General features: G+C 39.6%; 4 protein-coding genes and 1 pseudogene across 4 annotated transcripts; 3 read left to right on the plus strand and 2 right to left on the minus strand.

The window, feature by feature from the left end:
- Positions 1 to 3,263: 3,263 nt before the first annotated feature.
- Positions 3,264 to 4,310, plus strand: LOC134367962 (melanoma-associated antigen B10-like). The gene has a single exon (XM_063084605.1). It carries the CDS (start codon positions 3,264 to 3,266, stop codon positions 4,308 to 4,310), a length of 1,047 nt encoding a protein of 348 aa, XP_062940675.1.
- A 13,673-nt stretch (positions 4,311 to 17,983) lies between these two features.
- On the plus strand, positions 17,984 to 19,958 carry LOC134367963 (melanoma-associated antigen B10-like; annotated as a pseudogene).
- A 17,441-nt stretch (positions 19,959 to 37,399) lies between these two features.
- On the minus strand, positions 37,400 to 38,437 carry LOC134367761 (melanoma-associated antigen B10-like). Its single transcript, XM_063084471.1, has one exon. It carries the CDS (start codon positions 38,435 to 38,437, stop codon positions 37,400 to 37,402), a length of 1,038 nt encoding a protein of 345 aa, XP_062940541.1.
- On the plus strand, positions 38,436 to 42,688 carry LOC134367964 (grpE protein homolog 1, mitochondrial-like). The gene is made up of 4 exons (XM_063084606.1): positions 38,436 to 38,501; positions 39,664 to 39,877; positions 40,318 to 40,394; positions 42,032 to 42,688. The coding sequence occupies exons 1-4, from the start codon at positions 38,436 to 38,438 to the stop codon at positions 42,686 to 42,688; spliced, it is 1,014 nt and encodes a 337-aa protein (XP_062940676.1).
- A 5,113-nt stretch (positions 42,689 to 47,801) lies between these two features.
- On the minus strand, positions 47,802 to 48,848 carry LOC134368715 (melanoma-associated antigen B10-like). The gene has a single exon (XM_063085122.1). The coding sequence runs from the start codon at positions 48,846 to 48,848 to the stop codon at positions 47,802 to 47,804; it is 1,047 nt and encodes a 348-aa protein (XP_062941192.1).
- Positions 48,849 to 72,089: the final 23,241 nt, after the last annotated feature.

Here is a 72,089-nt window from a genome sequence, read left to right on the forward strand (position 1 = left end):
AAGTAATGGCCATGATTAGATTTATTTTGAACCTGGTTAATTTTTTGTAAAATATACATCAGTCAATGTGTCAGTAAGTGTGAAATGTAACTGGACATCTGATTATATTAAGGAGTAAATTATTTAAATGGAGGATAGGTGTACTTGGTTTATGCTTTTTTCTCTTAGAAAAAGATACTAAAATATTTCAGATGAAGTGGTATGATGTCTAGGATTGTTTCACATTATTCCAGTGGCAGAGATGGTGTTGAGTACAAGCACAGATGGAATCAGAGTGGCCATGTATTGATGACTGCTGATTCTGAGTCTCAGCTGTATTCTATCTACTTTGAATATGTTTGAGAATTTCTACATTGAAAAGAATATATACATGGTCATTAAATATAAAATTACAAATGAATATAGGCCATTATTTAGAAAAAATATGAACAACCTAGTTGGTCCAAACAGAAAGGAAAAATTGTAATTGAGCAATAAAAAACAAAACTGTGGTTAAAGTTCCAATGAACTTCAAATGTTTCAGGAATAGGCAGGTGGGTGCCAGTTAGACCAAATAATCACCGAAAAACTAACCACCATCTTATGGAAACACATCCAAAGCTCACAAAAGGATGAGAAAATTGTCGACTCATTATTCCAGGCTAGTTCTATTCAGTAAGAAAACCAGCTGAGGACAATCTCAGCTAAGAAAATTACACGTGAGTCAAGCTCATCCAAACAGAGGCAAAGAGCCTAAATAAATACAGAGCAGGTTCCATATAGCAGTGACTTAAATGAAGGAAAAACAAAAAAGTCTGCGTGTACGAAACGTAAAGATGATATAACATTAGGGAAAAAGCTGCCTAAAATATTACACTAACAAATTAGAAAAAAAAAAAAAAAAAGGTTTTTGATCATGTACTGAGGTGGAGAAAAAGCTTCTGAAAAAATTCAGCGCAAATGCATGATTAATAACATTTAGCAAACTAACATTATAAAGGAACTTCCATTTCCTAAAATCTATAGAAAACAAACTTAAACGTGAAATGTAAAAGGATTGGAGCATGACCAATAAGGTAAGCAGCAAGACGTAGCAGTGTGCTAAGTACATAGCCAGAGGACCAGAATACAAAAACAAATGAAATTTAGGAATATTGAGAAGAAATAGAAATTTGTAGCTGAAAATATGACCATCATGTTAGAAAATCAGAAGGAAAAGTCCACGGGTTATTCAGATGAATAAGTGACTTCTGAGAGATGGTGTATAGATCACTACTGTAAAACCAAGAGCCTCGATGCACAAAGCAGTAATATTAGAACATGGATATAATACATTTATTACTATGAATGAAGTCTAAAATGAAATGAATTTCACTACACAGTACAGTGCAACGCTGGACAAAGTGAAAAGACCTTGGTCTCACAAAATTCTCTGCACATGTGCGTCTTCTCTGTAGAAGTTAAACCTTTGAGAACAGAAAGTTCCGAGATGTCTACATTCGCCTAGTGAAGGGACCCCATGGTCACTGTGCACTTTCTCGGATGGTTCAGAACCTGTTCTGTGCCCCTACCTGGTGCCGCAGCCTGTCCACCTCACGTCATGCCTGGGAAGCAAACTTACTATGTGTAAGGGTTTAAGTTGAGAAACTGTCCAGAGCTTATAGGGAGGTGGAATTTCCACAAGGATCCTTCAGTCAGAGCTAGAAGCCAAACGGGGGATCTACCTCTGAGGACAGGACTTAGAGAACCACCCACTCCGCAACACAGGGGGCGCCACGGAAACACGCGCTTCCTAGGTTGTGCACCGCCCCTGCCGCCGTCAGCCCTGAGAGGCCCCACGCAGGGGGGACCGGAAGAGGCACACACTGACTTCCGCCTCTGGAGTCTGTGGGACGCGAGACCTTGTCGTGAGACACTTGGCGTCTGCTCAGCAGAGGGAGACGTCCAGGTTCTGCCAAAAGGTAAGGTGAAGACGTCGAGTAAGTTTTAAGGGCACCCCCTACCTCCAAACAGAGAAGGTCAGCAGAGGGAGTCCTCTTCTTTGAGCCGAGAGTTAAGTTCAGAACCTCGAACAAGGACTGAGGGGACTTTCTACCCCAGGACAAAGGATCCCCACAGAGCACCAACATTACTATGAACCCTGGTAGGTCTTCTGCAGAACTGTGAGGCTAAGGTATCCTCACTTTATCCTTAGTGACCACAGGGGCAGAAGGCCTTGGTCTGACATGGGAGTGGGAGGTCATGAAGAGGAGGTGACTCAGGCCCGTTGGTAAGTCAAAGTGTGGACTGAGGGAGGCAGGCTCTACTTCTGTGTTTAGCTTTGGGAAACCCTGGGCGGATGTGTCCTTCTGAGTGCACACCCCGCCCTAATCTACCCCCATGGCATACTCTGGAATATCAGGTGGATGAGGGACGTGGTCTGATTGATATTAGGCCTCAGGACTGCGGAGGGACAGGTACAAGCGTGTCAAGGTGAGGAGTCATGATGAGAAACTGTAATGCTGAGGAGAACAGAGGGGGTTTCACAGAGCCTTACATACTGTGTCATTCCTGATGGGGTCCCTGAGGAAGATAAGTCAGAAGCCTCCCTAATATCCTCTTCAGGAGACTCAGGGATGTGAAGGCCTTGCTTTGAGGGAATAAGTCTGAGGCCAGCAGAGGGAGGGGAATCAGGCCGTACAAGAAGAAAAAGTGAGGATTCTGAGTGAGGACCAAGAAGTGTAAATACCACGTAGAGAAAGGATCTCACAGAGCTCTGCCATTGCTGCCATCCCAGGGTGTCCTTGGGCAGATGGGGTCAGATGAGATTCCCCCTCAATTCCTAGTCCAGGGCATCAGGGAGCTGAGGGCTTTGGGAGAGAGAGTCAGCATCTAAGCACTTAAGTAGAGAAATCACAGGTCACGCCAGAAGTCAAGGTGATGACCCAGACTGTGAATTGAGAGAAACATTTCCTACGCCGCAACAGAGGAAGCTCCACAGGGTATGGACCTGCCAGACCCTGTCAGCCGCAGTAAGATGCAGGCCCCACGGGAGAGCTGCAGCCTAACATACACTCTAGTTACGTCCACAGGGTCCTCAGGGGAAAGGCTCATCAGTGAAACGGAGGGTTGTGGGTTCCTTGAGCAGTGCCCTCCAAGAAACCGGCAGAGGCAGCCTTTGATAAAGCCAAGGTGGTGTTGCCCTGCTGAGGAGGGTCACACTATCTCATCCTCTTTCCTACAGGTCACTGAATCATCTGCCCTCTGTCCCACACTCCTGCCTGCTGTCTCTGACCACAGTCATCATGCCTCGGGGTCAGAAGAGTAAGCTCCGTGCCCGTGAGAAACGCCGCCAGGCTCGAGAAGAATCTGAGGTTGTAGAGGGTGCTCAAGCCAGTGTAGCGGAGAAAGAAAAGTCCGTTTCTTCCTCGTCTCCTGATTTCAATGAAAATCCCCAGAGGTCAGCTGCTTCTGGAAAACCTCGCGACCAGCAAAAGCCAGGGAAAGCCCCATCCAGCACTGCTGCAGCAGCAGCTGCTTTCTGCACAAGATGTCATGAAGGTGCCACCATCCAAGTTGAGGAAAAGCCAAATGCCTCACAGGCCCAGGCTTCCACTGAGCACAGGCAAAGAGGCCCTGTAGAAAACAAGGCTAAAATGCTCGTCTGTTACCTGCTGTACAAGTATCAAAATAAAGAGCCCATTACAAAGGCAGATATGCTGAGAAATGTGATCCAAACCGATAAGGAACACTTCCCTGAGATCCTGAAGAGAGCCTCTAAGGACCTGGAGCTGGTCTTTGGCCTCGATTTGAAAGAAGTCGATCCCAACAGGAACCTCTTTGTCCTTGTCAACAAACTGGAAATAAGCTGTGATGCCAGAGTGAATGACAACACAGGCTTGCCCAAGACTGGCCTCCTGATGACTGTTCTGGCTGTCATTTTCTCGAAGGGCAATTCTGCCACTGAGAAGTACGTCTGGAAAGTGCTAAATATGATGGGAGTATACGATGGGGAGGAGCATTTCATCGTTGGGGAACCCAGGAAGCTTCTCACCGTAGATTGGGTAAAAGAAAAGTACCTGGAATATCGTCAGGTACCCAACAGTGATCCTCCAAGGTATCAATTCCTATGGGGTCCAAGAGCCTATGATGAAACCAGCAAGATGAAAGTTCTTGAGTTTTTGGCCAAGTTCCATCACACCGTCCCTAGTGCCTTCCCACAATTGTATGAAGAGGCTCTGAGAGATGAGGAGGAGCGAGCCCGAGCCAGAGTTGCAGCTAGGGCTCGTACTGCTGCCATGGCCAGTGCTCGTTCTAGGGCCGTATCCAGCAGTATTTCTTGCCCCAACTGAAGGCTGAGGAAAATTCTTGACTGTGTTGTTGAAGAGGAGAGCTAATGTTCTCATTGGTGGAGGTTCGGGTGAGGCGCACAAACTGGCAACAACACAGTGTGTAACGTGTGTGTTCTTGTTCTATGTGGTAACTTGGATATTGCTTTAAAAATTCCTTTTAATAGAAAGTTTAGTAGCTTCAGAATCCACATTTATATACGTTATATATTTGTTGATGTGTATGAGTTCAAGAATTTCTACTTTAAAAAGTTCTACTTTATATTCAAAGTTTCTACTTTATAGAAACAGTTGTGAAATTTTGCATCTTATTTGGTGATCTCAAAAAAGATCACAAAGTAGTGGATTAGGCATTTCCTTGGAAATGGGAAAAGACACAGCAGTATAATAGTTGGGATCAAGAAATAGAGGGAAAAAAGTAAAAGGTTCTAAATCCTTCTATTTCCTCGTCATTTGTAGTCTGTTCTCTGAAAATAGGAGATATATACTTGTATATGATTAGCTTATTCAAGAATGTATGTGAGTGTACATCTAGATCTTAATAAATTCGACGTCTTGCACTGTCTCATTATTTCTGAAACATTACTTGGACATCTGCTCTTTGTAAGGCTCTGTGCTAATTTGGGCAGCCCAAGAATATACAAGGCCCACCTATGCCCACTGAAATTTAAAGTCTATTATAGTAGTTCTCATGTAGTGAAGGTCGTGAGATATACCCTAAAACATAAAGGACGAGTCAAATTAAAGTGGAAGAATGCAGATGACAGCCGTCAAGTGCAAATACCCTGAGGCAGGTGAATTTGGAACCTCCGGAAACTGCAGGTTCTTAAAATAAATTCATTTTAAGTTAGTCTGGGTGGTGGGTCAGATGAGGCTGTGGGGGTCGTGAGCAGGGACCAGATCCTCAAAAAGGTGTGTCCTGGACTACTGCCTAGTATGGAGAACTGCTTTTAGTAGTTACTTTGGTGTCATGGATTAACCAGAAAGAATCCATCTCCTAGGACAGGAATGAAAGGTATCCTGTATCCTTCCCCAGTGTCCTTTTCCCAGTGCAGTGCACGGGCTATGTGTTTTATGCACATCAGCTCCAGAGAGTTTCTGAGAAATAAGGGTGATATCACCTGACTTAGGTGTGCTCAGAAGGCACTCTGCTGGCAGTGTTCACTCTAGCCTGGGACAGTGATCCCACTCCATTAAAAGGGCATTTTATTAGGTTGTCTTGAGTGTAATTTGGCCAAATCTTAAGGGCTAGGTTTTTAATGGAAGTGACATAAATGAAAAGAGGGGTGGTTTGGGTGGAAGAGCAGTGGGAAAGGATGGAAGGAGTAATTCCTTGACACCAATTCTAGGAGCCTTAAGTTATATAGAGTTGGGGAGTACTCCCGCACACTCACAATGAAAATATAACTGCAAAAAGTCATATAGTAAGTAACTGAGTTTCACTTGCTAACAGTGTTATGACTGATTTGTGTGCTGTGTCACAGAATACAAATTCTCTGTCATTTCTTGGTTTACAAAAAAAAATATCACAGAGCAGATTTTGGTAGGGTCTGGTGTCAAAATGATAATAGTAATAACTGCCAGGTATTAAAATTGCAACCGATTCCAGGTACTGTGTCAGGGGCTTTCATGCATTACATTCATCCCCGGAATCCTGCACGGCAGAGCTTATCAAGCTCACTTCACAAAGAGCTTGAGCCTCATAGAAATTAGCAATTTTCCTGACTTCACATGGCTCACAAGTGTCAGAATTAGAACCCTGGTCTGAATTCTTTTAGAGCACACATTGTTCCCACCCCTCCTTGCCTAAGCCAACCGTGTGTGTCTTAATTCATTTTTCTTCTCACTACTGCAGAATGCCTCTAGGCAATGGAAAGGAGGAACCCGGGGCTGGTGTACTAACTCCGGGTGTAATAAATGCAGGAGGAAATGAGAAATAAACATTTGGGGACTGCCTATGGGTCTCATTTGCTAGGGTCCACTTGGTCCTAGCATCAGGGTTTTTTGAAAGCTGAGTTTGCCCAGGTGCCGGCATATGGGACAGACCCAGCACTTCCTGAATTACATTGCTCTTCCCCTGAGTGTTCCCCAGTGGGCCCACAGGCCCAAATCTGCATCCTGACCTGCTGTTCAGCTCTTCCCTGCTTCCTTCCATGAAGACTGCACCCTGCTTGCTGTGGCGAAGAAAGTCCAGAATAACCTTCCTTCCTTTTTCCTGACTTAGAGCATTCCAACTCCCTATAGACAGACAGCCCCTACCTCATCTTTCACCATGGAAGCCCTCTGATGACAATAGTCCTTCCACGTAACTGTTTATTTTGACAGTGAAGTTTAGGTGTCTGCTCTTCTGCTCCAGGTGCTTCAACCACACTCTCAAAGATTTTTCCAAATTTACTTGTGAGTAGAGTCATATTTGGTACAGAATGTACTTGTTTGTGAAAGATAACCCTGAAGTTAAAGAGGAGGTTTTAGAAAGCAGTTTAGGTTAGAAAGAAAGAAGAACGTGATTTCGTGACTTACTTGAGTCTGTCACTGAATCAGTACACTGATGAGGGAACTTAACTAAATGGTAAAAATTTAAAGCCTCCGTGGTAAGGGGTAGTAGGTGAGGAAGAACCGAGGATATCACTGTGTAGAAACCATGCCCAGAAGCCGGAATCTTAAAACCCCCGGTGTTTTTCTAGGAAGAAATAGTAGTTTCCAATGCTGACATAACAAATTGCCATCCACTAAGGACTTAAAATAACACACTTTTTTTTTTTTTTTTTTTTTTTTAACCCTTCTGTATGTGAGAAGTATGAATTGATTCTGCTGGTTTCTTTGGTCAGGGTTTCACAAGCCCAAATCAAACCATCAAAGCCTGGCTTCTTATTGGGAGGCACTGGGTAAAATCTCATTCTAGACTCATTCAAGCTGTTCTCAGAATTTAGGTCATTTATCCATTTTGAGTTAATTTTTGTATATGGGGTTAGGGACGGGTTATATTTTGCATGTGGTTTAGTTTTCCAGGAACTATTTGTTGAAAAAATTTATTCTTTCTATATTCAGTGGTCTTGTCACCCTTGTTAAAAATAAATCAAGAGTAGGTTTTTGGCTTTCTTTCTGGGATTTCAACTTTATTCCATTTTTCTATATGGATGTCCTTATGCCAGCACCACACTGTTTTGAATAATGTAGCTTTGCAGTACTTTTTCAAGTTGATAAATGTGAGTCTTCCCACTTTGTTTTTCTTTATCAATATTTTATTGGCTATTGGGGACCGCTTGCAGTGCCATATGAATTTGTGGATCAGCTTCTGTATTTCTGAGATAAACAACTATTGTAATTTTAATAGGGATTTACACTAAAACTATAGATCACTTTGAGGAATATTTCCATCTAAACCATGTTAAATCTTTCCGGGCATAAACCTGAGATGTCTTTCAATTTATTTAGGTATTTTTTTTTTATTTTCAGTAAAGTTTTGTATTTTTCAGTGTACAAGTTTTCTACCACCTTGGTTAAATTTATTCCTATTTATTTATTTATTTATTTATTTTGGATGCTATTAGACATGCAATTATTCTCTTAATTTTCTTTTCGTCCTGTTTTTTTTTTTTTTTTTTTTTTTTGGTGAACTGATTCTTGAGTGTTTATCTTGTACCCTGCAACGTTGATGAATTCATTTATTATCTTTAGTGGTTTTATTTATTTATTTATTTATTTATTTATTTATTTATTTTTCACCTGGAACTTTCTGCATACAGAATCGTGCTATGTACCAATAGAGATGATTTTACAAATTCATTTTCAATTTGGGTTCATTTTACTCGTTTTTCTTGCTTAATTGTTCTGGCTAGGACTACCAATGTAATTAGGGGTGAAGCTGCCGTCTTTGTCTTGATTCTGATCAAGCCATTGTGCTGACACTCCTTGCCCTGGACTGGGGGAGTCATAGCCTGTTACATTAGAAGGGCATTTAACTTAGTCATCATCGGTATAATTTGGCAAACTCTAAGGGAGGGCTTGATTTTGGTAGGGGTTAAATGAATGAAAATAGGGGTGGTTTGTATCAAAGGGCAGCTGGCAGGGAGGGAAGGAGTTGGTATCAGGCACACATTGTAGAATCTTTGAGTTGCACCCAAATGGGGCGGATTTCCCAACATCCAAATTAAGTAGTGTATTCTCTAAGGGGAAGATTTTACTGGTTTATATTTTTCTTTCTAGGCAGAACTTTGAACTAATTTGGTATTCTGTGTCTTACAGCACTGCATATTCATGCACATTTCTTAGAATATAAAGCAAATAAACAGAAACAAACAAATAAACAAACAAACAAAACCCATCCTAACCGAAGAGGTAATATCATCAGAGATCCAAAAAATAAAAAACAAACAAACAAAAAATAACTGTAGTAATAACTGCCATTCATTAAAATCTCAATGCACACTAGTCGCTGTGCCATGGGCTTTACACACATTGCCCACATTCCAACAGTCCTAGAAGATCAGGAATATCAAACCCACTTCACTGATGAAGAACTTATGCTCATAAAATTTGGTAATGTCCCTGGTTCACACAGCTAATAAGTGACAGGCCTGGGACTAGACCCCTGGTCTGAATTCCTCTATAGCCCACCCTTTTCCTCCCCTCCCGGCCTGAGACAGATCTCGTGTCTATTAATTTATCTACCTTCTCAAATGTCTCTCAAGTGATAGGAAGTACTCTGTAGCCAAAGCACTAAAAGCAGGCCTAAAGAAGTCAGGTGAAAATGAGCATCAAACACAATTTGGTACTGTCTGTGGGCATCCTCTCCCAGGGGTCCTCCTGTCCCTAGCCCTGGGTTTCCTTGAGCACTGACTCTGTCCTCGTTCCAGCGCATGTGTCCAGGCCCAGAATTACAGGGTCTTCCCCACTGTGCCCTCCTGTCCAAACTGCAACTGACCCTCTCTCCAGCTCCACTGTCTCATTCTTTGGAGCCAGCACCTGCTCCCAGAGGAACATTTAGCCCAGACTCACCTGCTTCTCCCTGATGTTGAAGGTTCTAACTGCTTGTAGGGCCGTATCCTTCACCACGGACCCTTTCTTACAGCAACAGCCCCTTCTACATAATTGTTCACTTTGGACAGTAAAGCAAAGGTACCTCGTCATTCCTGTGGGTGCCTCCATCACACTCTCAAAGTGTTTTCAAACTCACTTTTGAGGAGAGTCCAATTTGGCACAGAATCTACTGGATCCTGGTTTATAACCCTGAAGTTAGAGAAGAGGTTTTGGAAACCATCCTGATATTTGAGGTCAGAGTTTAATGGGGTTAATTATTTGAGGCTAGCCACCGAACCAATATACCAATGAGTGAGCTTACTTAGGTGGTCAGAATCCCCAGCCTCCCCTGTAAGTAATCAATAAGGAAAGAAGATTGAAATCATTGTGTAAGCAAACATCTACTGAGGCGGAATCCCTAAAAACCCAGGAGCCCTTTCAGGAGATTGAAAATGGTTCCAAGGCAGATATGTTAGCTTCCATAATGAAATAAGATAATTCACTATTTTTCCATTGTCATTTGTCTCTCTTTTTACCCCTGAGGAAAATTTTGGCTCAGGTAATAGTGCATATATTCTTGCTCCCCCCGAATTCTAACAATATGAACAAATCAAAATTCCCCTTTGTTAAAACAGTCCTCCAAGATTCACCCTTCTCCTCAGAAGTAACCACAAGTAAAAATTTGTGTTATTTAAAATTTTATCCCAGACTTTTCCTTCCACTGATATGCTATAAGAAGTACATGGTAAGTTTTTAACACACATGGACAACGCTGTACATACTGCCCTTCCTCTTGCCCTTGTCACAATAAAATGTTTGCAGGATCTTTCTATGAGAGCACATGTAGAACCAAATCACTCTTAACACCTTAGAGTTCAAAAGTGTGCATGTGCCATACTTAATTTACCCAATCTCTTGAGGCAGATTTTGTGTCTATTAACTCATTTCTGATGGACAGCTATTTCCCATTTGTTGCTATGAATAATTTAACTGATATCTACATCATTGAACGTGAATTCTTGGAAAAAATATGTACATTTTCTTATAGGAAAGACATAGCAAAGTACAAATAGGTTTAAAGTGAAAAAAGAGGTGATGACTGTAAATGTTATTTAATATTTTTAATATTCTATTCTAATAAAGCTGTAGCAATTCATATTCTTACATATAAATTTGTGTGAATAATCTATACCCTCACTCGCATTTTCTTTAATCAACTTCTTAAAATTCGGTGAAGATTTTGGACAAAAATATACTGTCTCGCTGTTTTTTTGATTTTCCTGTGTTCTAAGTAGCATGAGCAGAAAATTAAATTAATTCCTCATTCATAGACATCAAGATTTCTCCAGTGGCATTTTGATTACCAGGGTTCCTCTGGGCATGTCTTAAAATTCTGAAATGTCAATAAGATATTCCGCTTTACACTGAGGAGGAAAGATTTGATCAGAATGGCCAGATACCAGCGAATGGGTCCATGCAAAACACTGTCATCTAGTGAAGACCATCAAGAAGACAGAGCAATTTCCACAGTCTGTAAGAGGGATCAGCAAGTCTAAGAGAGCACAGGTCCCTGAAACCTGGGATTCTCAGACATACCCTGTATCTAACTGTTATACAGTGCTTCTCAATATTTTAGATGAAGGACCTCTTATTCCAATTCCAGCCTTGCCTGGAAATCCAGCCCTTGCTTTGAAGGCAGAGAAGTCTGGATGAAGAGGGAACTGCAAGCCCATTATCCTGCCACCCAGTGCCCTTCCATCACTCTCAGGCCTGTGGTCCCTGAAACCCACACCTCTCTGGGATTTCCTAAGTACTCCTGGGAGAGCTCAGTGCTAGAAGACCCCATCTCAGACATGGACTTCATCTCCTTCCTGCACAGGCATCTACCTGGGTGGAGTCCACTCTGCCCAATACATTGCATTCCAATTTTGCCGCTTGGGTTTCCAGGGCTGTGGACATGTGGCCCCCACTCCTGCATTCCCAGCATACCTTGCCATCCCATCTCTTGTTTCCAAACCACTCGTTGCCCACCCCACTCCGACCTAGACACACACGGGCAAACACTGTCCTCCTACACACTCATCTATTCTCTACTTTCAGCACAGTGCTGGCTACTGTCTCTTCAACCCACCATCCTCATTAGTATTTTGCACAGGCTTTTCCTTCCTGCTGAGCCCAATCACTGTCCCTGCCTCCTTTCTAGCCCCGTTTCAAATTCACCTGTGGGGAAGAGACCTCTGCCACTCCCTTTACCTGGTGGCTTTTTAGCATCTCAGGATACAGGGGGCTTTCTCTGCCTTCCTACCCACATTTACTGCTTTTGAAAATCTCAGTTCACGTCCATGTGTGAAGTTCCTCGACAGGTACAGGGGGCTGGGCTGTCCTCACTCTCATCTGTTGCCTCCACTCCCCAACATGGCACGCAATTCCCTTGAGTAATGCTGACATTGTTCAATCTTAACCAAATCTATAAAGGTGTTCAGCTTTATAAATTCCCTTTGATACCACAAGCCGAAGGGCTTCTTATACAAGTTCCTGTTTCAAGGAACAAAGAAGGGTAATTTGTGCCTGCACCACCTCTAGTCACACTGCGTTCACACTTTAAGTCATAAGTAGTTTTTTAAAATGCCTGGTATGTGTGAGCCCACCTGGTCACCAGGGCCTCGGTCCGTAAGAGGAAAAAGCTGGCCCTATCCATTGGAACTCAGAATAGTTAGACCCACTTAAAAAACAAGATTATACTTCATTTCTCTCTTCCCACCCTTTGGGCTATTATCATACATTATTCTTTCCCATATGCTATTATCACCACCATAGGTTGATGTTATTCTTTACTCAAACAATCAAGTATCTTTGAAATGCATTTAAATAATAGAACTTTTATTTTTTTCCTATTCACAGTGAAGTTACCATTTCCAGGGCTCTTTATTCCTTTATAGATCCAGATTTCTGTCTGGTACCATTTTCCTTCTTCAAGGAAGACATTCTTTAGCATTTCTTACAGTGAACGTATGTTGGTGGTGAATCTTCCCAGGTTTTATATTTTTGAAAAACGATTTCGCCTTGGTTTCTGAAGGATATATTTACTGGCTATAGAATTCTAGGTTAAAGGTCCTCCCTTCCTCCCTCGCTCCCTCCTTCCCTCATTCCTTCCTTTCTTCCTCCTTTCCTTGTTTCTTTCTTTTCAGTACTTTAGAGGTATTAACACTACTGTCTTCTGCTCTACATTGTTCTGGAAGAGAAATCTGCTGTCATCTTCATCCTTGTTTCTGTGGATGTAAGGTGTCTTATATCCCTTTTTATTTTGAGGAGTTTCTCTTCATCACTGGCTTCAAGCAATTGAATTGCATGGTAAGTTCCTGTAGATTACTTCATATTTCTTGCGTTTGGAGGTGGTTTTAGCAACTTGAGCATGTTTTTATCCCATTTGGGTAAACATAGGGCTGGTTTCTTTTGTTTTCCATCTCACAGAGATCACTGTGCTTCCTTGCTGGATGTCCAGCATCTTAAGCAATGTGTTTTGTTGTTGTTGTTGTAGTTGTTGTTGTTGTTTCCAGTAGGAGGGTAAAGCTGGTCACTGCTACTCCATCTTGGTTAGAAGCAGATTAACTTCTATTCTCCAGGACATCTCAGATTAACTTGTGCTCTTCAGGATATCTCAGGGACCTTACCGAGATAAAGAACATTGTTTAAGTTTACAAGGAAAATGTAGTGTGTATATGTTGGGCACAGGGAAAGTGAGAAGTTAAGAGTGATATTGCATAGATTTATCAACTTTACTAAATAATTATTGTTTTGAATCTGTCACCTTTTTAAATTCCTATTGCTATCTCAGCAGTTCAGGCCCATGTTGTCCAAAATCCTACAATATTTTTTCTCCTGATTTTCAAATTTCTCGTGTGTCTCCTTCTAATTCATCACACCAGATGGCAGATAGAAGGAAGATTAATACTACTATAGATTAGACTGGGTATGAAACAGACATCGATTGAGCCACTTAAGGCTCCTGAGGTGTGGATATGAAAGGAACTTGCCAGAACAGATCACAGTGGTCTGTCACATTTACTTACTTCCTGTCCAAATGGCCTCTCCCATTGGTTCATTCCTCAGTCTGTAAAATGTTTGTCACGTTTGAGAGGCAGACGGAAACAACTAAGTGTTGTCTTCTTTTGATTTTACTGTTCTACTTTTCCTGTTCTACCTTGCTGAACTGTGGGGTCAAACCCCCGAGATAAAAGCAAAAAAAAAAAAAAAGTAAAACGTACTATCTCACCCCAGGTTCCTACTATATTTATTTGTTCATCATCAATGTACTACGTATGAATATATTGTGGTAAACAAGTTTTTACTTTATATAGTTAAAAAGTTATTTATTTTTATACTTTGTCACTTGTGTGTCCTTTCTAACTGACTAAGGTTTCATACAAGATTACCAAGACATCCATATGTGAGAGGTGGAATGAAATTTGGATAATCTGCCTTGAGATTTTCTGATGCTTTTTTGGAACAATTTTAATAACTTTGTAAACAAATGATAAATCTCATGACATAGTATTAAAGGAAATACATGTTTAGTAGTTTTGATGTCAGAGACGCAGGTCCTTAGATTTCTCAAGGGAAGAATCCCATCACAAAACCACAATTACTGGAGAGGGAAGATATGCAGTTTAAGATCCCTGTGTAATACTGCAAATATCATCGTTGAGTTCTGCATACATTTAGACAAGAGTAGTACTAATTCTATGTCACAGTTACCTATACTACTGTAATACTTTCTAGAACAGGGAATATCTTTTCCCTGTATTTAAACAGTATCAGGATTAATTTGCTGACCCCAGTGTTGATCAGAATACTGATGCTGGTGGGGTTAGAGTACTAGGAAACGTTACAAGGTGTTTCTATCACCAAAGAAGAAGAATTAGCCTGAAGAACTGGTATAGTTTTAGTCAATCATTTTTTATGCAGTTGCACTTGATATCTTTATGTGAATTTTGGAGGATAGAATTAGAGTATATCATTGATCCTTTAAGAAAGTCTTCTAGCTCAGTAGACTATGAATACTGTTAAATGACCTTCAGACATAGTGTCAGCAACAGTCCTTGCATAGGACTTGACCCTGAAAACCCAGACATAGGTAGACATGAGAACAAACTCTTTCAAGCCATTACCACAGTAGTAATAGTTTGAAGATGTTGGAGTCTGTGCTTCCTTTTCTATTATTTTTATTCTCATACCTAGACACTCATTAGAAAGGCAATGATCAGCAAAATCCAGACCATGTGAAACTGGTTGGAACATAAGACTTGTTTGTTGTTTGTTTAACAAATAAGTACAAGCAAAAAGATGTAAGGTATGTATGTGTGTTGGGGTGGGTTATGAAGCTATAAATTAATGGACATAAAAATAATGGCCATGATTAGATTTTATTTGGAACCTGGTTATTTTTATTTTTTTAAATATACATCAGTGAGGTAAATGTGAAATGTAACTGGATATTTGATCATATTAAGGAGTAAATTTATTAAGTTAGGATGGGTGTAATTGGTTTATGCTACTTTCTCTTAGAAATAGATACTAAATATTTAAGATGAAGTGGTAAGATGTCTAGGATTGTTTCATATTATTCCAGTGGCAGAGATGGTGTTAAGTACAAGCACAGATGGGACCAGAGTGGCCATGTATTGATGACTTCTGATTCTGAGTCTCAGGTGTATTCTCTCTACTGCCGAATATGCTTGAGAATTTCTACAATGAAAATATATACATGGTCATTAAATGTAAAATTACAAATGAATATAGGCCGTTATTTAGAAAAAATATGAATGATCTAGTTGGTCCAAACAGAAAGAACAAATTGTAATTGAGCAATAGAAAGCAAAACTGTGGTTAAAGTTCCAACTAACTTCAAATGTGTCAGGCATAGGCAGGTGGGGGCCAGTTAGACCAAATAATCACCGAAAAACTAACCACCACCTTATGGAAAAACATCCAAAGCTTACAAAATGATTAGAAAATCGTCGATTCATTTTCCCAGGCTAGTTCTCTTCACTAAGAAAACCAGCTGAGGACAATCTCAGCAAAGAAAATTATACTTGAGCCAAGCTCATCCAAACAGAGGCAAAGAGCCTAAATAAATACAGAGCAGGTTCCATATAGTAGTGATGTAAATGAAGGAAAAACAAAAAAGTCTGCATGCAAAAAATGTAAATATGATATAACAGTAGGGGAAATAAATTGCCTAATACATTACATTAAGAGATTGGGGGGGGGGGGGAAGCTTTTGATCATGTACTGAGGTGAAGAAAAAGCTTTTGAAAAACATACAGCACAAATACCTGAAAATAACATTTAGCAAACTAACATTATAAAGGTACTTCCATTTCCTAAAATCTATAGAAAAAAAAAATCTTAAACGTGAAATATAAAACGATGGGAGCATTACCATTAAAGTAAGCAACAAGACATAGCAGTGTGCTACGTACATAGCAAGAGGACAAGAATATATAAACAAATAAAAGTTGGGAATATTAAGAAGAAATAGAAAATTTTCGGTGAAAATAAGATCATCATTTAAGAAAATCAGAAGGAAAAGTCCACGGGTTATTCAAATGAATAAGTGACTTTGAGAGATGGTGTATAGATCACTACTGTAAAACCATGAGCCTCGATGCACAAAGCAGTAATATTAGAACATGGATATAATACATTTATTACTATGAATGAAGTCTAAAATAAAGTGAATTTCACTACACAGTACAGTGCAACGCTGGACAAAGTGAAAAGACCTTGGTCTCACAAAATTCTCTGCACATGTGCGTCTTCTCTGTAGAAGTTAAACCTTTGAGAACAGAAAGTTCCGAGATGTCTACATTCGCCTAGTGAAGGGACCCCATGGTCACTGTGCACTTTCTCGGATGGTTCAGAACCAGTTCTGTGCCCCTACCTGGTGCCGCAGCCTGTCCACCTCACGTCATGCCTGGGAAGCAAACTTACTATGGGTAAGGGTTTAAGTTGAGAAACTGTCCAGAACTTATAGGGAGGTGGAATTTCCGCAAGGATCCTTCAATCAGTGAAGCCAGAAGTCAAACTGGGGATCTACCTCCTAGGACAGGACTTACAGAACCACCCACTCCGCAACACAGGGGGCACCACAGAACCGCGCGATCCCTACATAGTGCGCTGCCGCCGCCCTCAGCCCTGGAAGGCCCCGTGCAGGGGTGACAAGAAGAGGCACACCTACTTCCGCCTCTGGAGTTTGTGGGACGCGAGAACTTGTCGTGAGACACTTGGCGTCTGCTCAGCAGACGGAGACGTCCAGGTTCTGCCAAAAGGTAAGGTGAAGACGTCGAGTAAGGTTTAAAGACACCCCCTACCCCCAAAGAGAGAAGGTCAGCAGAGGGAGTCCTCTTCCATGAGCCTGAGAGTTCACTTCAGAACATCCAACAAGGACTGAGGCGACTTTCTACCCCAGGACAAAGGATCCCCACAGAGCACCAACATTACTATGAACCCTGGTAGCTCTTCTGCAGAACTGTGAGGCTAAGGTATCCTCACTTTATCCTTAGTGACAACAGCGGGCGGAGGGCCTTGGTCTGACAGGGCAGTGGGAGGTCATGAAGAGGACGTGAATCAGGCCCTTTGGTAAGTCAAAGTGTGGACTGAGGGAGGCAGGCTCTACTTCTGTGGTTAGCATTGGGAAACCCTGGGCGGATGTGTCCTTCTGAGTGCACACCCCGCCCCAATCTACCCCCATGGCATACTCTGGAATATCAGGTGGACGAGGGACGTGGTCTGATTGATATTAGGCCTCAGGACTGCGGAGGGAAAGGTACAAGCATGTCAAGGTGAGGAGTCATGATGAGAAACCGTAATGCTGAGGAGAACAGAGGGGTTTTCACAGAGCCTTACATACTGTGTCATTCCTGATGGGGTCCCTGAGGAAGATAAGTCAGAAGCCTCCCTAATATCCTCCTCAGGAGACTCAATGATGTGAAGTCCTTGCTTTGAGGGAATAAGTCTGAGGCCAGCAGAGGGAGGGGAATCAGGCCGTACAAAAAGAAAAATTGAGGATTCTGAGTGAGGACCAAGAAGTGTAAATACCACGTAGAGAAAGGATCTCACAGAGCTCCACCATTGCTGCCATCCCAGGGTGTCCTTGAGCAGATGTGATCAGATGAGATTCCCCCTCAATTCCTAGTCCAGGGCATCAGGGAGCTGAGGGCTTTGGTATGAGAGAGTCAGCATCTAAGCACTTAAGTAGAGAAATCACAGGTCACGCCAGAAGTCAAGGTGATGACCCAGACTGTGAATTGAGAGAAACATTTCCTACGCCACAACAGAGGAAGCTCCACAGGGTATGGACCTGCCAGACTCTGTCAGCCGCAGTAAGACGCAGGCCCCACGGGAGAGCTGCAGCCTAACATACACTCTAGTTACGTCCACAGGGTCCTCAGGGGAAAGGCTCATCAGTGAAACGGAGGGTTGTGAGTTCCTTGAGCAGTGCCCTCCAAGAAACCGGCAGAGGCAGCCTTTGATAAAGCCAAGGTGGTGTTGCCCTGCTGAGGAGGGTCACACTATCTTATCCTCTTTCCTACATGTCACTGAATCATCTGCCCTCTGTCCCACACTCCTGCCTGCTGTCTCTGACCACAGTCATCATGCCTCGGGGTCAGAAGAGTAAGCTCCGTGCCCGTGAGAAACGCCGCCAGGCTCGAGAAGAACCCGAGGGTGTGGAGGGTGCTCAAGCCAGTGTAGCGGAGAAAGAAAAGTCCGTTTCTTCCTCGTCTCCTGATTTCAATGAAAATCCCCAGAGGTCATCTGCTTCTGGCAAAACACGCAATCAGCAAAAGCCAGGGAAAGCCCCATCCAGCACTGCTGCTGCAGCAGCTGCTTCCTCCACAAGATCTCATGAAGGCGCCACCAGCCAAGTTGAGGAAAAGCCAAATATCTCACAGGCCCAGGCTTCCACTGAGAACAGGGAAAGAAGCCCTGTAGTAAACAAGGCTCCAATGCTGGTCTGTTACCTGCTGCACAAGTATCAAAAGAAACAGCCCATTACAAAGGCAGATATGCTGAGAAATGTGATCCAAACCGATAAGGACCACTTCCCCGAGATCCTGAAGACAGCCTCTAAGGAACTGGAGCTGCTCTTTGGCCTTGATGTGAAAGAAGTCAATCCCAAGAGGAACCTCTATGTCCTCAGAAACAAACTGGAACTAAGCTGTGATGCCAAAGTGAATGACAACACAGGCTTGCCCAAGACTGGCCTCCTGATGACGGTTCTGGCTGTCATCTTCTCGAAGGGCAATTGTGCCACTGAGAAGTACATCTGGAAAGTGCTAAATATGATGGGAGTATACGATGGGGAGGAGCATTTCATCTGTGGGGATCCCAGGAGCTTCTCACCAAAGATTGGGTAAAAGAAAAGTACCTGGAATATCGTCAGGTACCCAACAGTGATCCTCCAAGGTATCAATTCCTTTGGGGTTCAAGAGCTGATGATGAAACCAGCAAGATGAAAGTTCTTGAGTTTTGGGCCAAGATCCATCAGACCGTCCCTAGTGACTTCCCACCCTTGTATGCAGAGGCTCTGAGAGAGGAAGAGGAGCGAGCCCGAGCCAGAGTTGCAACTAGGGCTCGTACTGCTGCCATGGCCAGTGCTCGTTCTAGGGCCATTTCCAGTAGCTTTTCCTGCCCGAAGTGAAGGCTGAGGAAAATTCTTGACTGTGTTGTTGAAGAGGAGAGCTAGTGTTCTCATTGGTGGAGGTTCGGGTGAGGCACACAAACTGGCAACAACACAGTGTGTAACGTGTGTGTTCTTGTTCTATGTGGTAACTTGGATATTGATTTAAATGTTCCTCTTAATAGAAAGTTTAAGTAGCTTCAGAATCCAAATTTATATAAGTCATATATTTGTTGATGTGTATGAGTTTCAAGAATAAGAGTTTTACTATTTTGTAGAAACAATTGTGAAATTTTGCATCTTATTTGGTGATCTCAAAGAAGATCACAAAGTAGTGGATTTGGCTTAATAGAAAGTTTAAGTAGCTTCAGAATCCAAATTTATATAAGTCATATATTTGTTGATGTGTATGAGTTTTAAGAATAAGAGTTTTACTATTTTATAGAAACAGTTGTGAAATTTTGCATCTTATGTGTTGATCTCAAAAAAGATCACAAAGCAGTGAATTAGGTATTTCCTTGGAAATGTGAAAAGACAGAGCAGTAAAATAGTTGGTATCAAGAAATAGAGGAAAAAAGTTAATGATTCTAAATCCTTCTATTTCCTCATCATTTGTAGTCTGTTCTCTGAAAATAGGAGATATATACTTGTATATGATTAGCTTATTCAAGAATGTATGTGAGTGTACATCTACATCTTAATAAATTTGACGTCTTGCACTGTCTCATTATTTATTTCTGAAACATTACTTGGACATTTGCTCTTTGTAAGGCTCTGTGCTAATTTGGGCAGCCTAAGGATAAACAAGGCCCACCTATGCCCACTGAAATTTAAAGTCTAAGAGCAGCTGTCATGTAGTGAAGGTGGTGAGATATACCCTAAAACATAAAGGATGAGTCAAATTAAAGTGGAAGGATGCAGATGACAGCAGTCAAGTGCAAATGCCCTGAGGCGGGTGAATTTGGAACTTCCAGAAACTGCAGGTCCTTAAAATGAGTTCATTTTAAGTTAGTCTGGGTGGTGGGTCAGTTGAGGCTGTGGGGTTGTTGAGCAGGTGCCAGATCCTCAAAAAGGTGTGTCCTGGACTAATGCCTAGTATGGAGAACTGCTTTTAGTAGTTACTTTGGTGTCATGGATTAACTAGAAAGAATCTGTCTCCTAACATGAATTGAAGGTGTCCTGTATCCTTCCCCAGTGTCCTTTTTCCAGTGCAGTGCACGGGCTATGTGTTTTATGCACATCAGCTCCAGGGAGTTTCTGAGAAATAAGGGTGATATCACCTGACATAGGTGTGCTCAGAAGGCACTCTGCTGGTAGTGTTCACTCTGGCCTGGGACAGCGATCCCACTCCATTAAAAGGGCATTTTATTAGGTTGTCTTGAGTGTAATTTGGCCAAATCTTAAGGGCTAGGTTTTTAATGGAAGTGACATAAATGAAAAGAGGGGTGGTTTGGGTGGAAGAGCAGTGGGAAAGGATGGAAGGAGTAATTCCTTGACACCAATTCTAGGAGCCTTAAGTTATATCGAGTTGGGGAGTACTCCCGCACACTCACAGTGAAAATATAACTGCAAAAACTCATATAGTAAGTAACTGACTTTCACTTGCTAAGCAGTGTTATGTCTGATTTGTGTGCTGTGTCATAGAATACAAATTCTCTGTCATTTCTTGGTTTACAAAAAAAAAAAAAAATATCACAGAGCAGATTTCGGTAGGGTCTGGTGTCAAAATGGTAATAGTAATAACTGCCAGGTATTAAAATTGCAACCGATTCCAGGTACTGTGTCAGGGGCTTTCATGCATTACATTCATCCCCGGAATCCTGCATGGCAGAGCTTATCAAGCTCACTTCACAAAGAGCTTGAGCCTCATAGAAATTAGCAATTTTCCTGACTTCACATGGCTCACAAGTGTCAGAATTAGAACCCTGGTCTGAATTCTTTTAGAGCACACATTGTTCCCACCCCTCCTTGCCTAAGCCAACCGTGTGTGTCTTAATTCATTTTTCTTCTCACTACTGCAGAATGCCTCTAGGCAATGGAAAGGAGGAACCCGGGGCTGGTGTACTAACTCCGGGTGTAATAAATGCAGGAGGAAATGAGAAATAAACATTTGGGGACTGCCTATGGGTCTCATTTGCTAGGGTCCACTTGGTCCTAGCATCAGGGTTTTTTGAAAGCTGAGTTTGCCCAGGTGCCGGCACATGGGACAGACCCAGCACTTCCTGAATTACATTGCTCTTCCCCTGAGTGTGCCCCAGTGGGCCCACAGGCCCAAATCTGCATCCTGACCTGCTGTTCAGCTCTTCCCTGCTTCCTTCCATGAAGACTGCACCCTGCTTGCTGTGGCGAAGAAAGTCCAAAATAACCTTCCTTCCTTTTTCCTGACTTAGAGCATTCCAACTCCCTATAGACAGCCCCTACCTCATCTTTCACCATGGAAGCCCTCTGATGACAATAGTCCCTTCCACGTAACTGTTTATTTTGGCAGTGAAGTTTAGGTGTCTGCTCTTCTGCTCCAGGTGCTTCAACAACACTCGCAAAGATTTTTCCAAATGTACTTGTGAGTAGAGTCATATTTGGTACAGAATGTACTTGTTTGTGAAAGATAACCCTGAAGTTAAAGAGGAGGTTTTAGAAAGCAGGTGAGGTTAGAAAGAAAGAAGAACGTCATTTCGTGACTTACTTGATGCTGTCACTGAATCAGTACACTGATGAGTGAACTTAACTAAATAGTAAAAACTTAAAGCCTCCCTGTTAAGGGGTAGATGAGGAGGAACCTAGGAAATCACTGTATGGAAACCATGCCCAGAAGCCGGAATCTTAAAATCCCTGGTGTTTTTCTAGGACAAAATAGTAGTTTCCAATGCTGACATATCAAATTGCCATGGATTAAGGACTTAAAATGACACCTTTTTTTTTTTGCTCAGGGATTCACAAGCCCAAATCAAACCATCAAAGCGTGGCTTCTTATTGGGAGGCACTGGGTAAAATCTCATTCTAGACTCATTCAGGCTGTTCTCAGAATTTAGGTCATTTATCCATTTTGAGTTAATTTTTGTATATGGGGTTAGGGACGGGTTATATTTTGCATGTGGTTTAGTTTTCCAAGCACTATTTGTTGAAAAAATTTATTCTTTCTATATTCAGTGGTCTTGTCACCCTTGTTAAAAATAATTTGAGCGTAGGCTTTTGGCTTCATTTCTGGGATTTCAACTTTATTCCATTTTTCTATATGGATGTCCTTATGCCAGTACCACACAGTTTTGAATAATGTAGCTTTGCAGTACTTTTTCAAGTTGGTAAATATGAGTCTTCCCACTTTGTTTTTCTTTATCAATATTTTATTGGCTATTGGGGACCGCTTGCAGTGCCATATGAATTTGAGGGTCAGCTTCTGTATTTCTGAGATAAACTACTACTGTAATTTTAATAAGGATTTACACTGAATCTGTAGATCACTTTGAGGAATATTTCTATCTTAATCATGTTAAGTCTTTTCAGGCATAGACCTGAGATGTCTTTCAATTTATTTAGGTTTTTTTTTTTTTTTTTTTGCCACTTTGGTTAAATGTTTTCCTTGTTCTTTATTTATTTATTTATTTTTTGGATGCTATTAGAAATGCAATTATTCCCTTAATTTTCTTTTTGTCTTTTTCTTTTTTTCTTTTTCTTTTTTGGTGAACTGATTTTTGAGTGCTGATCTTGTACCCTGCAACTTTGATGAATTCATTTATTATCTTTAGTGGTTTTATTTATTTATTTTTAACCTGGAACTTTCTGCATTCAGACTGTGCTATCTACCAATAGAGATAATTTTACAATTTCATTTTCAGTTTGGGTTCATTTTACTCATTTTTCTTGCTTAGTTGTTCTGGCTAGGACTACCAATATAATTAGGGATGAAGCTGCCATCTTTGTCTTGATTCTTATATTAGGGGGGATGCATTCAGTCTTTTACCATTGCATATGACAACATTTGCGGAACTTTTTATGAATTGCCTTTATCATATTAAAAATATTTGTTTCTCATCTTAGTTTGATGAGAGTTTTTATCATGAAAGGGTGTTGGATTTTTGTCAAAAGCTTTTTCTGTATCTACTTAGATAATCATGTTTTTTTGTTGTTGTTTTATTAATGTAGTGTATTATATTGATTGATTTTCTTATCTTGAACTACTCTTGCATTCTGGGATAAGTTCCACTTGGTTATGGTTTATAATCCTTTTAATGTGCTGCTGGAGTCTTTTTGTTCATATTTTGTTGAAGATTTTTGCATTTGTATTTATAAGGGATATTAGTTTATAGTTTATTTAAAAAATTATCTTTATATTTTGTGTGCTCTTTAAGAAAGATTTGTAATTATTGTTTTATGCACTTGTCTTTTTAATCATATAAGAAACAAAAAGGCGTATTGTTTGCCAAAAGTACAATAATGGTCGTTTTTATATTTACCTGTGTAGTTACATTTACCATTGATCTTTATGTTTTTACATGGCTTCTATTTACTGTATATTGTCCTTTGCTTTCAACCTGATTTGACTCCTTTTAGCATTTCTTGTAGTGACATACTCTCCTAGCTTTTGTTTATCTGGGGATGTCATTATCTCTCCCTCATTTATGAAAGATAGTTTTGCTAGTTATAAAATTCTTGGTTGTCAGTTTCTTTTTTTTCTTTCAGCATTTCAAATATATTATCCGACTGCCTGCTATCCCCCATCATTTCTGATGAGAAATCAAATATTAATTTTATTGATGATGTTTTGGACATGATGAGTTGCTTTCCACTTTTGCATTAACATTCTCTCTGTTTTTGGCTTTCAATGGTTTTATTATACTGTGTATTCACATAGATATCTTTGAGTCTATCATTGAGATTCTTAGACTTTTAGATTCTTGCCTTTTTCAGATTTGAGAAGCTTTTAGCCATTGTGTCTTCGCACACATACAAATTATGTAGATTTGTTTGTTTGCCTGTTTGTTTGTTTTTCCATTTTGTCTTTCTCCTCCTTCTGGAACTCCTATAAAGCTCCTACCTTGGTATGCTTGATGGTGTACCAGAGGTCCCTTAAGCTGTTTTTATTTTTCTGATTTATTCTTACTGCTCCTCATATTAAATAGTTTCAATGGCCATATGTTAAAGTTTGCTGACTACTTTTTCTGCCGGCTCAATCTGCTGTTGAGACCCTTTAATGAGTTTTCATTTCAGCTATTGTGCTTTTTGCTCTCAAATTTCTATTTTTTAATAATTTCTATATTTTTTGTTAATATTCTGTATTTGTTGAAATGTAAACTTCATGCTTTTCTTCATTTCTTTGTTTGTGGTTTCATTTTGCTCATTAAACATATTTAAAATAGCTGATTCAAAGCCTTTTTCTAGTAAGTGAAATATGAGTACTTCCTCAGGGATGATTTCTGTTAATTTCTTTTCCCTGTGAATGGGCCTTGTTTTTTTTTTTTTTTTTTTTTTTTTCTTTGCATGCCTCATAATTTTTTGTGGAAAACTGGACATTTTGAATATTCTAGCATGGTAAGTGGAAATCAGATTCTTTCTCCGTCTCAGGGTTTGTTGTTCTTTGCTGCAGATTGTAGTTGTTTGATTCTTTGGTTACTTTTCTAAACCATTTTAAATAAATGTATCCTTTTTATGTGTGGTTTCTGAAGGCTGAGTTACTTTAGCTGTTGTCAGCTCATGGTTTGACAGTGATCTCCTTAAACAATGGGTTTAAGTGGTCTTTTTCTTGATTCAGCTGTTGCTTGATTACTATAAATCATTGGCTGTCTCCCAGAGTTCCGGCAAAGCTGATTCTGATAGCTTTTGCTCATTTTTTCAGTGTTTCTGTGGGGGAATGTGCCCTTGGATCTCCCTACTCCATCATTTTCATTTACATAACTTCCAGTTGCATTTTGATTTCAATGTTACCTTCTGCCACTGTTCTACAGTGGCACCTTTCTCACAAATTAGGGATTAATACATAGGGAGTATGTTTAGATATTGTCTGTTCAGTTCCATTAGTGTACTGACCTATTTTTCATCCATACCACAAACTCTTAAGTATTATACCTTTGTAGTAATTCTTACTGTCTGGTTCAGTAGGTAATCTTTTCCTCATTTTTCTTAGATACATTTGATTAATCAGCTTATCATATTTTACATACATATCTCATTTATATACACATTCAAGTACAAAGCCTATTAAGTTTGTTTGGGATTTTAGTTAATTTTAGTTAGTACTGTTTCAATTGCAAGTGGCAGAAATCCTATTTAAACTCAATTTTGAAATAAAAGAGAAATTTTTTTGTACTCAGATAACAGAAAAATTCAAAGGTACTCCTGGTTCCAGGTATGCCTGGCTCAGAATTCTCAAATGACATTATCAAGAATTTGTTGGTTATCAGTTCTGGTCAAGATGGTGGAATATATGGTCCCCAGCATTACTCTCTCTCAGAAATGAACCAATTTACAACTATAAAATAAAAAGCAACAACAGCCTAGCTGGGGCCGCTAGAGCTCAAGGGAAGAGGAGGAGAGTCCTACGGAGGGCATAAAGGTGGGAGAAGCCACGATGAGAGAAAGATAAAACTGCTCTGACCATTTTGTGCCAAAGCTGCTTTAAGGCTGGAACTGCTGAGCACACGTAGGAGGAGCTGGCAAAAACCACAGCTGTTCCCTTTGGATGGGGTTGCTTGGAGGCAGCAGGGAAGAAGAGGGCCTTGGTGGCTCCCAGGCCAGCAAGACTGCTAATAGTGTTCCCGTGGACCCATGCACAAGTTAGGAGCCAGAACAACTGAAATAATGGGGCCACTCAGAGCCCAGTGAGTCATCACAAGGGACTGGTGCACTACCCATCCCATGGGAAATGTTTGCAGCATGTGCAGTGGGAGAGATGGGCCCACCGGGGGAACACTAGGGCATAGCAAGGACAGCTGATCTGCACCCCAATCAGTGCAGGACCACTCAGAGGAGTCTGGTCAAGAATATAGAATTGCATGGGGTGCAGTTTGATGAAAAGATTCAGGCCCAGATCAGAGTTACTACATAACCCAGGTGTGCCAAGTCTCTGGAGAGCCAGAAGTACCTATAAAGTCAACCATTATAAACTGTGCTGCACAAAGAGCCATCCCTGGGGAAGCAACAGCAAAGTAGAAATTTATCTAAGCCACAGAGCTCAAGTACAGGTCCCAACAGGAAGTTCCCCCACTTTAGAAGTATGCAAAGGACAAAAAAATTAGTTCCAGCTCTGACATACCACCAGTGCCTTGGGTCTGCCCAGGGATGTGAGGCATGGCGTCAGGGACTGGAGCCCCCTCCCACAACCAGGCTCACCACCAGCACCTTGGGGGCCACCAGGGGACCTGAAGCATGGAGACAGGGACTGTATCCAACTCCCACAAGCACAAACACTATGCCAGTGCCTCAGGGCCTACCCAGGGACCTGAGAGATGGGGCTGGGGACCAAATCCCCCTCCCCTCAACCAGGCACACCACACCAGTGCAATGGGGCTCACCAGGGGACCAGAGGGATGGAGCATGGGACTGGCCCCCCCCTCCCACAACCAAGCACACCATGCCAGCACCTTGAGGCCCCCCAAGGAACCCAAGGCTTGGAGCCAGGGACTGGACTCCTCTCCCACAACCAGGCACACTGCACCAGTGCCTTGGGGCCTGCCTGGGGACCTGAAGCATAGAGCCAGGGACCGGACCCCCCTCCCACAACCTACCACACTGCCAGAGCCTCAGTGGAGCCAGGGACTGGACCACCTTCCCACAACCTGGCACACTGTGCCAGCACCTTGGAGCCCACCTGGGAACCTAAGGCATGGAGAAGGAGAAGGAAAAGAGACCCCCCCCCACAACCCGGCACACTACCAGCACCAAGGAGCATGCCAAAAACATCACCTCCACGTGGGTGGCCCACCACAGCCACCACAATAACCATGGCTGCCACGGAAGCAGCTAGATGCCACAACCACCACGCAGATGGTCCGCCAGCTACTGGAGTGCATTGACACATGGGGAGTCACCAGCAGAGATAAAGAAAAGAAGAGGATGCCTCTCTTTACAAAGCCCATTCCAGAGTGATAGAAGAAGCATCTGCTCTATGATAATATTGGGGGACCTGATAGCACCTCTCAGCATTGGACAGATCATCTAGGCAACAAATCAACAAAGTAACCATTATTCTTCCAGAAAGAGAGAAGAAATCTAGGGCAATTAGAGGGGGGTGGGGGGAGGGTGAGAGAGATGAGGTGAGATTGGATAAGGGGATAAAGAATAAGTATGATTTGTAACAATATATATGCTAGTAATGTTGATTTGATCAACATATCCCAATGTTGAACCCCCCAAATATGTGTAATCAATTTTGATTCAATAAAAATTTAAAAAAATAGTTTGCTGGTTACTTTTCATCTCTTAGGTTTGCTTTCTTTAATTTTAAATTTATTCTCAGATAGGTTTTCTTCAAAGAAGGAAGTTACTGTACAACTTATTTTCCAAACCAGGGCACTGGGAGTATACTGGGACCTTGGTGTACTGAGTACACTGGGACCTCAGGCTTGTGGTAGGATTGTCCAGGGCAATTGTGATGTATGGGCCATAACAACATGACCACCAGCAACTCCAGGCTTAAATATTTCTACTTTGCAGACTCACTGGAAACATTTTTTTCCTAATGTTTCCAGCAAAACCATATAGTTGAATTTCATTTAGCATTACCTGATCATTCCTGAACCAAACCCTTGGCTGAGAAGATGCAATACACTGATAGGTCAGTCTAGGACATTTGCTTGCCTCTGGAACTAATGTAAGCTCAATAAATTCCAGAAATAGATATGTGAGCAGATTTGGTTATCTTAAGGAAAATGAGGATTCTATTACCTTGTTGCACTTATTGCTGTGTAAGAGAGATGCATAAAAGTATTACTCAAAGCAACGTGAATACAACGAGAAGCCCGAATTGACTGCACCTCAGTAACTCCTCTGTTAGGAGGAGAAAACTGGGTACAGTCCCAATTCAAAGTTAGCTTCTGTTTTTTATTGTAAAGACAAGGAAGTTTCACAAGAAAAATCAGTTGATTCAAGCATTTTAAAAGGACACAAAGACACGGGCAATATGACAAAAGTTATCTAGGGCTGAGTATAGCTTAAGAAATGGGAACTAGTAACATCATTTAAATCTAACTATAATTGTCTCTAAAGTTTTCATCAGCAAACAGCTTGCTCATAGCAAACTTTTTTTTCACATTTTTCCCTACAGAAATTCTTTAAAATCTTTTAACAGGATCGGTATGTCAACAATCTGTTAGCTCTAAAATCATTAAACCATACAATCCCATACTTAAATAGTGATTAGAGTTGATTAGATGGGCTGCTGCCCAGCTTGCTGTGGGCTTTCGCCCTCTGACTGGGGGCTTTTGCCCCATAAATGCATTACCTAAAAACCCTATTCTAAAAATCAAATGAGAATCAAGATTTCTAACCCTCTACATTACCGGAAGAAGCAGGAATGAAATATAGGTTGACCGTTTGTCTACAAACAGTATACAGTATACATTTTAACCATTTCATTAACCATATACTTACTTGATGATTTTTTTTTTTTTTAGAAATCGTAGTTTCTTTAGTCTTTGTAACATATTAAATTGCTATGTCTCAATGTCAATAGAATTACAATAAAATTTAATGTATTTTTCACCAAGCAATTAAAAGCTTAAGGTTGTGAACTAGAATGAGGAATACATTCTATATTTCTCAAAAAAATTGCACTTTAGTTGTAAATGATAAACTTTTTGTAACACCACACATTCTTCCTTTATTTGCCACTGTTACTTTATCTATATTTCATAAAATTTAGATACTTTATCTAAATTTCATAAAATTTCATAAGATTTCTATTAAGATGAATCCACTGGAATTATGGTTGTATGCTTTCTGAAATGCTTGATTTTCCCTGTCAATCAAAATAGTAAACATGGCTTGTAATACGGGCATGTAATGGATTATCCAAGTTATTTCAGCCACTTTATATCGTTTAAAATTGAGAACCACAGGAAATTATTATCTTTTCCTCTGACACATATGATTTTTCAGGTGTTTCCCTCCTTTCATTTAAAAAAGGGTGTTCTACACATTAGGAGACATTCATCTAAATCTATATTGGAGAAGCAAAGGAATATGAGAAAATTAAGAGTAAAACCATGAAACTGATGCTTGTGGTTTTACTTCATTTTACTTTCTTCCAAGGGGTGCCAAAGCAAATTTACTCTTTCCTAGGCTTGCCTATTTTCTTTTTTCCTATGTGCTCGTCTTAGGTGATTTTAATCTACTTCTGTGTGTACAAATATCACTGATACACCGCAGTCTCCCAATTAACTTTCTATTTCTAATCAAGGTTTCTTTTCTGAATTATAAATCCGCTGGCTCTTGGCCATCTCCACGTACATATCCTAACTACAACTCAAACATAACAAGTTCTAAATTTAATACAGTATTTCTATGTATCATCCCCTAATGTGAAATATTCTTTTTCTCAGTGAAATACCTTAACCTGTACCCCAATGTTCATGCAAGAGTCTTATAAGACTCCCCAATACTTTCTGTTCCCTTATACCCATAACAAGCCCTGCAAATTATACACTCTAATCATTCATGAAATATTTTAATGAATTTTTCTAGCTCTGTTGTTTTCATTATAGCTCTGTCCATCATCAGTTCCCACTCAGATTATTGCCTATTGCTCCAGGTTGATCTCCCCAAAATCCATTCTCTAAATTAACACAAGAGGTATCTTTAAAAATGCAAGTTGAACTTCCAATTTCAGCTCTGATAGAGTAATTGTGGGAAGCCAATGTTGCTAGTGATAACAATCAGAAAAAAAAAAGAGAAAAATAAATAAGAAAAGATCCATTTAAGAGGCCAAGGTTCCTGAGTGAAGAGAAGTACAGGGAGGTGAGCCAACATTCCATAGGATTATTTCCCTATTTTGGCATCTGCCACTTCCTGGCACTCAGGAAAAGACTGAGAATTCTGTCAGAAAGCTGAAGTCAAGAAACAAAGAAGCCAACAGAGAGTTTGGCAATCCTCTCGGATCTTTTGGGACTGGCAAAGCAGACAGGACTTATGGGGCTGAGATTCTGGTGAAGAGGGAGGCAGACCAGTGACTCCCAATGTTGCTTTGCCCCACATGGACTTGTCACCCCACTTCCCCTGGGTGATGGAGCCACAAAGGATTACTCAAAGCCCATCTCTTCTGAGCAGTGAGAAACCCCTGGACCCCTCAAGCGAGAGGCAACCCTTCCTTGGGAAATTAACCCCAAATTGGGGTTCTCTTCCTGCATTTATTTTCTGCACAGAAGTGGCATCCTGACTCTCAAATGCCTTGGCCTGGAAATGACACACAGTTTTTCTATTCACATTTCCATGGCAAGGGTAGCCACATGACCCTTTCTAACTACAAGAGGACTGGGAATGTGGTATCCCTGTTTACCCAGGAAGGAGAGCAAGACATGGAGTGGATCAGCACTTGCAGACTCTTCATAAACACTTGCATAGTAGATGGTTAGTCAGTTGCAATTTTATAATTTGTATAACAAAAGCCTTCTTCCTTTTTGGAGAAGTTTTTGATATGGCCGAAATTGCTTTGCAATTTTCCAAATTTTTCTAGCACATACTATGTGACAGGCAGTTTGAAATGTAGGATCACATGATTGGATAAGGAAAATTTGGTATATATACACCATGGAATATTACTCTGCCATAAAAATGAATGAAATTCTCCTATAGTCACCAAATAGATGAGCTTGGAGAAACTTATGTTGAGTGAAATAAGCAAAGCACAGAGTGATAAATACCACATGAACTTACTCATAAATGGGAGCTAAGACAGAAAGAAAGAAGGAAAGAAAGACCACAGTGGTGTGTTCAACTTGCAGAGGGAGAGAACATACCTTGGGATACAAAGTGAAGTGGGGAGGGAAGAGGTGAGAAGGGAGGTTGGGGATAAATGGGTGTGCGAAACGGGGGATAATTGCAATTTGTGGTAATGAGCATGCTGCCAGTATAGATCTTGCCTTCACATATTGGGCAAGAGGAGTGACAATCAGCTTTGTATCTCATGAATATTCACAACCAAAAGAATAAATAAATAAAGGGTCTCTGCAAATTAAAAAATGTAGGATCATACCAATTTTCTAAAGGATCTGATAAACTTCAGTAAAGATGGTTTGCCACTTGTCACCAAACAGCACCTTTCTGTACTGACCATTGCAATAATCTCAAAAGCCAGAAAATTTTCCTCTTCTTTTTAGCTCCCAGCTTGTGAGTCTTTGCTACCTACCACCTGATGAACGTGCCTGAAATCTTGTGCAGGTGTCTTTACACACAATGAAAATGTAGAATTTTCTCCTGTGCAGCTACAGAGAAGAGGCAAAAGAATGATGATGATTTTTTTTTTCTTTTCCTATCATAGCTGGTGTGTCTGCCAGGGAGACATTTTCCTCATCGATGGTAGGATGAATAATTGCTTCATAAAGATGCCCATATCCTTGTCCCTGAAAAGTAAATATGTCATGTTATATTGCCAAAGGTACTTTTCACATACATTTAGGATATGGAACCAAACTTACAGATATTATACTGGGTTATCCAGGTAAGACCAATTCTCAGAACATGAATATTTACAAGCAGAGCACTTTCTCTGGCTGGTGGCAGAAAAGAGATGCAGCAGAGGGAGAATTTAGAAAGATTCCAAGTGTAAAAAAATATATATAAAGATTCCAAGTATGAGAAGGATTCACCTGCTATTGTTGACTTCAGATGAATGGGCTCACATGAAGCGACTAGAGAGAAGTCTCAAAAATCTATGCAGCTCCAGCTGACAGTCAGTAAAGACAGAGGGCCTCAGTCTTATGACCTTAAAGAACTGGATTCTGCTAACAAACTGAATGAGGTCAGAAGGAAATTCTTCTAATAGCTGCACAATCAGAGGACAGCCGGATGAAAGCTTGATTTGAGCCTTGTGAAAATCTAAGTACAGAATCCATCCTTCACACCTACAGAAATATAGATAATAAACCCTACAGAGATAATAAATGTGAACTGTTTAAAACACTAAATTTGTGGTAATTCTCACAGCAACCATAAAGTCTACCATAGCTTCATGGGAAGACTAGAGTTTTAAGATCTCAGCCTCTGCATATGGTTGCTACACAGTGATTTCCTTGGTCTTTCCTCATCTAAAACTTAGGAGGGAGATTTTGGTTTATGACCACTTAGTTAAGCTCACTTATTAGTGTATGGATTCAGTAGCCAGATTCAAAAAGCCAACAGATTAAAACCTTCTCTGTTTCTAATCTGATTTACTTTCTAAAATTTCTGCTCTATATTTCAGTATTGTATCTCTGTTTCAGGGTATAATACCAGTAATTTCTTTAGCAATTCAGACTCTCCTCACCAGAAGATTTGAAAACACTTTGAGAGCATGGTGGAGGTACCCAAGGGGATGAAGAGGTGTCTAAGCTTCACTGTCTGAGGTTAAAAATTACAAGGAAGGGTCTGTTGCTGTCAGAAACTGTCCATGGTGAGGGATGGGACCCCCGGGAAGCTGGAAACTTCTATGACAGTGATGGAGTTGGGAGGTATTGTCCTTCCAGAACTGATGTGGAAATCTGATCCCCAATGTGGCGGTGTTGGGAGCTGATTGAGTCATGGGAGTGGATCCCTCATGAATGGATTAATTGCTCTCCCAAGGGGATGGGGTAGTGAGTGAGTTCTCAGTCTATTAGTTCCCAGGAGAGGTGGTTGTTTAAAAGACCTGGCATGTCCCTCTCTCTCTCTTGCTTCCTCTTGCCATGTGATCTGCTTGTACTTGACGGCTGCCTGCCACTTTCCACCATGAATAGAAGAAGTCTGAGGCCCATGCAGGACATATGTGTCCCAGAATTGTAAGCCAAAAAAACCTCTGTCCTTTATAAATTACCCAGTCTCAGGTATTCTGTGATAGCCACACAAAGCTGACTAATATAGTCAAGGAGAAACAGGTGAGTCTGGGCTGTCTGTTACCCTGGAGTAGGTGCTGGCCCCAAAGAAGGATGCAGTGAAGAGCTGGCCAGTGGGTCAGTTCTAGTTTGGACAGTATGGTGGACACAGTGGGGAAGACCCAGAGGACAGGTTGTAATGCTGGGACCAGGGCAGAATCAGTGATCTAGGAGCCCCAGGATTAGTGGCAGGAGGAGCTCAGGCAAATGAGGCCCACAGGCAGTCCGAAATTGTATTTGATGTTCATTTTCACATTCCTTCTCTAGGCCTGATTTTAGTACTTGGCCACAACATCTTTTTTTCATCACCTGAGAGATATCATAGAGCAGTCAGAACAGAAATGAATAAATAGACCCAAGATCTATCTCAGGCTGAGAGGAGAGGAAAAGTGTGGGCTGTAGCAGTATTCAGACCTGAGGTCTAGTCTCAGCACTGTCTCCTATAAGCCACATGAACTTGGAAAAAAAGCAAAGTTCTACAAGGTTCAGGTTCTTTGTGAAGTAGTCTTGAGGTAGACATCTTGCTCCCTGGCTCATATAATCCTTGCAAAGTATGACTGTTGGAATTTAACTAATTTATTCAAGGCACTTGGCAAAGTTCCGGCATGTATTTGGGTTTCTGACCAGTTATTACTATTATATCTTTGGTTTTAAACACTACGTACCTCTTCTCCTTAATTTATTCTTTAACCTGGAGATGTCAAGAAAACATGCAGTGCTCTAGGACATGGCACACCAAATCGGTCAAAATTTTTCTTAGCAAGTAAAAGTTACTTACTTGCTAAGAAACTCTTTGAGAATATGGATAGATGTAGATAGATAGACAAATACATACATACATTCATACATACATACATACATACATACATACATACATACATACATACATACAGATATAGATAGACTGATTGTGGTTTGGGAGAATCTTCCCTAACCCGGTGCAACTCAAGGCTCCTAGAAAATATGTCAAGGACTCCCTCATTCACTCCCATCAAAACAGCTATCCTTTGCCTTGAGGTAGACAAATCACACTCAAGATAACATACTTTAAATACCCAACTAATGGAATAGACTCAAACATGGTTTGAATGTGTCCCCCATGAAATTATATGTTGAACATTTAATTTCTCATGCAACAATGTTGGAAGATGAGGCCTAATGAGAGGTGATTAAGCCATGAAGTCTCTGCCCTCATGAATGGATTAATGTTGTTATCATGGGAGTGGGTTCATTATAAAAGAGCGAGTTCAGTCCCCTTTTCTCTCTCACCCTCTCACCTTCCCCCATGGAATGACACAGCAAGAGGACCTTGCTAGATGCTGGAACCTTAATCTTGAACTTCCCAGTCTCCAGAACAGTGAGAAATAAGCCCCACCTGCATAGAAGGCACGACCTCATGTTGCTAACACCAGGCAGGCCCCAGGAAGGTGGAAAACCCAGCCAGCCACCCCTGCCACACATTCCCAACCATGCAGAAGGCAGGACCCCATGCCACCAGCAGTGGGGAGGCCTCACACAGCTCCAGCAGAGGTGGTCCAAAACAGCCACCACCACAGCTTCTACCATCATAAGGACAGCTTGCTACCACAATAATATTCACAACCACCATGCAGGAGGCCTACTGCACATTTTACATTATTGGCACAAGAAGAGTCACTTGAGGAGCCTGGAAAAAGAAGAAAAAATCTTTCTACTCAAAGTCCACTCCAGAGTAAAAGAAGAAGCAACTGATCTACAAGATGACCAGAAATCGACATAGAGATAATGGAAATCTGGGTGGGGGTTGGAACTGAAAATATGATATTGCCAAAGGGATTTAGTAACTCTCACATACCAGACCCTACAGAACAGGAACCCCCTGAAATGACTGAAAAGGAATTCCTAATAACTATCTTCAGGAATCTCCATGAGATAAGATAGGATCCAGTTGGGCAACACCATGAAGTGAGAAAAAATATCCAGCATATGAAGGAAGACATTTACAAAGAGAATAATACCTTCTAAAAGAATGTAACAGAACTCCTGGAACTGAAAGACACATTCAGTGAAATAAAAAGCACCACCTACAGCTTAACCAGCAGATTAAAACAAGCAGAAGAAAGAACTTCCAAACTTAAATATAGTCTTTATGAAATAACTCAGGCAGCCAAAAAAAAAAAAAAAAAAAAAAAAAAAGAAAAGGAAAAACAAAAACGAAAAAAGGAGTTAAAAAAATGAAGAAAGTCTAAGAGAACTAGCAGACAACCTTAAGCCCACAAACATTTGAATCATGGGTGTTTCCGAAGGAGAGGAGAAAGGTAAAGACAGTCAAAATCTATTCAATGAAATAATAACAGAAAACTTCCCAGGTATATATAGAGAAAGAGACCTCAGATCCAGGAAGCTCAAAGATACACAAACAGATTCAATCCAGAAAGATCCTCTCTGAGACACATTATAGTCAAACTGGCACAGCTCAAAGACAAAGAGAAAATTCTAAATGCAGCAAGAGAAAAGTGTCAAGTCACTTATAAAGGAGCCTCCATTGGACTAACAGCAGACTTCTCAACTGAATCTCTACAGGCAAGAAGAAAATGGAATGACATATTCAAAATACTAAAAGAAAAAAACCACCAGTCAAATATACTGCATCTGCAAGGCTATCCTTAAGAAATAGAGAGAAACAGTCTATTTCTCAGACAAACAAAAATTGTAAGAGTTCATCACCACATGTCCAGCCCCGAAAGAAATCCTCAAAGGAGTCCTGCATGTGGATCCAAAAAACAATAATCACTGCCATGAATTCACAAGTAAGAACAAAACACACTCGTAAAACACAAATGCAAATGAGAAAGATTAAAAAAGAAACTAAATCTTACAAACTCATAAAACCCCCACAGACATCGATGATCAATAATCAAAGAAGAAAGGAACAAATAATATGTTAGCATCTAAACAAAAAGCTATAAATTGCCAGGAATAAGACAATACTTCTCAATCGCAAAACTAAATGTCAATGTATTCAACTCCCCACTCAAAAGACACAGAACTGTGGTTAATAAATATCTTTTCTTTTTAAGTTACCCAGTCTCTGGTATTCTGAAATGAAACAAAGACAGTCTCTGTCTTTCCCAGACAAGAGCAAAGAGTGCCAGCAGAGTAGCTTCTGAGAATCCCATGTCAACATAGTATTACTCTTATTATTCTGACACTTATTAGAGATTATGTGCATAGAACACCTAGTTTGTGCACTGTATTCAACTGCCCTGGAGTGGGGGAAGCACAAGACACCTTTCATTCCTGCCCTAGGTGGAGATTTCTTTCTGGTTTATGAATGATCCCAAGCCAATTGCTATAAGTAGTTTTCCATTCCAGGCTTTTAGTCTTTCAAGTCTGGACACAACTTCTGAGAGCATGGCCACTGCTCACTACACTCAGATCCTCATCTGACCCACCACCCAACTTAATTTAAAATTGACTTGCACTGAAGAACTTGCAGTTTCCTAAGGCAAAAAACCCACTTGCCTCTTGGCATTTACACTTGATACTGTCATCTGGACATCCCCCCACCCACCCCTCACTTCCTCACTCTTTCTTTGGACTTGTTCTTTAGGTCACAGGCTGTAACTTACCATATTTCTTATATGAGGTACTTCAAAATGTTCGTGGAAAATAATAAAAGAAAATATGAATCTTTCCATGAACTTTTTGAAGTGCCCTCCAATAATATCTGCTCCTAGACTCTAAAATTCAATGAGCACAGGAAGATCTTGTTTATCCTGACATTACCAGTACTAGCATAGATCCTTCCAAAGAGCAGATGCTCAATTAATGTTTTAAGAATAAATGAGCCAATGTGCAAGAGGTCTAATTTCTAACAATGCAATTAATTACACATTCTCAAATGATCTAAGCATACCTAAATATATATCTTTTAACTTTAAACAACATCAGAGTAGAAGTGAATAGGGCATGCAATAATTAGCTATATTTTACATTTTTTCTGTTTCTTAACCCCAACTATTACGCTGCTGAGTTCTTTCATGTTTCCAAGGAAGTGCTTAAATTGCTGCCATGCTATCTTGTTTCAAAATACTAAATAAGATGGAGAGTATCCCAATAGTATTTACAAAATAAAAAATTGCTTATTCTTAAATCTTATATACAGAAAAAAATGTGCAATGTCATTCATAAACTTGGATTCTGAAGCTCGTTTAACCTTATATTAAAAAGAACAAAATCTTTTTTTAAAAGTACCCAAATTAACACATAAAACATGATCACAAACATATTATATTGTCAACAGCCCAACCCTGACTTTCCATTACATGGAATATGGACTTTCTGCAACCATAAAGTGAGGAATGTCTCAGACTTTACTAGAGCTGGGAGGAACTGCTGGGCATGACCGTGGAACGTCCACTGGCCATGGCACTCATGTTAGCCCTGGCTGTGAGTCTGGCTTGGGCTCTCTCTTCCTCATCTTTCAAAGCCTCTTCATAACAGGATGAAAAGTCACTGGGAACTGTATTATGGATCTTGGCCATAAACTCAAGAACTTTCATCTTGCTTGTTTCAGAGTGGGCTCTTGGACCCCACAGGAATTCATAGCGTGGAGGATCACTGCTGGGTACCTGTCGGTACTCCAGGTACTTTTCCTTCACCAGATCTTTGGTGATGAGTTTCCTGGGCTCTCCAAAGATGAAGTGCTTCTTCCCATCATATATTCTCATCATATTTAACACTTCCCAGACTTGCTCCTCAGCAGCGCAATTGCCCTTCATGAAGATCACGCCCAGGATAGTCATCAGCAGGCCTGTCTTGGGCAAACCTCTGTCATCACTCAGGCTTCCATCATAGCTCATATCCAGTTTGTTGATGAGGACATAGATGTGCCTATTGGGATCTGCTTCTTTGATGTCAAGGCCAAAGATCAGCTCCAAGTGCTCAGAAGCTCTCCTCAGAATCTCAGGAAAGTGCTTCTTATATATTTGGATTACATTTCTCATCATATCTGCCTTTGTGATGGGCTCTTTGATTTCATACTTATATAGCAGGTAACGTACCAACATAACTACTTTCTCATCTACAGGGCCTCTGTGGAAGTTTTCTGTGGCTTCTGGGTCTTGTGTGCATCTTGGCCTTTCCTCCACATGGTTGCTGACATTTTCATTAGAGCTTGTGTATGAAACAGCTGCAGCAGTAGTGGTAGATCGGGCTCTCCGAGGCCCTTGGGGATTTCTGGCTGTCCCAGCAAGTGAACTCTGGGGAATACCCTTGAAACGAGCAGAAGAAGAGTGTGCGTACTTGTCTTCCTCTGCTACAGTGGCCTGAGCACCCACCGGATCTTCAGTCTCTTCTCGTGCCTGACGGCGTCGTTCCTGGGCACGGACTTTACTCTTCTGACCTCGAGGCATGATGACTGTTCAAGTGCAGCAGCCAAAAGAGAAGGTGATCTGGTACAAGAGAAAGGATGTGATGGTATGTGCCCATTCAACACAACGATATCACTTTGGCTTTATTAATGGCAACCTCTGCAAGTTTTCCTGCATGCGCTAATTAAGGAACCCACAAGGCCCCTATTCTCTGATCTGCCTGTCTCCTGAGTAGCCTGTGAAATGACTAGAGTGTGTCTTAGATTACTACCTGCAAGATGTGCCTGGGGCTTACAGTGGGGGTGAAACAAGGCCTGGCATGTCCTGGCTTTGTGGAGGACCCTCTGTTCTTCGTAGGAGGTTTCTCTCTGGGGCAATCTTCTTGATTTCTGGCAGGTTCTGGGATCCCTCTGCTCTACCACTTCGTGGCTGAACCCTCATTTCAGTGGCCTCATCTCTCATCTATACTGGAGGAGAAACTGAAGAAGAACCTCATCTGACCACACCTGCCTGGAGACACCCAGGAAGACAGCAATGGAAAAGCACTGAGGAACTCTCTCTATCCTGGGGTAGGTAGGGGTCGCATTCTTCACTCATCTTGGTTTCTGGTAGGGCCTGGGACTCCATCCTCTGCTGACCTGAGATCTATTCCCTCAGAGCAAGGCCCTGACATCCCTGAGATCCCCCAGGAGGAAGTTACAGAGGCCTCAGCCTAACAAATCTACCCCACAGCCCATTTTGATCTGGAGTGGATGGTTCCCTCAGAAGTCAGGAGCCGCTCCTCTGCTCTTGTTGGGACCTGGAACTCCTCTTCTGGCCTGAGGCTGACACTCTGGTCAGGTGAGTTCTCACCGGGAGAATTAAGAGTGTGCTCCATCAGGGCATCCCTATCTAAGGCCTGTCAGCAATCTGACAGGGGCCTATATCTTTTGGGATGGAGGGCCCCTCAAACTTCACTCAAGTTCTTTACGTTTCCTTTTGGCAGGCCCTGGAAACAGTCCCTCTGATAACGTAAAGCCCTTCACATTTTTGAGAAGCCAGTAATGGAATTCACAATGTGTCACATCCAGCCACTTCCACCTGGGGACTCCCTGGGCTGAGAGCAGGGGCGGGACTCTCGAGGAAACCGCACTCTTTTGGGGTGGGTGGTTCCCATAAGTCTCACTCAGATCCTCACCTTTGCTTCTTTTAAGGTCTGGGACTCTTCCATCTGCTGGCCTGAGGCCGTAACTGCGGTCTAATGCTGTCCCTTCCTTTAATCTTCAAAGGGGGACTTCAGAGAGTGCTGTATCTGTGTTCTTTGTCGGAGGTCTGCCACAGCTCACCGCAGGAGTGGGGCTCTGCGTTACACGCCCTCTCACCTGGATAGTGAGGACCCTCGCACCTTGTCACAAAGGGTCCCACCTCACTTCCTGGCAGAGCCTCCTGACTTACCTAGCACCAATTATTCTCACTTCTCTGACGCCAGAGGTGGAACGCAGGGTATGTTACATCCGGCTACTCCCATAAGGAGCTTATCAGGCCTGAAAGCAGGAGCCTGAGTTCTGCGGGGCCCTTTGGATCTAAGGCGGATAGTTCCCTCAGGTGACTCAGGGACTTCACCTGCACTGCGGGAAGGCCTGGAATGCCGCCCTCTGCTGGTCTGATGCCAAAGGCAGGTGCAATGAGGTTACCTCCCTTCATCTCGGGAATTCAAAGGGCACTGCATCAAGCAAACCCCGTCCAGGGCCTGCCGGGGCTTACATGAGGTGTAGGGTTCTGCCAGCCAGCCTCTTTTCTGGCGTAGGGGGTGCCGTCATACTTCATTCAGGGACTTTACCTTAATTCCTGACAGGGTCTGGAACTCTTCTGGAACTTTCTCCTCCGCTGACCTGATGTCGATCTGCCGAGAACAATGCCTTCTCTTCTCTGAGAATTCACAGGGAAAAGTTGGGGAAGCCGATTCCAGCCACACCCCTATGGGCCTCCCAGGGCTGAGAGCATGAGTGTGCTCTTACGGGTGAGGGGGTGGCCTCTGTTTTGTGGTAGATTTGGACTTTGTCGCAACTCCTATAGGGGTCTTTCATTGACTCTTGGGAAGCCTGGGATTTCTCCTTCTCCTTATCTGAGTCAGCCAGCTTTAATCCAAGCCCTTCCTCCCAAACTAGCCCGCCTTACAATCCCCCATCCCAGTCTCCAGAGGGTGACGTGAGGAGCACCTGGGCTTACTATCCGGGCATGGATTTAGAAGAGCTAATGGCAGGGTAGGGCTCTCTATTGGGGTGGGCAATTCTTTCAGAACGTCCTCAGGGTCTTCACTTTTACTTCTCTTAAGGTCTCGGACCCCTTTTACTGTGAGAATGAGGATGACACCTGGTCCCAAATCCTCGCCACACAGTCAAAGGCGATATAAATTTCACTATAGATCATGTGATAACTCTGGGATTAGCTAGCACAGAATCTTTTCATCTTAATTTTCAATTCAACTAAGTCAGAGTTATAATAGTAACGAAGATAGGGATTTGGACTCCACAAATACCTGTCACCCCCAGTCAATTTAACAAGGAACTGCAACATCTACACTGGTTCTTCATCTACCCTGGAAATGTTTGCATTGAAGAACAACCTCCTCCTACAGTGTCTGGTGGCAACAGACACAGCCACAAAAAAGTCTGCCCTCTTTTCTGCAATGAAGTCAGGAACAATGGGAAGCAATCCGAGCTGGGGATATTATCTAGATCCTCTCTCAAGACATGTCCCCAACCAGCCCTTTTCTTGCAAAGTCAGTGATGTAATTAGCTTCAGGGAATTCCCCCTTCCATATCCCCCTCCTTGCAACTGCACCCTGCTTCCACTACTCCTCAGTACATCCATATCCACAGGGGAAGAAATATCTTTTCTTATCTGGCATCAAGGCAGCTCTCAGCCCTCACACACTGGCAAGCATGCACTGAACCACTAGAGCAGTGAAGAGATGTAGCTGTCCCAGAATCTATTAATCTCATCACTATGTGATGCAGAGGAGCTAGTTATACTCTGCCTGACAAGTGGGTGGGGTCATTAAGGGAGGGTGGGGTGCTAGGCATGCCTCTGTTCCATTCACTCAATACATCTGCCCTACGACTTCGTGCTCATAATGATGCTTCAGTGATTCCCAAAACTATTCACGGAAGTTGTCCAAGACACCACCAGTTTCCCTACCTGCTGTCCTTCTGGTCCCTTTTCTGTCCCATGCTGAACTCTGGATACAGATCTCTGACTACCATATTCCATTGGCTCTCTGCACTTGGTTTAGGTTGTGATCTCTCTCACGGATTCTGGAGACTGTTCTTTGTCCCAGTCCTCCTGATGTTCCTCACTAACTGTGATTTCCCTCTCTGGGCCCCTTTCTTGGCACCTGATTATTTTAACCAAATCTTTAATTCTCAGTGTAAAGAGAAATGTCTTTTTGACAAATCAGAATTCTAAAGCATGGGCCCACAGGTGCTTAAGATATTACTGCAGAAATTTTACTTCGTATAAGTGAGTGATTCTGTTCATTTTCTGTTCACCTTATTTAGAAAACAAGGAAATACAAATTAAAATAACAGTGAGACAATATGTCTTCAATCAAGTTTTACTAAAGTTTCAAAGGTTGATGAGGTTTGACGGCAGCAGGCAGCAGAAGTCACGGTGATCAAGCTGGTGCAGTGCAGTCTCCCGGCTTTGGTGTTGTCTCTCAGGCTGTCTCCTAAGTTCTTGTGCACGGCTACAAAACAAAAGAACAATGGCCAGAACTTGGAAGAGGGCTCGTGTCAAAATAAACAGAATGCAGATTCTCCCTCTACAGAGAAGATCCTCCTGGAAGAGAAGGTCAAGTTAGAAAAGCAGCTGAAAGTGACGATGGAAAAATATCAGCGAGCTTTGGCAGATACTGAGAACTTGCGGCAGAGGAGCCAACAATTGGTGGAGGAGGCAAAATTATCTGGCACTCAGGGCTTCTGCAAGGACTTGTTGGAGGTTGCAGACATTTTGGAGAAGGCAACACAGTGTGTTTCGAAAGAAGAGATTGAAGACTATAATCCTCACCTGAAGAACCTCTATGAGGGGCTCGTAATGACTCAAGTCCAGATTCAGAAGGTGTTCACAAAGCTTAGCTTACTCGAGGTGAACCCTGTTGGAGCCAAGTTTGACCCTTATGAACACGAGGCCTTATTCCACATGCCAGATGAGAGGAAGGAGCGAGGCACAGTGGCACTAGCTAGCAAGATGGGGTACAAGCTGCAGGAGTGCACCCTGAGACCTGCCCTGGTATGGGTGGTGAAGGAAGCGTAGCTGCCTCCTGCACAGATTTTTGTTTTTTTAAGTCACTTGCTATAACTCTTGAAAGGCTGCTTCATCTTTTCTCATCTAAGAATATGTTTGATCCTTTCCCCAACCTTGTTGGAAAGCTTAAGAACCTGGTAGATAAACTGGAAATTGAACCAGTTGCTCAGTTGTGTTAATGAACTCTAGTTTGGGAGTCTGAGTCTGTAACTGATTTTTAGTGCTGCATGTTTAATAGACCCACCTACTTACAGAAGAGAGTCAAGGGGACACTACAGGACTTCCAGAGTAGCATGAATAATAACTTGCTCAACTCTGGTGATGTCCAAGTATTTTAATAAAAAATCTTCAGGAAAAATAAATAAATAAAAATAATTATAAATAAATAAAAGGACGATAAAATAAAATGCCTAAGAGAGCTTAATTTATTCACATACGTTAATAGGTGAGACTATAAATTGGTACAACATTATTGAAGTAGAATAATATCAACAATATTTATGAAATTTTAATCATCAGATTCTTTCCACTTTAATTCAATTTGCACTTTTGTACATCTTTTCTGTAATAAAACAGAGAAATTTGTCCAAGAATTGATGTTCTGTGACATTGATATCAGTTCTATTAATCACAGAAGCAAATGGGAAGCAACTCGTGGGTCTATCAGGAGATTGGTTAAGTTAATTTTGGCACACACAAAATTTAGAATTCTAGATAGTACATAAAAGAGTGAAATAGATCTCTATGTGTTCTGGGAAAATTCTGATTTCATTTTATTCGGTGACAGAGGCAAGAGGCAGAACAATATTGATATCAACATATGTTAAAAACTCACAGTGTATTTTTCTAGCATGTGTGTAACAAAGAACTTAGAATAAATTTCAAAATACTATTATACAGATAAAGTATGTACAAGTATGAGACATAATGGGGAAAGCCTGAAACCTGGATGGCTTAACACATTAAAAATTTATTTCTTATGCAAAAAAAAAAAAAAAAAATGATGTGGATTTGCAGGGGCCCTCAGCTGTCAGGTGACTCAGAGATCCAGGGTGCTTCCATTATGTGGCTCCATAATTCAACACGGGCTCTCCATATTTGCTAATGAATGGAACAGAAAAGCATAGAAGTGGCAAACTAGCTCTTAAATGCTTTGATCTGAAGGGTAAAAGCATACTTCTGCTCCTATTTTACTGTTGAGGGTAGTCGCATGAACTATCCTAACTACATGTGGACTGGCAATGAAGTCACCATATGAACCAAGGATGGAGAGGAAGACACAAAGTAGATGAACACTTACAGTCTCTCCAATTAACTGTTACATTGTAGGTTCTTAATAACAAGCTACTATTATAATTTGCTATGATAAGAGCCCCCTTCATTCTTAAAGGAGTTTCTGAAAATACCAAATATCCTTGCTACTCAACATTTCCTAGTACCAATATGTCACGTGTTTTCAAATTCACGATCGCACAAATTTTCCAAACAATCCTGTAAATCTCAACAGGGATCGTTCACCCTTCTCCACTCAACAGTACCGTTCTGCACTGACCCTTTCAATAACCTCTAAATCTCAGTAGACTGACAGATTTCTTCTTTCTTTTGGTGCATGGTCTCTGCTACCCACCAGTTGATGAACATATGTGAGCACTTGTACAAGTTCACTTAGGCGCAGTGAAAAACCAGGATTTTTTCCTGGGGCAGATACAGACAAGTGTAGAGAGAGATGATGGTGAACTATATTTTCTTTTCTCATCAAAGCTGGCATGTCTCCCAGGGAGACATTTTCTACATCTGTGGTAGACTTAATCATTGCTCCACAGAGATTCCCATACCCTTATCCCTGATACCCATGACTATGTTATGTGACATGTTCAAAGGCGTTTTGCAAATGTAATCAAAATTATAGAACTGACCTTAAAAATAGGGAGATTATACTGGATTGTCTGTATGGGCCCAGTCTAATTACATGAATCATTACAAACAAAAAAATTTCTCCATCTGGAGACAGAAGAGAGATGCAGCGTAGAGAGAAGTTAGATTCCAAGCACGAGACCGTTTCCACGTACTGTTTGTGATTCAAGAAGTAGGGGCCCCAGGCAAAGACTAGAGAGAGGCCTCAAGGAACTATGGAAGCACCAGCTGACAGCCAGCAAGGAAACTCTTCCCACTCTTACAAATCTTCATAGAACTGGATTCTGAGAACAGCCTGAGTGAGTCTGGAATGAGATTTTACACAGTGCTTCCCAGTAAGAAGCCAGGCTTTGATGGTTTGATTTGGGCTTGTGAAAACCTGAACAGAACCAAGGCATAATTCTCCCGTACAGAAGTGCAAAATAATAAATGTGTGTTATTTTAAGTCCTAAATGCATGACAATTTGTTATGACAACATTGGAAACTATTATATCCTCCTAGAAAGACACCGGTGTTTTGCAGAATCCAGCTTCTGGAGATGGTTTCTACACAGCGATTTCCTCAGTTCTTCCTCATCTACCCCTTAAGAGGGAGGCTTTAATTTTTTACCATTTAGTTAAGTTCACTCATCAGTGTACTGATTCAGTGACAGCCTTAAGTAAGTCACGAAATTACGTTCTCTTTCTTTCTAACCGCACCTGCTTTCTAAAACCTCCTCTTTAACTTCAGGGTTATATTTCACAAACCAGTAGATTCTGTACCAAATATGACTCTACTCACAAGTACATTTGAAAAAATCTTTGCGAGTGTTGTTGAAGCACCCGGAGCAGAAGAGCAGACACCTAAACTTCACTGTCAAAATAAACAGTTACGTGGAAGGTACTATTGTCATCAGAGGGCCTCCATGGTGAAAGATGAGGTAGGGGATGTCTATAGGGAGTTGGAATGCTCTAAGTCAGGAAAAAGGAAGGAAGGTTATTCTGGACTTTCTTCGCCACAGCAAGCAGGGTGCAGTCTTCATGGAAGGAAGCAGGGAAGAGCTGAACAGCAGGTCAGGATGCAGATTTGGGCCTGTGGGCCCACTGGGGCACACTCAGCGGAAGAGCAATGTAATTCAGGAAGTGCTGGGTCTGTCCCATGTGCCGGCACCTGGGCAAACTCAGCTTTCAAAAAACCCTGATACTAGGACCAAGTGGACCCTAGCAAATGAGGCCCATAGGCAGTCCCCAAATATTTAGGTCTCATTTTCTCCTGCATTTATTACACCCGGAGTTAGTACACCGGCCCCAGGTTCCTACTTTCCATCGCCTAGAGGCATTCTGCAGTAGTGAGAAGAAAAATGAAGTAAGACACACACGGTTGTCTTAGGCAAGGAAGGGTGGGAACAATATGTGTTCTAAAAGAATTCAGACCAGGGTTCTAATTCTGACACTTGTGAGCTATGTGAAGTCAGGAAAATAGCTAATTTCTATGAGGCTCAGGGTCTTTGTGAAGTGAGCTTGATAAGCCCTAGCGTGCAGGATTCCAGGCATGAATGTAATGCATGAAAGCCCCTGACACAGTATCCGGAATCGGTTGCATTTTTAATACCTGGCAGTTATTACTATTATCATTTTGACACCAGACCCTACCGAAATCTGCTCTGTGATTTTTTTTTTTTTTTTTTTTGTAAACCAAGAAATGACAGAGAATTTGTATTCTGTGACACAGCACACAAATCAGTCATAACACTGCTTAGCAAGTGAAACTCAGATACTTACTATATGAGTTTTTGCAGTTATATTTTCACTGTGAGTGTGCGGGAGTACTCCCCAACTCGATATAACTTAAGGCTCCTAGAATTGGTGTCAAAGGGTTACTCCTCCATCCTTTCCAACTGTCCTTCCATACAAACCATGCCTATTTTCATTTATGTCACTTCCATTAAGAATCTAGCCCTTAATAGTTTGCCAATTATACTGAAGACAACTTAATAAAATGCCATTTTAATAGAGTGGGATCTGTATCTGCAAGGCCAGAGTGAGTATTGCCAGCAGAGTGCCTTCAGAGTATACCTACGTCAGGTTATATCACTCTTATTTCTCAGAATCTCACTGGGGCTGATGTGCATAAAACACATCATCCGTGCACTGCACTGGGAAAAGGACACTGAGGAAGGATACAGGACACCTTCCATTCCTGCCCTAGGAGATGGATTCTTTCTGGTTTTCTCCATGACACCAAAGTAACTACTAAAAGCAGTTCTCCATACTAGGCATTAGTCCAGGACACACCTTTTTGAGGATCTGGCCCCTGCTCACCCACCCCACAGCCTCATCTGACCCATAACCCACACTAACTTAAAATGAACCCATTTTAAGGACTTGCTGTTTCCTGAGGTTCCAAATTCACCTGCCTCAGGGCATTTGCATTTGACTGCTGTCAATTGCATCCTCCTACCTTAATTTGACTTCTCCTTTATGTTTTAGGGTATATCTCACCATCTTCTTTACATGACAGCTGCTCTTAGACTTTAAAATTCAGTGGGCATAGGTGGGCTTTGTTTATCCTTAGGCTCCCTAAATTAGCACAGAACCTTTCAAAGGGAAGATGCCCAAATAATGTTTGAGAAATAAATAATGAGACAGCATGCAAGAGGTCTAATTTATTATGACGTAGATGTAATTTTTCCTATATTTTGAATATGGTAACCATATACATGAATATATCTCCTACTTATACCGAACAGACTACAAATGACAAGGAAACACAAGAATTTATAATCCTTTACTTTTTTCACACTATTTCTTGATCCCAACTAATTTGCTGTTGTGTCTTTTCACATTTCCAAGGAAATGCCTAACCCACTACTATGTTATCTTGTTTGAGATCACTAAATAAGATGGTAAATTTCACACCTGTTTCTACAAAATAGTAAAACTCTTATTCTTAAAACTCATAGACATCAATAAATGTATGACTTATCACTCATAAATGTGGATTCAAAACCTACTCAAATAAATAAATAAATAGATAAATAAATAAATAATCCTACTCAAGCTTTCTATTAAGAGGAACATTTAAACTAATATCCAAGTTACCACATAGAACAAGAACACACACGTTACACACTGTGTTCCTGCCAGTTTGTACGCCTCACCGGAACCTCCACCAATGAGAACATTAGCTGTCCTCTTCAACAACACAGTCAAGAATTTTCCTCAGCCTTCACTTGGGGCAGGAAAAGCTGCTGGAAACGGCCCTCGAACGAGCACTGGCCATGGCAGCAGTACGAGCCCTAGATGCAACTCTGGCTCGGGCTCGCTCCTCTTCATCTCTCAGAGCCTCTGCATACAAGGATGGGAAGGCACTAGGGACGGTCTGATGGATCTTGGCGAAAAACTCAAGAACTTTCATCTTGCTGGTTTCGGCATAGGCTCTTGGACCCCACAGGAATTCATAGCTTGGAGGATCACTGTTGGGTGCCTGACGATATTCTAGGTACTTTTCTTTTACCATATCTTCGGTGAAAAGCTTCCTGGGTTCCCCATAGATGACATGCTTCTCCCCATCGTATATTCCCATCACATTTAGCACTTCCCAGATTTGCTCTTCAGTGGCACAATTGCCCTTCGAGAAGATCACAGACAGCACAATCATCAGGAGGCCAGTCTTGGCCATGCCTGTGTTGTCATGCACTCTTCCATCACAGCTTCTTTCCAATTTGTTGACAAGGACGTAGAGGCTCCTGTTGGGATCGACTTCTTTCAGGTCAAGGCCAAAGATCAGCTCCAGGTTCCTAGAGGCTCTGCTCAGGATCTTAGGGAAGTGGTTCTTATCCGTTTGGATCACATTTCTCAGCATGTCTGCCTTTGTAATGGGCTCTTTCTTTTGATACTTGTACAGCAGATAACGGACCAGCATTATAGCCTTATTTTCTACAGGGTCTCGTTGCCTGTGCTCCGTGGAAGCCTGGGCCTGTGAGGCATTTGGCTTTTCCTCAACTTGGTTGGTGGCGCCTTCATGAGATCTTGTGGAGGAAGCAGCTGCTGCAGCAGCAGTGCTGGATGGGGCTTTCCCTGGCTCTTGCTGATCACTGGGTGTTCCAGCAGCAGATGAACTCTGGGAATCTTCTTTGAAATGTGGAGAAGAGGAAGAGACGGACTTTTCTTTCTCCGCTACAGTGGCTTGAGCACTCTTCACACCCTCGGGTTCTTCTCGAGCCTGGCGGCGTTTCTCACGGGCACGGAGCTTACTCTTCTGACCCCGAGGCATGATGACTGTGGTCAGAGACAGCAGGCAGGAGTGTGGGACAGAGGGCAGATGATTCAGTGACCTGTAGGAAAGAAGATGAGATGGTGTGATCCTCCTCAGCAGGGCAACACCACCTTGGTTTTATCAAGGGCTGCCTCTGCCGGTTTCTTGGAGGGCATTACTCAACGAACCCACAACCCTCCATTTCACTGATGAGTCTATCCCGTGAGGACCCTGTGGAAGTAAGTAGAGTGTATGTTAGGCTGCAGCTGTCCCATGGTGCCTGCATCTTAATGCGGCTGACAGAGTCTGGCAGGTCCATACCCTGTGGAGCTTCCTCTGCTGTGGCGTAGGAAATGTTTCTCTCAATTCACAGTCAGGGTCATCACCTTGACTTCTGGCGTGACCTGTGATTTCTCTACTTAAGTGTTTTGACCCTGACTCCCTCATTCCAGAGCTCTCATCTCCCTGATGCCCTGGACTGGGAATAGAGGGAGAATCTCATCTGACCACATCTGCCCAAGGACACCCTGGGATGGCAGCAATGGCAGAGCTCTGTGATGTCCTTTCTAGGATCTGTAATTAGACTTCTTGGTCCTCACTCAGAATCCTCACATTTTCTTCTTGTAGGGCCTGATTCCCCTCCCTCTGCTGGCCTCAGACTTATTCCCTCAAAGCAAGGCCTTCACATCCCTGATTCTCCTGAAGAGGATATTAGGGAGGTCTAAGACCTATCTTCCTCAGGGACCCCATCAGGAATGACACAGTATGTAAGGCTCTGTGAAACCCCCTCTGTTCTCCTGAGTATTATGCACTCAGAAGGACACAATTGCCCAGGGTTTCCTAAGGCTAACCACAGACGTAGACCCTGCCTCCCTCAGTCTACACTTTGACTTGCCAAAGGGCCTGAGTAACCTCCTCTTAATGACCTACCACCACCCTGTCTGACCTAGGCTCTCCTCCCCCTGTGGTCACTAAGGACAAAGTGAAGATACCTTAGCCTCACCGTTCTGCAGAAGAGCTACCAGGGCTCATAGTAGTGTTGGCACTCTGTGGGGATCCTTTTGCCCTGGGGTAGAAAGTCCCCTCAGTCCTTGCTCGAGGTTCTGAACTTATCTCTAACGTTCACGGAAGAAGATTCCCTCTGCTGAACTGAGTCATCTAGCCTTAGAACAAGGCTCTTATGCATCCTCCCCCCACCTCTGCGAGAAGGTGAAAAAAAAGATTCACCCGCAGCCTTACAGCCATGCCAGGGGCCTCCTGGGCTGACAGCAGGGGCGGGGCTCTGTAAGGCCTGCACTGTTCTGGGGAGGCTGTTTTTTGCACAATTCAAATAGGTACATTTCATTGAGGCATGGCAGAGCCTGAGACTCCTTTCTCTGTTGGCCCGAGGCGAAAACCCTGGTGAGACACCTTCATCTCCATAAGCTGCTAAAGGTTGGAAGATGGGTGTGTCATTTCCACCAAGTGCAAAGCTCTGCAGGGACCTCTCTGTTATGGGGAGGGGGAATTCCACTGAACTCATACAGGGCCCTTCATTGGCCTTTGGCAGGTCCTGGGACCCTCCCTCTGCTGGCTTGATGCCAAAACCCAAGTCCAGTGCTGTCCCTTCCTTGATTCCCCACAAGGGTAATTCTGAGGGCGATATCTCGGCCCATCCCTTCCAGGGACCTTCTGAGGCTGACGGGAGGGGTGGGACTGGAGGACCTTCTCTCTTTGGGGGTAGGGGGTGCCTTAAACCTTACTCGACGTCTTCCCCTTACCTTTTGGCAGAGCCTGGACGTCTCCCTCTGCTGACCAGACGCCAAGTGTCTCACGGCAAGGTCTCGCGTCCCACAGACTCCAGAGGCGGAAGTCAGTGTGTGCCTCTTCCGGTCACGCCTGCGTGGGGCCTCCCAGGGTTGACGGCAGGGGCGGCGCACTACGTACGGAGCGCGGGGTTCTGTGGTGCCCCCTGTATTGGGGAGTGGGTGGTTCCGTAAGTCCTGTCCTCAGAGGTAGATCCCCAGTTTGACTTCTGGCTTCACTGATTGAAGGATCCTTGCGGAAATTCCACCTCCCTATAAGTTCTGGACAGTTTCTCAACTTAAACCCTTACCCATAGTAAGTTTGCTTCCCAGGCATGACGTGAGGTGGACAGGCTGCGGCACCAGGTAGGGGCATAGAACAGGTTCTGAACCATCCGAGAAAGTGCACAGTGACCATGGGGTCCCTTCACTAGCCGAATGTAGACATCTGGGAACTTTCTGTTCTCAAAGGTTTAACTTCTACAGAGAAGACGCACATATGCAGAGAATTTTGTGAGACCAAGGTCTTTTCACTTTGTCCAGCGTTCCACTGTACTGTGTAGTGAAATTTATTTTATTTTAGACTTCATTCATAGTAATAAATATGTTATATCCATGTTCTAATATTACTGCTTTGCGCATCAAGGCTCTTGGTTTTATAGTAGCGATCCATACATCATCTCTCAGAAGTCACTTATTCATTTGAATAACCCGTGGACTTTTCCTTCTGATTTTCTAAAATGATGGTTATATTTTCAGCCACAAATTTCTAGTTCTTCTTAATATTCCTAACTTTTATTTGTTTTTATATTCTTGTCCTCTGGCTATGTGCATAGCACACTGCTTCGTCTTGCTGCTTACTTTAATGGTAATGCTCCCATCATTTTACATTTCACGTTTAAGTTTGTTTTCTATAGATTTTAGGAAATGGAAATTCCTCTGTAATGTTAGTTTGCTAAATGTTACTAATCATGCATTTATGTTGAATTTTTTCAAAAGCTTTTTCGCCACCTCAGTACATGATCAAAAGCCTTTTTTTTTTCTAATCTTTTTTGTTTGTTTGTTTGTTTTTTTGTTTTTTTATTTTATTATTATTTTTTTTTAAATTTTATTTTGTCGATATACATTGTGGCTGATTATTGCTCCCCATCACCAAAACCTCCCTCCCTCCTCCCTTCCCCCCTCCCCCCAACAATGTCCTTTCTGTTTGCTTGTTGTATCAACTTCAAATAATTGTGGTTGTTATATCTTCTTCCCCCCCCCCCCCGGTTTTTGTGTGTGTGTGAATTTATATATTAAGTTTTAGCTCCCACCAATAAGTGAGAACATGTGGTATTTCTCTTTCTGTGCCTGACTTGTTTCACTTAATATAATTCTCTCAAGGTCCATCCATGTTGTTGCAAATGGCAGTATTTCATTCGTTTTTAAAGCTGAGTAGTATTCCATTGTGTAGATATACCACATTTTCCGTATCCACTCATCTGATGATGGGCATATGGGCTGGTTCCAACTCTTGGCTATTGTAAAGAGTGCTGCGATTAACATTGGGAAACAGGTATACCTTCGACTTGATGATTTCCATTCCTCTGGGTATATTCTCAATGGTGGGATAGCTGGGTCGTATGGTAGATCTATCTGCAATTGTTTGAGGAACCTCCATACCATTTTCCATAGAGGCTGCACCATTTTGCAGTCCCACCAACAATGTATCAGAGTTCCTTTTTCTCCACAGCCTCGCCAGCATTTATCGTTCATAGTCTTTTGGATTTTAGCCATCCTAACTGGGGTTAGATGGTATCTCAATGTGGTTTTGATTTGCATTTCCCGGATGCTGAGTGATGTTGAGCATTTTTTCATATGTCTGTTGGCCATTTGTATATCTTCCTTAGAGAAATGCCTACTTAGCTCTTTTGCCCATTTTTTAATTGTGTTGCTTGTTTTCTTCTTGTAAAGTTGTTTGAGTTCCTTATATATTCTGGATATTAATCCTTTGTCAGATGTATATGATGTATTTTCTAATCTTTTGACGTAATATTTTAGGCAGCTTTTTCCCTGATGTAATATCATCTTTCCATTTCTTACATACAGACTTTTTTGTTTTTTCCTTCATTTAATTCACTGCTATATGGAACCTGCTATGTATTTATTTAGTCTCTTTGCCTCTGTTTGGATGGGCTTGGCTCAAATGTAATTTTCTTAGCTGAGATTGTCCTCAGCTGGTTTTCTTACTGAAGAGAACTAGCCTGGGAAAATGAATTGACAATCTTTTCATCATTTTGTATGCTTTGGATGTGGTTCCATAAGATGGTGGTCAGTTTTTGGTGATTATTTTGTCTACCTGGCCCCCATCTTCCTGATCCTGAAACATTTGAAGGTGGCTGGAACTTTAACCACAGTTTTGCTTTTTATTCCTCAATTACAATTTTCTCTTCATGTTTGAACCAATTAGGTCATTCATATTTTTTTCTAAATAATGGGCTAATTTCATTTGCTATTTTACGTTTAATGATCGTGTATATATTCTTTTCAACATATTCAACAGTACAGGGAACATATCACTTCAAAGCTGACCCCTTTTCCATTGATCTATATGGTTTTTCTTATGACAGTACTGCACAGTTTGGGTTATTATAGATTTATAGTAAGTTTTGAAATCAAGAAAGTTGAGTCTTCCAACTTTGTCTATTTTTTTTCATTACTGCTTTAAGTATTCAGGCACCCTTGAATTTCTTTTATTTTAATTGGTTATGAATATTCATGAGATACAAGGGTGATTTTCCCCCCTCGTGCCTTAGATGTGAAGGCAAGATCCATACTGGCAACAGGGCCATTACCCCAAATAGCGATTGTACCCTGTGTCCCCCACCCAATTATCCAAAACCTCCCTCCTCCTACACCTTTCCCCCACTCCACTTTGAATTCCTAGGTGTGTTCTCTCCCTCTGCAAGTCCAACACAGCATTGTGGTCTTTCTTTCCTTCCTTCTCTCTCTCTTAGCTCCTACTTATGAGTGACTACATGCAGCATTTATCCCTCTGTGTTTTGCTTATTTCACTCAACATAAGTTTCTCCAAGCTCATCCATGTTTTTGCAAATGGGAGAATTTCATTTTTTGTGTGTGTCAGAGTAGTATTCCATGGTGCATATATACTACAGTTTCCTTATTCAATCATCCATCGATGGACATTTAGGTTGGTTCCATATCTTGCATATTGTAAACAGAGCTGTGATGAACATGGGAGTGTAGGTATCCCTTCAACATGATGACTTCCGTTCCTCTGGGTGTATACCCAAAAGTGGGATTGCTGGATCTTATGGAAGATCTATCTGTAGTTGTTTGAGAAACCTCCATACTGTTTTCCATAGTAGTTGTACTAATTTTCAGTCCCACCAACAGTGCAGGAGCATTCCCTTCTTTCCAGACCCTTGCCAGCATTTGTTATTCACTTTCTTTTTGATTATAGCCAGTCTAACTGGGGTGAGATGATATCTCCATGTGGTTTGAATTTGCAATTCCCTGATGACTAGTGATGCTGAGCATTTTTTCATGGACCTGTTGGCCATTTGTATGTCTTCCTTTGAAAAATGTCTATTCAGCTCCATTGCCCATTTTTTAATTGAGTTATTGTGAAATTGCTTGGGTTCCTTTTATATTATGGATATTAGTCCCTTGTCAGATGCATAGTTAGCAAAAATTTTCTCCCACTCTCTACATTGGCGTTTCACTCTGTTGCTTGTTTCTTTTGCTGTGCAGAAGCTTCTTAGTTTGCTATAGTCCCATTTCTTTATTTTTTCTTTTGTTGCATGTGCTTTAGGGCTCATGTTCATAAAGTCTGTGCCCAGACTTAGTTCCTGAAGTAATTTTACAGTTTCAGGTCTTATACTTAAGTCTTTAATCTATTTTGAGTTTATTTTAGTATATGGTGAAAAGTACATATGTAGTTTCATTCTTATAAAGGGCATCCAGATTGGAAAAGATGAAGTCAAACTGTCCCTATTTGCAGATGACCTGATACTATATATAGAAAAACCTAAAGACTCTATCAAAAAGCTCCTAAGGCTGGATCATAATTTCAGTAACTTTGCAGGATGCAAAATAAATGCCCGCAAATCAGTTGCATTTATACACTCAATTAATCAACCAGCAGAAAGAAAAATAAAGGAATCCAATTTACAATAGCCCCACAAAAAATAAAATACCTGAGGATCAATTTAACCAAGGAGGTGAAAGACCTCTGCAATGAGAACTACAAACCACTATGGAAAGAAATTAAAGAAAATGCGAAAAGATCAAAGGTATTCCATGCTCTTGGATTAAAAGAATTAGCATTGTGAAAATGTCTGTACTACTCAAAGATTCAATACAATCCCCATTAAAATACCAATGACATTCTTCACAGAAATGGAAAAAACAATCTTAACATTCATATGGAACAATGAAAGACCCCAAATACGCAAAGCAATCTTAAAGAAAGAAAGAAAGAAAGAAAGAAAGAAAGAAAGAAAGAAAGAAAGAAAGAAAGAAAGAAAGAAAGAAAGCAAGCTGGAGGCATAATGCTGCTTGACTTCAAAGCTATTTGCTACAAAGCTGTAGTAACCAGAACAGCATGGTACTGGCATAAAAATAGACACACAGACCAGTAGAGCAGAATTGAGGACCCAGAAATCACCCCTCAGGCTTACAGCTGTCTGATATTGGACAAAGACAACTGAAATCTACATTGGGGAAAAGGCTGCCTCTTCAATAAGTGGTGCTGGGAAAATTGTATATCCATACACAGAAGTTTTCTTGAATTTCTATATGAATTACAGTCACAGCTTGTTGATTTCTACAAAAACTCAATTGGAATTATATAGGGATTACATATAATCTGGTGATCAATTCAAGGAATGCTGTCATCTTAAAAATATTAAGCCTTTTGATCCAAGAATATGGAATGTCTATCCACTAATTTAGATCTCCTTTAGTTTCTTTCAATAATGTTTTGTTGTTTTCAGTACACAAGTCCTGTACTTCTTTTGTTAAAATTATTTCTAAGTATTTTATAATTTTTGATGCTGTAGTAAATGAAACAGATTTCTTAATTTCATGTTCGGAATGTTCATTGCTAGTGTGTAGAAATGCAATTGATTTTTGTATATTGTTCTTTTATCTTCCAACTTTCCTGAACTTGTTAATTAGTTCTAATAGTTTTTCCATGGACTTGTTAGGCTTTTTTATATACAAGATTATGTTCTCTGCAAATAGAAATAGTTTTACTTTTTCCTTCCCAATATGGACATATTTTATGTCTTTTTCTTGCCTAATTGCCTGCACCACTCCCTTTTAAATGTACTAAACAAGATTAGGCGTAGATGTTTTTAGACACTTCCAGGAATTGACAAACTCTGTCATCCTTTCACTTAAACAGAATTATTTCCAAATATTATCAGTGCCTTCTGGACTCAATGCTCTTGTGTTCACACTGTGCCTTTCCTTTTAAACACCCTCTGATTTAAAGAGGTTTTAGAAACAGTAGAACTTACAGTCTGTTTTCTGTCCATAAACCACTCATGTGACTTATTCCAAAAAGGGCCATGCCTCCTTCAGGGTAGAAAATGTATAACAACAAATGTAGCATCCCTTAAAAAGTGCTTATCATGATATGGCATCAGCCAGTGTTTTACTTAAGAATTTAAAGTCAGGGCTTCCATTTTGACTAGTACAGATATTTTTTTAGGAACCATGATAGTGGTCACTAAATCCCACGTGATTTATGCAGCACATAAGATGATGTATTAGTGCATTTATGTTGCTCATAACAGAATACCTGAAACTGGGTAATTTATAAAGAAATAGAATTTATTTCTTACAGTTTTGGAGGCTGGGATGTCCAAAGTCCATGGAACATATCTGGTGAGGGCCTTCTTCTACAGCAATGCAGAATCATAGGGCAGGAATGGCTGAGCAAGAGAGTTAACCTGTTCACTTACTCTCCTTATAAAGCCATCAGAACCACACCCATTACCATCCATTAAACCATCAGCTTATTACTCAATAAATGGATCAATCCATTCACTAGAGCATAATCCTGAGGTTTAATCACCTCTCCAAGGTCCCACCTTTCAATTACCTTAATAGGATTTCACACCCCCAGCAGTATTACAGTGGGGATTAATACATGAAGCTTTGGAGGACGCATTTCAAACCATAGCAATTGTAGCTAATGATGAAGAAAAATCGTTGGATATCTACATTACATCAGGTAAATCATCCTTCGGACTTTAATTTCCTCATTAAAAAAATGGTGCTATAATAGGGTTCTTAAAGGGTTGTAATAGAGAATAAGTAATAAAATGCATGCATAGTGCTCAGCATAGAATTTGGTACATAATAAGCATATACTTAACTTTAATAGTAATAATATTGTCATTATTTATATTACTAATATTAATATTACTGTATCATTTAACCTCCACAACGAACTTTTCTGCTGCCAGCTTGTGTCAGTCAGGGTCAAGTCAGGTAAACAAGTATTTCAGTAGAGGTAATTTAATACAGGGAACTAAGTACAGAGGTATTGGAGAGGCTGACAGGTAGGCAAAGTGAAGACACCCAGAGAATAAAAAGCCACGGGAAGCTCCTATCAACCCTAGGGCTGGAGAAATAAAAAGAAAAAATTATTTTAGTTGATCTCAAAAGGGGGGGTGGGTAACCAAGGGATAGCTTGGAATTTTGGGATAGGTGATATCTGAGAAGCTTCTCAAGCAAGAACTGAAAACCTAGAGGAGAGGGTTACCAGGGAGGATAGAGCTCAGGTGGAGCCAGAACAAGAAAAAGAAAATGCTCAGCAGAAGCTTAAACAACAGAAGACAGGCAGACTTTACTGGAGCTTCCACTCTAAGCAGAGAACAAGGAAAGCAATATCCTGGTTTCTCCCCTGCTCCTGTCCTCCAATGTCCTATCAGTGCTACCCATCGTCTAAAGCTAACCAGAAACAAGGTTGCCTAGGAAATGTAGTATGCAGGTGTCACACCCCTGAGAAACAGAGCAAAGGGCCCAGAATGGAGCTGAGAGCAAACATGCAGATGTCTGGCATGGAAGTTAAGTTTAAAACTCTTTTCTGAAATCACTGTAGAGTGAGGATTCAGCTCGTTAATGCTCTATTTGTATCATAATATGCAATCTCTCTAGAACCTTAAGATTCTAATTAATTTAGCAATTTAGGTAGGACTCTGCTTTCTTTTTAATGTAGGCTCAGATTGTTTTACTAGTACTAAAATCATGCAAATCATACAATAATCTGATTATTTCGGTTCTTGCTTAAAAGGGCCTATTATACATATCACAATAGACAAAGTGAGAAAGAGAGAGAGAGACAGAGAGGAGCCTCAATTATCATGTAGCTCATCAGTCGACTTGGTTTGTAATATATTGCCCTGTATAAGGATTCAGTTTTGTCTTTATTAATTTACTGAACACATGAATAATTCCCCCTTTTCTTCATACCCTACTTTGACTTTTCTCCTCTTGCCTTAGGTAACCATTTAAATAGTATCTTTACATATGTTCTTGCAAAATGTGTATTATTTTGTGTGTATACATTTTTATTTTTTTAATTTATAACAGACTTATTGAGGTATAATTAATATTTAAATATAATAAATAATGTGTACAATTTGATGAGTTTGTATATATGCATACAAATTTTCCCTGTGTCCCTTTGTTTCTCGGAGGGATGGGGGTGAGAAAGAACACTTAACATGAGATCTACCCTCTTAATATAATTGGAAGTACACAATACCATATTGCTAACTGTGGGCACTACGTTGTAAATCAGTTCTCTAGAGCTTATTCATCTAGCATAACTGAAACTTTATACCCATTGAACAGCAATACCCCATTTACTCCACTTCCAGCCTTAAGCAACCACTACTGTATCCTCTGCTTCTAAGAGTTTGACTATTTTAGATACCTCACATAATTGGAATAAAGTAGTGTTTGTCTTCTGTGACTGGCTTATTTCACATAGCATGATGTCTTCCAGTTTCATCCATGTTGTGAAAAATGGCAGGATTTCCATCTTTTTTTAAGGCTGAATTATATTCCATTGCATGTATATACCACATTTTCTTTAACCATTCATCTATCAATAGACATTTAGGTGCTATTGTGAATAATGCTACAGTGAATATGGTAGTGCAGATACCTCTTTTATAACCTCATTTTAATTCTTTTGAACATATACCCAGAAGTAGGATTTCTTGATCACATGGTAGTTCTATTTTCAGGTTTTTGAGGATCCTCCATACTGTTTTCCATAGCCGCTGCACCATTTTACATTCCCAAAAATAGTGTACAAATGCTCTAATTTCTCCATACCCTTGCCAACACTTGTTACCTTGCTTTTCGTTTTTGTTTTTGGTGATAGCCTTAACAAGTGTGAGGTGATATCTCATTGTAACTTTGTTTTGCATTTCCCTGATGATTAATAATGTTGAGCATCTTTTATATACCTGGTGGTCATGTGTATGTCTTCTTTGGAGGAGTGTCAGTTCAACTTCTTCATCCATTCTTTAATTAGATTATTTTTATTATTATTATTATTTGCTGTTGACTTGTAGGAGTTCCTTATGTATTTGGATATTAACCTTTTATCAGTCATATGGTATGCAGACATTTTATACTATTTCATAGCTAACATCATACTAAATAGTGAAAAGCTGAAAGCTTTTCCTCTAATATCAGGAACAAGAAAAGGATGCCCATTCTGACCACTACTCTTCAACATAATACTGGAAGTTCTAGCCAGAGCAGTTATACATATATACGCATACGCATACAACAACAACAACAATAAAAGTAACTCAGATTGGAAAGAAGTAAAATAGTCTCTGTACATGACACGATACTATGTGTAGAAAACCCTAAAAACTTGGTAAAATAGACTAATCAGTAAACTTGCAGGAAGCAAAATCAACTTACAAAAATCAGTTGCATTTCTATACGTTAACAAAAAAACACTAGAAAATTAAGAAAACAATCCTATTTTAAAAAACATCAAAAAGAGTAAAATACTTACGAATGAACTTAACCATGTTGGAGAAAGACTTGTATAGTGAAAACTACAAAACCCTGATGAAATAAATTAAAGAAGACACACATAAACAAAAAGATATCCCATGTTTATGGATTGGAGGATTTAATATTGTTAAAATGTTCATATTACCCAAAGTGATCTACAGATTCAATGTGTGCATATATGTTTAAGGCATGTGAAAAATAGTATGTTTTAATTTTCATTGTGTTTATTCATTTTTATTGCTAATCTCCATCGATGCTTCTAAGATCTACACGTGTTGCACTTTGTACAATTAATCCCTTGCTTCTGGTGTTTTTTAAATTATTTTATTTATTTATTGTTGGCTGGCTGTTAGAAGGATCAAATCCCAAACCTTGATGTTATGAGCACTGGTCTAACCAGCTGAGCTAATTGGCCAGCCCTGCTCATAGTATTCCAAGTTGTGCATTCACCACATTTTACCTGACCACTCCCCTGGGAATAGACATGCGGTCTGCCTCCATCTTCCAGGCATACTATCAACACTGCAGTAAACATCCTTGTGCATGTACCCTGATGTAAAAATTTCTCTGGTATTAAACACAGGCTCAGAATTGCTAAAGCTTAGGTACAAACTTAATTTTACTAAGTGCTGTAGGTCACTCTTCTGATCTACACTACTGCTTTATAGTTCCAAAGCAATGATGAAGATGTCTGTGTTTCCAAATCTCTGAACATACTTGGCACAATGTAGCTTTCTAATTATTGCCAGACTAATAGATGTAGAGTGATCTCATTTTCTTTCAGTATCTACTTCTCTAATTAACAATAATTTGGAGAATCTCATTACATACTTGTTATCTTTTGGGGTTTCTTTTCAGTAAATTGTTTGTTTATATCTTTTTGTTCATTTTTTTGTAATTGGAGTTATCTTTTTTTATTTGCAGATCATTTTATATAAAGATAAAATACTTTATTTCATGTATTAAAAATACATTTTTCCATTTTTTCAACTATGACTTAAATCTGTCTGTTGTTCTTTGTTAAAAAGAAATTTTTAATTTTTATATAATCAAATTCGTAAAACTTTTGCCTTATGATTAGTATTTTTGAAGTTTTAAGAAGTCTTTCCTTGCCTATGAATCCTTGCCTTGTACATTTTCTTCTATTAGTGTTACTGTTTTATCATTCAAATTTTGGCCTTTAGTCTAGTTAATAATCCAGCATTGCATGTAGTGTTAAATAATAAGCTATTTTTATTTTACTCCAAATAGTGATCCAGTTTTCGCAACTCCATCTGTTAAACAATTTATTTTCCCCACTGATGTGTGTATTGTACCTGTGTCAAGTTCCCATCTATGTCTGTCTCTAAACTCACTTACTTTGGTATTTTACTTGCTGCGCTTTTCTTGCTTTGGTAATGCACTCTTTTTATTTCTGTGATTTTGTTTTATTGTCTTAATTTTTGGTAGACCCAGTTCCTCATCTTTATTCTTCTTTTTAAAGATTGGCCTAGCAATTCCTGTATTTTTATTCATTCATGCAATGTTTAGAGTAAGTTTATCAAGTACCTTAAACATTACACTGTAATTTTGACTGGAATACTATTGAATTTAAGAATTAATTTGGGAGAATGGATGTCTTGATAATATTATATAATCCAAATCAAGGCCATAAAATATTTTGTTTTCTTTACTAGAGTTTTAAAGTTTCTTTATAAATATCTTATTTGTTCTTGTTCAAACTAATTCCTAAATTATGAATGACAAGTTATTCTCTTATATATTCTTATTGGCTATTTCTGATTATTTTTAGAGGATGATATTGTTTTTAGCAACACAGCTGGTGAACTTATTTTTATTAATTCTGGAGTTTGTATGTTTTTAGGTAAATGATCATTTCGTCTGCAAAAAGTATCAACTTTATTGTCTTACTTTCCAATCCTTACATATCTGCTTTTCTTTCTTTACTTTTGGCTAGGTCCTCCTGTCATAAATTAAAATGTAGCTGTGATAATAGAAACCCTTGCCTTGTTTCAAGTGATAAAGAAAATGCATTAAAGTTACCTTATAAGTTTAATATTTGCTATAGGGTATTAGAATACAAATTTATCAGGATAAGGGGGTGTATTAGTCCATTTTGTGTTGCTATAACAGAATACCAGAGACTGGGTAGTTTATAAAGAACAGAGGTTTATTTGGCTTACAATTCTGAGACAGCCACATCTGGTGCGGGCCTCAGGCTGCTTCTACTCATGATGGAAAGTGGCAGGCAGCCAGCAGGTACAAGCATATCACATGGTTAGAGGAAGCAAGAGAGAAACATACAGACAGACTCTCCTCTTTTTTAAAAGCCCTCAGAACCACAACCCTGACCACCATTTTTAATCCATTCATTGGTGCATGGTCCTAAAATCCAATCACCTCTTCAAGGCTCCAATAAGCAACACTCCACTTCTCTGGCACCAATTTTCTCTATTAGTCTGTTCCTGTTGCTTATAACAAAATACTTGAAACGGGGTGATTTATAAAGAAAACAAAATTTATTGCTTACAATTTCTGAGGCTGGGAAGTCCAAAGTCCTTCTGGTGGTAGCAACAGTGACCCAGGTGTCTCACATTGCAAGATGGTGGAAGCAGAGAGATAAGGAGAGATAGACTCTCCTCTCTGTTCTTTTAAAGTCCTCAGAACCACGCCCCTGACCACCATTTTTAATCCATTCACTACTGCATGATCTTACAATCTAATCACCTCTTCAAGGCTTCACTTTTCAATTGCCATAACAGAATTTCCCACCCTCTTAACAGTCACAATGGGGGCTAAGTTTCTAATACATAAAACTTGTGGGACACAATTCAACCTTCAGGGAGTTTTGGGGGGACATAATTCAATACACAACAGAGGTTTCTTTATATTTTTGGCTTGATAGTGTTAATTGTAAATTGATAAAGAACGGTATCAAATATTTATTCTGTATTGGTTAAGATAATTATAGGAATCCCACTTTAATTTATGTATGTGGCAAACAACATTGATAGATTATCTGATGCTGGAACATTCTTGCATTTCTTGGATAACCCTACTAAATTATGTTGTATTATTTTTAACACACTATTAGATTTGATCTGTTCATGTTTTATTCAAGATATTGGCATCTATATTTATAAGAAAACAGAGCTAATAATTTTGTTATTTGAAATTATCCTTATTTGATTTTGGAATCAAAATTGCCCTATTATCATAAAATGAGCTGGGCAAATGTGCTCTGGATTTTGCGTTCTAGTCCATGAAATAAGTGGAGGAACAACTATTCCTTGAAAGTATGATAGAACACATGTGTAAAACCATCCAGTACTTAAGTGTTTTTGTTTTTGTTTTTGTTTTTTTTGAGAGAAGAGGGATTAACAGCCATTCCTATTGGTCTATTGAAGTCCTCCATTTTTTTTTTTTTTGCATTGATTTGCACATTTTATGTTTTTCTGGGTGATAATATACTTGAGCTCCATTTTCAATTATGTAAGTGTATATTTGCACATGCTGTTATTTTCTAAATTATTTATTTTATGTAGATTTATCTTCTTTTTCATTCTTTATTTATTTTATTCACTCTTTTTTATATTGATTATGTTGTCAAAAGTCTGTCTGCTTTGTTAATCTTTTTAAACTATAATCCTTGATTTTGTTAATTTAACTTTAATCACTGTTTCATTGATTTCTACCTTTATCTTTTCTATCTTTTAGTTTACTTTGTTTTACCTCTTGCTATTTATCAAACTACTTGAAGGTAAAATTTAGTTCATTTATTTCAAACCTTTCTTATTTTCCAACAATTTTTTTAAGTAGATTCAGTTTATTTAGTGAAAATCAAGAAATTATTCTTGCCAAAAGAATGCCTTCAGAAGTAGCAGGCAAAATAAAACTAAAATACTGGCTCAATTTGAAGCTACAAAATTATTTCTACATATGTTTGTAGTTGTGTCCTTTCCATTGTAACATGTAGTATTTTAATTGTCTCACTTCTAAATGTTTCTTAAATTCTTTTATAACTTCATTTTAAATAAAAAGAATATTTTGGAATATTTTTTGGGTAGTTTCCAAAATAAGGTATATTTAAACTAACCTTTTGTTACTAATTTCTATTTTTTTGCATTTTAATCGGGGATCATGATATTGATATTAATCGCATGGATTTCATTAAGGCTTATTTTACAGCTTAAATGTTGGTCTACCTTTTGTAACTTTTTCAATATTTCCTGGAAAGTGTTCTATGAATATCTAAAAATTGAATTGTATTATTCAAATATTCAAGATCTCTGCTGATTGTTTCCTCAGTCTATTATTTTTTGAGATAAAAGTTTTAACAATCTCCACGTACATATGGTGATTTCATTTTTTATCTACTATTTCTCTACTTTTTTCAGATGTTGATGTATTTTGAGGCTGTAAAGTTAGTTTCAGATGGGTTTGTGATGCTATATATTCTTTTTTAAAATTAAATTTTATTTTGTGTATTTGAGGTTTACAACATTATGCTATGGAATACATATGCAATATTTTTCTTTCTGTGTCTGGCTTACTTCATTTACTATAACATCCTCCAGGTCCATCCACGTTGTGACAAAGGACAGGATCTCCTTTTAAAAGGCTGAATGATATTCCATTGTATAGGTATACACCACTTTTTAAAAATTATTCCTTTGTCGGTCAATGTACATTTAGGTTGTTTCTTGTATCTTGGCTAATGCGAATAATGTTACGATGAACATGGGAGTGCAGATACCTTCCCAAGGTGGTGATTTCTTCTCTTTTGGGTATATACCCAGAGGAGGGATTTCTGGGTCATGTGGTAGTTCTATTTTTTAGTTCTTTGGAAACATCCATACTGTTTTCCCTAATGGCTATACCAATCCGCATTCCCACCAACAGTGTAAAAGGGTCCCCTTTTCCCAACACCCTCACCAACATTTGTTATCTCTTGCCTTTTTGATAATAGCCATCCGTATGAGTGTAAAGTGATATCTTGTAGTGGTTTTAATTTGCATTTCCCTAAGGATTAGTGATGTTGAGCACCTTTTCATATATTTATTGGCCATTTTAATGTCTTCTTTGGGGAAGTGTCTGTTCTACATTGATGAAGATATGTATTCTTGCTCTTTTTCCTTTGTTTTATTTTTTCCTTTTATAAGCATAGAATTTTTTCTACATTTGGTTTAAATTTTATTTTGTTAGTAATTGAGATCATTACTCAAGTTTTTTGATTGAAATATGTCTTTTCCCATTAAAAAAAAAAAGTTCTTCTTCCCTTTACCTTTCACATTAAGTATTTCTTCTATAGGTTATTTGAATCAGTAACTTTAAAAGATTTATAATTGTACATGTTAGGACACATTTCTTTTGCTTATTTAATATTTTTCTTTGACTTTATTTACCTTTCTCTCCATCCTCCTTTCCATTGGATGGATCAAAATCTTTTATCTTGCTTTAAAATTTAAAATTCTAATTTGCCTTAACATTTATTGCCCATAAATTAAGATGCATTCATACATTTATTTTAGCACTATTGATGTTGTAAAACATTTCAGCATCTACATTGTCCCTCTAAAAAGACAAGTACATTACCACACATTTATTTACTTTTGGTTTCCCTTTCTAATGCGATAATAATGTCTAAAATTTTCTTTTCTTTTTAATTTATTTTTGAGAAATATCTTTAATTATACATATTTATGGGGTACAGAGTTGACTATCAGTATCTGTGTACAGTGTGTGATGATCAAATCAATATTGTCAGCATGTTCATCATCACAGATTGTAATTATTCTTTGTGTCCTTTACCCAATTATTGCCTAACCACCACCCTCCCACACACCCTTTCCCACCTCTAGTAACTATAGGTCTGTCCCCTCCTTCTGAAAGTTCAGCATTTTATTGTGGCCTTTCTTTCTGTCTGTCTGTCATTCTTAGCTCCCACTTATGAGTGTCTTTTTAATGTTCTTGAATTTTTCTTAGATAACAACACTATTTTACCAGGTATTGGCTTACCTGTGATTAACATATATCTTTTGTTTCTCCTGAATTTTTTTCTTGATAACAAAAAATGTTTAAATACCTATTTGTGCCTTTAACTCTTAATAACCATAACTGGCTAAAAATTTCTGAAAGACAAAGCCTTTCAAGCAAAAAACTAGTATAGAAGACAAAATAAAAATAAAATCCTTTTTCTTTGTTTCTAGATTTCTTACTGTACAGGGAAGAACACATCTTCACATAGTAAATAAAAGGTTAAACTCTCTTGCTCTCAAAAGTTATAAATTTCTCATCTTCCTTCTCAAGAGATGATTTTAAGATTTTTTTTTTTTGAGAAGAACCTTCTATTTTACTATGATATCTCTTTCACCAGAAAATGAACTGGAACTCCGATTAATTTGAACTTAAAAATATGACACAATCTAGTTTAATACAGGTTTTGAATTGAAGTAGGTAAATTAAATGACTCATGGGTCAACTGAGGGCAAAAGCTTTAACAATTCAGGATGCCACAATAATAATTTTATTTAAGAAATAATTAAGCTTCCTTTAAAATTCTGAAATGTGCAGGAATATAGCAAAATCACAATGAAATTAACTGATATAATTACACATTTTAAAAACAATAATTTAGTAAAACTCACAAATTTTTATCAGTTTCAGAGACAAAGTTGTCTAATAAAAAATAAATCAGTGGGAACAGAGGATATATAGAAACTATTTTTACTTCCCACTCAATTTGGCTGTGAACTTAAAACTGCTGTAAACAATAAGATTTACTAATTAAAATTAAAATAAATTGGGGATTGTCCTTGCCATGCCAAATATCCCCCACTAAAATTTCTTTAGATATCTTTAAAATGATTGTCATGTTTTGGTGGCCGGTTAGTTTATTTGGTTAGAGGGCACCTTATAACACCAAGGTCATGGGCTCACATCACCATTACCAGTCAGCTGCCAGAAAAATAAAATGAAATAAAGTAATAATAATAATCATTTTCTACTTTGCAAAAATAGCAACAGGGCAAAGTGATTTAATAACCCTTTCATTGACCTGTACAGACAAGATTACTCCTCCTTGGAAATGATATTACTAGTGTAATAAGTCTTTCTTTTCTTGGATATGCACAGATGAACGAATGTGTGTACATTCATAAAATAATAACTTCACTAAATTACCCTGGAGGGCTCTGAGCACACTGCAAATGTCATAAAAGGTCTGTGCAGCCAGTTAAAACTGCAGGTAGAAATCTAATGCTGAAGCAATCACTACCGTTAAGTATTTCAGCATTTACCACTTCTTAAGTAAAAATCTCATAGATTACTTTCACAGATTCAAGTTTTCTGAGCATACAATAGCTTTACATAATCTCAGTAGTATAACCAGTGTCCAATACTGTCAATCAGGCTTTATCAAATTTAAGCATATGCGTTTCTATTTACTTTGTCAGTAGCTCTTTGAACTCAATGCCAATTACACTGTGCATACTCAATATCTGAAAAGTGGCTTGCTATTTAGCCTAAGGAAAAAGAATTTGTGGATTTAAATCCTATCTCCCTGATCTGGACTCTTGATTTTCCTCCATTGTATAGGAGGTTGTAGGTGTCTGGAGTCATGTTAGCTGTGTTTGAATCCTGGCCATAGTATTTACTTGCAGGGTTACTCAGGACAAAGTTACTTAACTCTGAGCATCAATTTACTTTTCCATTAATTGTAGCTGACACTAAAATTTCTATGCTCTAAGAATTCTTATATATGTATAATTTGATCTTTACAATAAACAATTTCTTAAATCTTATTTTTATTCTCATTTTTAATAGTGGATACTTAAGCACTGATAATTATCGTGCCTTTCCCAAAATCACACACTTGATTAGTGGCTGGCATTGGTACCTGGGCAGTCTGATTCTAGAATCAACACAACCTATCCCACTGGGTTGCTGTGAAGATTAAATTATATAAACTTTATAAAGCATTCATACTAGTTATAGGCCACCAGTAAGTAAGTACGTACTAAATGCTAGCTAACTAATCAGGATGTAATAGCATGTGTATGCAGGGGATGGAGGGATCAGGTGTCATGTTTCGACTTTAGATGTAAAACAAAGTGCAGTTATTAATACATACATAGAGTTATCACATCTTTCTACGCTAACATATTAATTTGTTATAATAAAGTATTTAAATTATACTATTTTTTTGTAAATGTGATTTGACATTTCCACGTTTTTGAAATGGAAACCCATACAATAAAATACAATTTGGCAACAATAAACAATAAAGTATTGCTTAATGCTACAAGAGTAAATCTCAAAAACATTATGCTAAGGGGAAAACGTCAGACAGAAAGACCAAATATTACATGAATCCACTTATATAAAATGGCAAATAGAGTCAGAAAGTACATTTGTGGTTGCCTGGCATGCGGATTGGAGTGTGGGTGATTTTAAACTGGCACAACGTTTCTTTTTAGGCTGAAGGAAATGTTCTAAAGTTAGATGATGATGACGGTTGCACAACTCTGTAAACAGGTTAAAATTAATTGAACTGCACACTCAAAATAGGTGAAAATAGGTGACTTTTTTTCTTTTCTTTTTTTTTTTGTCTTTTTTCCATGACCGGTTAGGGGAGCACAACTCTTGGCTTGGTGTCGCCCGCACCGGCCATCCCTATATAGGATCCGAACCCGCGGCGGGAGCGCCACTGCGCTCCCAAGCGCAGCACTCTCCTGAATGAGCCATGGGGTCGGCCCCAAAATAGGTGACTTTTATGCTTATGTACATTATATTTCAATAATGCTGTTAAAGAATGTGGAAATACCCTAGGTCTCTCTCAGCCTCCGTGAGCATCCCTACTTAAATGCTTACGTGCCCTTAAGCAAGTCTCTTCTGTTCGCTCATCCTGTGCAGCAGACAATGTCTTCATCTATCTAGCAGTCCTATACTAGAGGACTGGTGTCATGTATATTTGCTCACCATTGTATCTCCAGTAAGCAGTCCAAAAACATCTGTTTAGTAAATGAACAAAAGAGGTTACTTTTCTAATAGACAAGAATTTATTCCTGTCAATAACCCCTGAGACCTGGGCAATCTATCTTCATTTACACATGTGAAAACAAAGGCTAGGGCCAGTTAACAAACTTGTACTGGATCATGTAGTTAGCCAGAATTTGGAGGTAGGATTTAGCATATGATCAACTTTGTCTATATTGTATTTGAATAAAGGTCTATGTTTGTTCTTCCTCCAGCCCAAGATTGACACCCTCTGCAGAAAAGACATATATCCCTTTAGCCTAAACTTGCGAGGGCTGTTAAATTTAGCTTTAATTTTCCCTGAAATGCAGAATCTACTTGTTTATAACAAGCAGTACTATTTCCATAATTTCTGAAGTCTGATAGAGGCTTTATCAGTTTATGTCTGATCGTGAGTCAGGGCCATCATCCTCCTAACATCCAAATTGAGTAAAAAGTGACATGACTTTTAAAAGAGCTGAACAGTTATAAAGCTTATATGTCCTGAAAATATTAGTGATGCACATTTCTTCAGTGTTTATCTTTTTACACACTTTCAAATAGTTTAGGAATTTTTATCAAAATTATTTCTCGCACTAAATAATCAAGAATCCTTAGCAGCTTTGGTAAATGATTAAACTTCTGTAGGAGAGTAAGAATAAATGTATAAGGAAATGTAGATATTTCTATTCTAGGGTATGGATGGTGAATATTAACATCACTTGAAATCGATAAAAAATGAAACAAAACCTCTGTGGGTATATAAAATTGTGCTTTCCAAAATGAGGAAAACTGCAGAGTAGAGATGTGAAAGAAAGAGATTACATATACAATTTTGAATCTGACTTTCTATTTGACACATCTACATAAATGCGAATCACATCCTTTATTTAGAAAACTAGTATTGTGTGATTTCTCCACCTCATTGAGCTCATTTCTAGCTTCCTTTTAAATACATTGGAAAAGCTAACAACAAATTTTGTTTTAAAAGAGAGAGAGAGAGAGAAATACCGAGATCAATAATATAAAATGACATTTCTAGAATTTCAGAGAATCAAGTAATCCAAACAAGGTCGTATAGATAAGAATAAGAAACAAAATTCCCTGTATTTTACCTATATGAATAAGAAGAGTAGCCACAGAAATAAACACATTTAATGAATCCTCAAGAATTTAGGTGTCCGGTTAACTCAGTTGGTTAGAGCTTGGTGTTATAACACCAATGTGAATGGTTTGGTTCCCAGTACTGGCCAGCTGCAAAAACCAAAAACAAAACAAAGCATAAAACAAAGAATTTAATGAAACAGAGGTTAAGCCCTCTTGTTTATTACATCAAATAAGATGCTTTTATTTTTAATCACACCCTTCTATGTTTACAAAGATATAAATGAAATACATGGTTGCATATAACTTTATATAATAAATGTTTGGCTAATGTTACAGAATTTGTTGGTATAAGATTGTCAAACGTAACCAGCCAAGAATGACGTTTTCCTTCTGGGAGCTTCTGGAGTATGTATCTCCTGCATCGCTTATCACATAATGTTTGCAGTTTTTCTTTATATTGCTGTCTAGTTTTACTATTTGCTCTTGTACAGTGGTTTATCATCCATTGTCATGACTTATACCCAGTCTAGATTGGCACTCCTTGTGGGAAAGGACTGGGTATTATATTTCTAAGTGTCCTCTACTGCCTCAAAACCAAGTGCCACATGCATGGCAGAGCATCAGTCCTATAGGTTGAATGACTGCAAGGAAGCTGCTTTGCTGAGCATCCCTTTTCAGTTGACTGGGAAAGGGTGAACTGATGCAGTGTCCCATTTATGATGTATGAGATATTCTCCACAAGCAGTTGCATGTTCAATGGATAGCATACATTTCACATTTTTCATCTTTATTCTGATATTGTTCTTGCTTAAAATCACAGGCATATGCTAATTAAAAAATGTTTCTGACATACTGACATGAGAATAACTAAGAAATTCTAAATAATTTCAAGCCAAATTAGAGAACTGACTGTTCTGTTTCCATGAGACCTATTTTCACATTTTGACGCACATTGAAACTCTTGTTTATATTTATAGCATGGAAATTATGGAATCAAATGTTTTATCTAGAAAAAACTTCAGTTGCACCCCATTAGAGCCTTAGATTTATTTGCATTAAAATTTTTTCTCTAATTTTAAAGTATAAGTGAATATGAGCTTTAGAAATTGTGTTTTCAACAATTGCTTTCTTAAAGTTTCTTGTTTATTGGAATTTGAATGGTGAGCTGTCATTTTTGTTCATAAATGCCTATGCATGTAAATAAGCTCAATTTGGATTTATGAATATTCTAGTAGAAAATATTTATATTTTCTTTTTTATTATTGAATTGTAGTTGATTGACGCATCTGTGGGGTAGAGTGTTCAATATCAATACTTGTGTGCAATATGTGATGCTCGAATTAGGGTAATTAGTATATTCAACATTATACAAAGTAATCATTTTTCATGGCCTTTTACCAATTCCTCCTTTAACCCCTCCCCCTCTTCCTTCCCGATTGCTGGTAACCTCAGTTCTGTTTCTTCCTTTTGAAAGTTTAATGTGTTATTGCGATTGTTGTATCTTTCTTTCTTTCTTCTTCTTTATTTATTTATTTCATTTTTTTTTAGCTCCCATTTATGAGTGAGGGCATATGGTATTTCTCTTTCTGAGCCTGGCTTATTTTACATAATTTTCTCTAAGTTCATCCATGTTGCTGCAAATAGCAGCATTTCATCCTTTTTATGGCACAGTAGTATTCCATTGTGTATATATGCCACATTTTCCTTATCCAGTTATCAGTGGTACACCTTAAGTAACTTTGGTTTATACAAGGATGAATTTCAGTATATTATCACAGATTTGAATATACTATCAATAAAAACCAAATGATTTCTCCTTCTTAAAAAATGGATTATTTTTCACAATAATTCCTTGAACTTGTAAAGACCAGTGAACAGATATGATGTTGATTGGGGGGAACGGGAGAGAGGAAGGGGGGAAAGGAGGAATTGGTAAAGGGACAAGTATATCAATTACATTGAATATTAATAAATTAAAATAGAATAAATTTTTAAAAAGTATAAAACATAAATTATTTTACTCTTCTTTCCTAAATTTTAATCACAAATTACATGTCAAATAAGCAGTTCTTTCAAATCCAATAGTCTACCTTTTTTGAAACATATCTATAAATATAAAAACATATAAAATACTTTTTTCATTTTTTTAGTGAAAAAAACTTTCTAATCTTTGTAAGTCAAAAAAGCCCTAAGAATAAAGAAAAATGTAAAAAAAAAAAAAAAAAGACAAATAAAAAATGTAAAATGGCAAAGTTTCTATATTGCATAATAGGAATCAACCAAGTAAAAT

This window comes from Cynocephalus volans, chromosome X (assembly GCF_027409185.1).
Source record: "Cynocephalus volans isolate mCynVol1 chromosome X, mCynVol1.pri, whole genome shotgun sequence".
In the NCBI taxonomy this organism is placed as follows: Eukaryota; Metazoa; Chordata; class Mammalia; order Dermoptera; family Cynocephalidae; genus Cynocephalus; species Cynocephalus volans.

What these genes read in the sequence shown, in the direction of transcription:
- LOC134367761 (XM_063084471.1), bottom strand. Translation starts at nt 38,437, where the DNA reads ATGCCTCGAGGTCAGAAGAGTAAAGTCCGTGCCCAGGAACGACGCCGT.
- LOC134367962 (XM_063084605.1), top strand. Translation starts at nt 3,264, where the DNA reads ATGCCTCGGGGTCAGAAGAGTAAGCTCCGTGCCCGTGAGAAACGCCGC.
- LOC134368715 (XM_063085122.1), bottom strand. Translation starts at nt 48,848, where the DNA reads ATGCCTCGGGGTCAGAAGAGTAAGCTCCGTGCCCGTGAGAAACGCCGC.
- LOC134367964 (XM_063084606.1), top strand. Translation starts at nt 38,436, where the DNA reads ATGATGACTGTTCAAGTGCAGCAGCCAAAAGAGAAGGTGATCTGGTAC. An exon ending in ACAAGAGAAAGGATGTGATG is followed by an intron (nt 38,502 to 39,663) that starts GTATGTGCCCAT and finishes TAATCTTCAAAG; the next exon opens with GGGGACTTCAGAGAGTGCTG. An exon ending in CGCCAGAGGTGGAACGCAGG is followed by an intron (nt 39,878 to 40,317) that starts GTATGTTACATC and finishes GAGAATTCACAG; the next exon opens with GGAAAAGTTGGGGAAGCCGA.